The 72,089-nt window shown below is 42.0% G+C and overlaps 3 protein-coding genes across 4 annotated transcripts in view; all 3 read right to left on the bottom strand.

Moving 5' to 3' along the window:
* Positions 1–157: 157 nt before the first annotated feature.
* Positions 158–7,342, bottom strand: LOC115357996 (NLR family CARD domain-containing protein 3-like). The gene is made up of 9 exons (XM_030049764.1): positions 7,290–7,342; positions 7,069–7,182; positions 6,629–6,707; positions 6,218–6,437; positions 4,281–6,084; positions 4,010–4,183; positions 3,360–3,533; positions 3,141–3,187; positions 158–2,157 (listed from the first exon to the last, which is right to left on the bottom strand). The coding sequence occupies exons 1-9, from the start codon at positions 7,325–7,327 to the stop codon at positions 1,619–1,621; spliced, it is 3,189 nt and encodes a 1,062-aa protein (XP_029905624.1). The 5' UTR covers positions 7,328–7,342; the 3' UTR covers positions 158–1,618.
* Positions 7,343–16,716: 9,374 nt separating this feature from the next.
* On the bottom strand, positions 16,717–46,439 carry LOC115357394 (desmoglein-2-like). Its single transcript, XM_030048789.1, has 13 exons — positions 46,344–46,439; positions 37,692–37,844; positions 36,457–36,598; positions 29,195–29,364; positions 28,292–28,426; positions 27,095–27,280; positions 24,828–25,402; positions 24,360–24,502; positions 22,892–23,113; positions 20,885–21,133; positions 19,845–19,966; positions 19,293–19,589; positions 16,717–18,318 (listed from the first exon to the last, which is right to left on the bottom strand). Exons 1-13 carry the CDS (start codon positions 46,437–46,439, stop codon positions 16,717–16,719), a joined length of 4,092 nt encoding a protein of 1,363 aa, XP_029904649.1.
* A 16,090-nt stretch (positions 46,440–62,529) lies between these two features.
* The window catches only part of LOC115358231 (desmoglein-2-like), an 18,285-nt gene continuing 8,725 nt past the window's right edge, over positions 62,530–72,089 (bottom strand). The window contains exons 7-15 of one of the 2 annotated variants that reach the window (XM_030050112.1): positions 71,365–71,550; positions 70,808–70,913; positions 70,396–70,744; positions 70,002–70,144; positions 68,969–69,190; positions 68,075–68,314; positions 67,325–67,455; positions 66,197–66,553; positions 62,530–65,896 (exon numbers count right to left, since the gene is read on the bottom strand). In XM_030050112.1, the coding sequence (XP_029905972.1) occupies positions 64,745–65,896; positions 66,197–66,553; positions 67,325–67,455; positions 68,075–68,314; positions 68,969–69,190; positions 70,002–70,144; positions 70,396–70,744; positions 70,808–70,913; positions 71,365–71,550 (2,886 nt within the window). In that variant the 3' untranslated portion in view covers positions 62,530–64,744. Of the gene's footprint in view, positions 65,897–66,196; positions 66,554–67,324; positions 67,456–68,074; positions 68,315–68,968; positions 69,191–70,001; positions 70,145–70,395; positions 70,914–71,364; positions 71,551–72,089 lie in introns of both variants that reach the window. The other variant, XM_030050111.1, reaches the window with a different exon arrangement.

Here is a 72,089-nt window from a genome sequence, read left to right as displayed (position 1 = left end):
TTGGTTCAGGATTACTTCCACATGTGCTTGTCAAAACTAAGTTTATTTATCCATGGTGAGTCTGAGGGGGTTTGTCAGCTTCTGGTGTTTGCTGCCACCTGCTGGCCTGGCCAAAAATCAAATCTAGAAAAATATTTTCAGATGCTCTCTTAAACAAAATACTGTGGAGAATTTTCTTGAAAAAATCATTTCTAATACAACCCTCCATCTCCACATCCACTGTCTGCTGCTTGTGTATAGTGTACAATATTCTTTCAACAAAAAACAATTTGTCAATATGCATAGATTTGTTGGATAAGAAAAAATATAACACAAAGCTCTTGCAGATAAATTGACTTCTGTGGTGTTAGGAAACTCTTTGGGTGTGATCTTTATATCTGGAAAGAAATGTGAGCTTTTCTTATGTGATCATCCTGGATTAAAAGCCATTCCAGCCTCAACCTCCACATTCAGAGACAGAGGGCCGTCTAAGACCATCACACATGCAGATCCTCGGACTCAAGTTATGGATTAACGGTGAGACCAATTTCTTTATAAATTCCTGAACCATATTATGACATCTGGACAGTTGACAAAGTCTAGTTGGACTGGACTGGTCTGGTTGGACAAGACACGGTAGCCTGGGGTTACTGAATTAATATGTAGGGACGCCCACAACACTGCTGTCTGGGACTCAGTAGGAAATAAAGTTAAGTCTGGGACCTTGGGGTCTGGGACCCCACACCTTGAGCAGTCACAATCATGGGGAATGGAAAAAAGTAAAATGGCTAAAGGCTTACACCCCACATCTTCTAAACATAGAGCCATGGTCAGAAAACATGGTGATGAAGCGTGTAAACCAGAGGTGATGGATGTATGGATAAAGGATTATGGTTTACCCTGCCCTGCTATAATATGTTGTAGCAGGGCACAGGACCTTTTACTTGGTGCCCTTACAAAACAACTATGTGAGAGCAAAACCTTGAATCTCTTCTGTCATTTGGCTACAGAGGGACACAAAGCTAGTCTCACTAAGTTGCAGTGACCTCATACTGCAGGAGCGTCATTATTGATTTTTCGTTTTATGGAAGCTCCACTACTGATAATGATTCACTCAAAAGGCTTCACTGAACATGACACGGTTAAAGTGAGACTCCCTAATCCTGAAAAACCTTTCACTCAGACTGCTGATCATTAAAATGGCTGTATGACATCTGTTCTCCCTCAGCCACATTTGCTTAAGTTCAGTCACGTCAGTGGCAGTTTCACATGAAAGGAACCAATCATGTGTCATAAGAGGCAGAGATCATACCATTAGGGACAATACAAGTGGGGGAGGAGGGGCTGTAGCCAGAGCTAACTGAATGTGGCATCCAGTGTTATTGCAACTGCATGGAGAAAGTAGAGGCTATGTCTGTGTGGGTTTTGGGGGATGCTGAACACACCGGTCCTGGTCCTGTGTTGTAGACCTTTTTGAGATATAAAAAATTACATCGGACACTGTCAAAGACAAACTCTGTGTAGAAAGGTAGGGCTGTCAGTAGCAGCGCTGCAGCAGCATTGCTGTCTGTGTGGACACACACACCTGCAGCGAGGCAGCCATCTCACACAGGCAGAGGGAGCCACTCTGAACCAGGCGTCACTCGTCCATCTGACACAGAGATGCTGAGGAATGAGACCGAAATCCGAAGCCAAAGCCCGGGTACAGAGGCTGAGTGAAGGTGCTGTTGAAGGTGTGGAGGTGGATCAGTGTGTCAGAGGAGATGCTGTAGAAGGACAGAGAGCCAGCAGGCCAGTCCAGATACACTGCCACTCTGTTAGAGGACGGGCAGGCAGGAATGACCGTTCCTCTCTTATTGTCAAAGACGGTGAAATTTTTCTGATGGCAGCGCAGACTCCAGTACTTGTCTTGCCATCCAATCCCACAGTCAAAACTGTTCACTCTCCTTCCGACTCTTCTGTATGTCACTCCTATTTCAACATTTCCTTTCCACTTGACCTCCCAGTAACAGCGATCAATCAGACCATCTCGACACAGCACATTTCTCCAGGAGTCAGATATTGCCGGCTGATCATGAAATATCTCCTTATCTATCACTGCGGTCACCTTTCTGTTGTCATCAGACAGGTGGAGGTTTATCTGTGCTGTGTTTGCATTCAGTGTGAGTGCACAGGCATCTGATGGAGAGAACAAGACACAATACTTTAAAAAAGCATGACACTTCTACATGAAAATTGCACATGAAGCATTTTGTTAATCCAGGTTACGCTAACCAAATTAAGTTACAGGTAGGCTATTAACAGAGAATGGATTACAGGTCTAAATAAAGGCTCTGTGCCAGATGAATGTGTGTGTGGCCTTGCACTGACAGTCATGATGGACCAAGCTAAAAAAAACCAAAGACACTAAAGGCAAACTAATTCATCTCACCAACTGAAAGCGAAAAAACAAGATTATGAATATGTAACAAAGATAGGGAAGCATCAGAATCAGTTGTGATGGTCACAAAGTGAGATCAGGCTAGAGATCATGCAGACCTGTGTTGTAGCACAGCCCCGTCTCACAGGACCTCGTGCAATAGTCACAAAATTTAAACTGCTGATTTGCATACATGGACACAAATTATCTTTTTTTTTTTTTTTTTTTTTTTTTTTTTTAAATGGTATCCATATGTATATGTCCTTATGCTTTCATGGAAGTATCTAAATTCCATTTGCTTTAGCCAACAATCCAGACAGAGAAAGGTTAGGTTTTGGCATAAAAACCAGGAACTACACAAGATATGTTTGGCCAGAAAATTATTTACTGGATATTGGATTCATTGATCCTTCAGTGATATATTTATACTAAATTCCAGATGGTGTTTGAGTTAAGTGTAGCACCATATCATTGTTGATTGTTTGCAGCTGGTAATGCCAAAATTTATAAATAAATAAATAAATAAATAAATAAATAAATAAAAGAAGAAAATACCATAAATAAATAAAGATGATTTATGAAATAATTAAAAACCAAGATAATAAAAATGTGCACACAATTAAATGAGGCAGTTTAGGCTGCACTAAAAACAATTACAAAGGCATATATGGTCAAAAGCAGTGGCACAAGGGCAGTGCCTTGGGGAACACCATTTCATTAATCAAACTAAATCCACACGTACACTTCTTCAGGCCTGGTTTCAACCTCTGCTCTCCACAATGGTCCACCCTGGAGGAAGAAACAGAGTCAGAACAGCAGATTCTCTTTTGATGATGGAAACATGGGCTGTAAATAACCTTTGCTATGCATGATTTACCAGACGACGTCACTCATATGCACCATTCAACATGAAACACTACTCCTCAGCCGTCTATAAGACATGGTGTGTGTCTCTCCATACCTGAGAGCCTCCAATCTCCAGGTTGGATCCTCCAGTCCAGCAGAGAGCAGCTTCTCTCCTGAGTCTCCTGGATGATTGTAGCTCAGGTCCAGCTCTCTCAGATGGGAGGGGTTAGAGCTCAGAGCTGAGGCCAGAGAAGCACAGCCTTCCTCTGTGACCAGACAGCCTGACAGCCTGCACCCAATCATGCATGTTACACTTTTTTATTACATTACTGCTATGAAATTAACTGATGCAGTTGCAGATAAGATACAGATATTTCATTCCCTAAAACTCTTCCTAAAACTTAATGTCACTGCATCCTTGTGTGTCTTGAGCACTGCTTTCATATCCTTGCTAGTAAAGATAAACTGTAATTATGTCAGTGATACTGGTTGGATTCTCGCTGGGGTCATCCATGATAAAAATCTATAGACACGGGAAAAAGTAATAACAAAACACATTTTAGAAAATGGCAAAGACCTTCTTTGAAATAAAACTGAAGATATCACCCTTTAATGGCATTGAAATGTTGATATATAATATGTTTACATGTTTCACATTCCTAAATACTGAACTCAAAGAGAATATTTGGAGAGGACAAACCTACTTTTCAGACATATAAGAAAACAATGTAATGAATAAATGACCAAACTATAAGCTGATCTGACCTGAGAGTCTCAAGTCTGCAGTGTGGACTCTCCAGTCCAGCAGAGAGCAGCTTGACTCCTGAATCCTGCAGATCGTTGTTACTCAGGTCCAGCTCTTTCAGACTAGAGGACTGGGAGCTGAGAACTGAGGCCAGAGCTGCACAGCTTCTCTCTGACAGATTACAGTCACTCAGCCTGAGGAGAAATAAGTGAAGACAAACAATAACAGTGATTGTTTTTCGTTCTCTAAGATCATGTTATATATTTAATAGATCAATCTATCTGCACCTACACAGCTTTATCGGAGGCTTTGACCACTGGCAGCAGCCTCAGAAGAGCCTCCTCTGAAGCAGAGTATTTCCTCAGGTCAAACATGTCCAGCTCCTCCTCTGATGTCAGTAAGATGAAGACCAGAGCTGACCAATGAGCAGGGGAGAGTTTGTCTGTGGAGAGACTTCCTGATCTCAGGTACCTTTGGATCTCCTCCACTAGAGAATGGTCATGCAGCTCATTCAGACAGTGTAAGAGATTAATGCTTCTCTCTGGAGAGGGATTCTTCCTGATCTTCTTCTTGATGTACTGAACTGTTTCCTGATTGGACTGTAAGGAGATTCCTGTCCATGTCATTAGGCCTTGTAAGAGACTCTGATTAGCTGACAGTGAAAGACCCAAGAGGAAGCGCAGGAACAAGTCCAGGTGTCCATTTGGACTCTTCAAGGCCTTGTCAACTGCAGTCTGGTAGAGGTGCTTAAGCTTAGGTTTCTTGTTTAATACTGAAAACCTCCTGGAGGTTGCTTGTTCTTCTGACAGTAGATTGACTCCAGAGTTGATGAATGTCAGAAAGACATAAACAGCAGCCAGAAACTCCTGAAGGCTCAGATGGACGAAGCAGAAAACCTTGTCCTGGTGCAGCCCACGCTCCTCTTTAAAGATCTGTGTGAACACTCCTGAGTACACTGAGGCTGCTCTGATATCAATGCCACACTCTGCCAGGTCTGCTTCATAGAAGATCAGGTTGCCTTTCTCGAGCTGCTCAAAGGCCAGTTTTCCTAGAGACAGGATCATCTCCCTGGTCTCTGCAGTCCAGTGTGAATCTGTCTCTGCTCTCCCATAATACTTGACGTTCTGCACTTTGGACTGAACCACCAGGAAGTGGATGTACATCTCAGTCAGGGTCTTGGGCAGGTCTCCTCCCTCACTGGTTTTCAACACGTCCTCCAGAACTGTAGCAGTGATCCAGCAGAAGACTGGGATGTGGCACATGATGTGGAGGCTTCGTGACGTCTTGATGTGGGAGATGATTCTGCTGGCCTGCTCCTCATCTCTGAATCTCTTCCTGAAGTATTCCTCCTTCTGTGGGTCAGTGAAGCCTCTCACCTCTGTCACCATGCCAACACACTCAGGAGGGATCTGATTGGCTGCTGCGGGTCGTGTGGTTATCCAGAGGCGAGCAGAGGGAAGCAGGTTCCCCTTGATGAGGTTTGTCAGCAGAACGTCCACTGAGGTGGACTCTGTAACATCAGTCAGGATCTGGTTGTTCTTGAAGTCCAGAGGAAGTCGACACTCATCCAGACCGTCAAAGATCAATACAACCTGGAACTGCTCAAACCTGCTGATTCCTGCTTCTTTGGTCTCAGTGAAGAAGTGATGAAGAAGTTCCACCAAGCTGAACTTTTTCCCTCTCAGCAGATTCAGCTCTCTGAAAGTGAATGGAAATGTGAAGTGGACATGCTGGTTGGCTTTGTGTTCAGCCCAGTCCAGAGTGAACTTCTGTGTTAAGACTGTTTTCCCAATGCCAGCCACTCCCTTTGTCATCACTGTTCTGATTGGTCCATCTCTTCCAGGTAAAGGTTTAAAGATGTCCTCGCATGTGATTGATGTTTCTGGTCTGTCTGGTTTCCTGGATGCTGTTTCTATCTGTCTGACCTCATGTTCCTCATTGAGCTCTCCACTCCCTCCCTCTGTGATGTACAGCTCTGTGTAGATCTGATTCAGAAGTGTTGGGTTTCCTGCTTTAGCAATCCCCTCAATCACACACTCACACTTATTCTTCAGCTTAGATTTGAGTTCACATTGGCACGCTGCAGCGAGTGTTTCTGAATGGACAAACAACAAATAACATAAAATGTTAAATGTGAGAAACATGATTATTTTGGGACTGTGTGCAGCCAAATATGAAAGTCAACTTCTGTTCTTTCCATCCTGCTAAACCTGTTAAAAGCCTCTTACTGCTTTGCAGATGGTCAGCCAGCTCCTCCTGCTTCATCCTCCTCAGGAAGTGCAGTGTGATCAGCAGAAAAGCCTTTCTGTTGCTTTTCCTCTGCTCTTCCTCCTCACCGTCCAACATCTCATCCTTACTCTCTAAGCATTCTGGGTAATCTGGACTCAGAGAGCTCTGGATGTGTTTCAACTCATTCTTCACAAAGGTGATAATGTTCTCCTCAAGCAGCTGGAACAGAATAATATACTTAAAATTCTTCGTGAAATCAAATCCATTTTGTAGAGCCTGAAAGCCAATTGATCTAACGTGTGCAGCTTGGAGACTTTTATGTCCCAATGCTGCACTCCTTGCATGTTTTTTTTTTTTTTTTTCAGTTTGTTTGTAGCTGAAGTAAAAGATGGGTTTGTACATTTACACACCATAAAAATTAAGGCCAGGTCTGTTGTGGTCTCCTGGGCAGACTGACCACTGGGAACCTCTGAGATCTGCCAGTGGACACTGTGGAGAAAATGAGTTTTATTGGATCATATAACATCATACACAGACACACACACACACACACACACACACACACACACACACAAACACGGAATATGTAGGGCAGAAATGTGTGACCACCACCATATAGCAAGAACTAGCCGATAGCATCAATTCAGCATTTAAATTCCACCTCCCACTACACTTTATATTATTTTTAAAATAAGTCAGTTATGCCTTACACCACTGTAGAATTTGAGTAAGGTATAAAAGATCAAAATCTGGATCCCACACAACCAAGAGCCAAATCAACTCTGTACTGACTCTCATGTGAGCTTGATAACAGCAAACTTGCCTGATTTATCATCATTATTATTATTACCTGTTATTTTCAGAGAAGTCTGAAGCTCTGAAGTCAACAGGTTTCCCCATAGACCAGTCACTCTTCATGGACACACAGCTGGGTGCAGGGGGGTCTGGCCTCACCTGTAGGATCCTGATAGAAACATTTCTTAACATACACAGTGAGGGTGATGTGGGTTTGTAAAGAAGATCATTTTACACTGTTAGCAATGCTAACATAATGAGAAAATAATGACGCACGGATTCTTAGACTCTCTAAATATTAGAGGTATTTCCATAGAGCGGTAACTCTTCATGGACACACAGCTGGGTGCAGGTTCAGGTACAGGTTCAGGTTCAGGTTCAGGTCCAGGGGGGTCTGGTCTCTCCTGCCAGACTGGGCTGCAACACAACACACACAGAGCTTTTCCTGTGAATAATGCTGCTGTGCTGATTTGCCTGCTGAGCTCTGAGATGGAGAACAGTCATGGACAGTCAGAGATCCTCATCTCACCTCTTAGCTTTGGTCTGGCTGTCATGTTGCCCAGACAGAGTGCTTTCAGAGGCAGGGAGCGCCTCCTCTCTCTCCTCACACACATCCATAGCCGAGCCGACACCTTGACACAAACACAGCGGCTGATTGATGACAACAAGCTTTCCATGACAGGATGTGTGCTGTCTTCCTGTCAGCACCATGTCACATATACAGAGTGGACGTAACACTCAGAGCAGCCGCCCTTTACATCAAACCCACTGAACAGCTTCATCTAGAGAGGACTTTGAATCCTCTGAGACTCTTCACACATGGACTGGGGAAAAGGAAGATTAGTGAGAAGTACAGTAGTGTGTTGGCAAGGTGAAAGTATTTTTCTCACTTGATGTATCCACAGAAAAAAAAAGAACCCCAGTCAAGCTTGTCCTAGCTGTCAGACGAGTTCTGTGGCTCCCTGACTTTGATTATCATTAAAATAATTCAGGTACGACATTCTCACACAGTTTATTGTCTCCTTCAGTGTTAGACATTAAAGATTTTTACAAACAAATTATGACTATGAATTCTAATGAATATTTAGATCGGCAATCATGGAAATCACATTTTGAAAGATGTCATCACTGTCTTGTGGTCCCAGCCTGCTACTGTCATCCAGTTATGAAACACAACGTAGGAATGTCTTCATCAATATTTATAATGGCCCCTAGTAGGGTCTTTACCTGCTGAGTCACATCCAGATCAAATGAAAAAGACTTTGTGCTCTATCTGTATAGGGAATCCTGGAAAAGAAGACTTCTGATTACTGCCCTTCGTCAGTCCTGAGTGTCTGCTCACATTTAACGTGAGTGTGAAGCCTCTTCCTCATACCTTCAGTCCGGAAACGTCAGCATGACACCAAGTTTAACAGCACCAGGAAACAAGGGACAGTGAAGGAATTTACTACTGAACCAAATTCAACAGGATTAATGAGTAGTGAGTCTAGAGGAGCGCAGCTGGTTTGTTTGAGCCAGTGGATGAATAGTGACTGTAGTGCAAGTGCAACAAGTGCAACTGAAGTTTAGAGTTTGAAGTTTAGAGTTTGAAGTTGGGAGTTTGTGTCTCCATAGAGTCAAATATTAATGTCTGATCACTCATGAGGGTCAGTATAGATAATATGCATAATAAAATGTTTTGTGAAAGAGAGGTGTGTCATTTTTTCCTCATTCAAGTGTCCCAGGAAAACTTTAAGGTGTAATTTCCTGCTTTTCCCAGCAGAGGGAAGCATTTGATTAATTCTAATTCTTTGTATTTATTGATCATTCTGACAAATTAAAAAAAAAAAATGAAAATGAAATACCACTTATCATATGAATTTTGTTTTGTATTTTATTTGATACGTCCTGAATTTGTTTCCTTGAAATTTCTGGGAGGAAAAACATTTCCTTGAAAAAATTAAAAAATTCTTTCTCAAGTAATTTCAAACATAACATATTTTTTTCCATATTGTACAACAATGTCATACATATTCTATGATTGCTACACTGAAGCTACATCACCCCTACATTACATCACCTTAACTTTTTCAGAATTAGCAAAAATATCAAATTGACAACTGACAGCGTCCACTTTGGACGTCTCAGCTGAAAGGCCTGTGGTGCTGCAGTGCACAAATAATCCACCAGGAGGCAGAAGACACGTGTTAAATACATAGGTTTTTTTTTTTTTTTTTTTTCATCGCAGTGACGATGTAGAGCAGTGGTTCTCAAACTTCTTTCAGTGATGTACTCACCGGCAGATGTTTTATTTCAGCTGGGGGTGTGTCACTCCAATTTAACGTCAGCTCCGATTAATCTGGCTAAGCAGCAAAAGTAACATCAGTAAGAAGTAACATTAAGGCTGAACAGAGTTATATAATTTCAAACCCACCTTTCGGGGCTTTTGCTAATCACCTTTTCAGGCTGTTATCACTTTACCTCTGAAATAAAGACGACAGTTTTCTCAGATGTGTTGATTTATTAAATGTTCATTTCAATGTACAGATGCAAACAAATTGACAGATTAATCAATGGCCTAGGAAACTCATAAAGACTAAACAAATGATTAATAGGCTAATTAATAACTGATAACATTAACACATTAATAACAAGAACAAAGTTATAGACTGCACATCTCGTGGAAAATCTTACAGGTCCGTGGTGCTGAATACGCCTGAGCAGGTACTGTCCGTGGTGCTGAATCTGACTCAGCGGGTACTGTCGTTGATGCTGACTCCGCCTCGGCGGGCACTGTCCGTGGTGCTGAATTCGCCTCAGCGGTACACTGTCCGTGGGGCTGACTCCGCCTCCGCAGGCACTGTCCGTGGTGCTGACTCCGCCTCCGCGGGTACTGTCCTTGGTGCTGAATCCGCCTCAGTGGGCACTGTCCGTGGTGCTGAATCCTCCTCAGCGGTATACTGTCCGTGGGGCTGACTCCCTCAGCAGGCACTGTCCATGGAGCTGACTCTGCCTCAGCAGGTACTGTCCCTGCTGCTGACTCTGTTGAGGCATTTCATTCTTTTTTGTTATAGAAATTAAAGTTCCATAAAATTTATGGAGGATCTTGTTTAGCTCTTCTCTACTTAAGTTGAGAAATCAGCTGTTTGCCCGGTGTTTTTCAGGTAGCCTTGTTTGACGGCCCAAGACGTTGACTAGGCCGTACTGGCTTCATTTCTTGACCTCTCCAGCTGATCCAGCTCTTCACTCGTCACTCTCGCGTATCCCTCCTTTTTCTCTTCTGTCTTGTCTTCCTCGTTCAGCTATTTATCCAAACTTCGCCAAATAAATCAAAACGTTTCGTGTTGCCATGGAAACCACACAGACTCGGGCAATAAGATGTAGGCAGAGTAATAATTTCAGTGATGAGGTATTTTTTCATTTGATCACGGCTAGCCGTGCTGTTATTAAGCATTATTACACTCGAGTGTAATAATGCGATTATACAACTATTACCAACAAAATAAAATGTATAATCAAAATGTATTCATATTGTGGGCATTTCGCTGCCAAAATGTAAAAGTTTTTTGCTCGTATTCTCTCCGTTTCAGTGGAAATCGGAGAGACCTGACGTTAACTAGTCCCTGTCAGCCAGCCAACTTGGCCTTATCATGTTTTCTAGACATCGTGATTTCCCAAAAATTTGGCTTTGCTAGCTCAATCATGTTGTAAGTAGAAAAACCGCTGGAAAAAAAAATATTTTTTTCATTGGCTGATAGTTACATTTCTGCCGACATCTCAGTCATTTTTAATCTATCAGGTGCCGTGATAAGTTACTGCTTTCCAGTGTCGGCACCAGAACAAACAGCTATCTTTTTATAAACTCACCGGCAGATGTTTCATTTTAGCTGGGGGTGTGTCACTCCAAGTTAACGTCACCTCCGATTAATATGGCTAAGCAGCAAAAGTAACAAAAGTAACCAGTAACATTAAGGCTGAACAGAGTTATATAATTTCAACCCCACCTTTCGGGGGCTTTGCTTATCACCTTGTCAGGCTATTATCAATTTACCTCTGAAATAAAAACAACAGTTTTCACAGATGTGTTGATTTATTAGCCTAGATGTTCATTTCAATGTACAAAAACAAAAAGATCGACAAATTAATTAAAGCTATGGTCTAGGCAGTTCATAAAGAATAAACAAATGAATAACGATTAATATGCTAATTAATAACCAAAAACATTAACGCATTAATAACAAGAACAGTTAACAAGTTATAGCCGCACATCTCCGTGGACAATGTTACAGACGCTGTCCGTGGTGCTGCATCTACTGAGGCATGTCACTCTCTTTACTATAGAAATTAAACTGGATGCTGCCATTAAAAGAACAATTGCTAAAATAGCTGTCCATAAACCCCATGCCTGGTGTCTGCCGTTTAGCAGGGGGTGCAGAGTTGTTAGAGGATCTTTCCTCCAGAGGCTGGACATTTTGACAGAGCACGCTGCTCCATCTCTTTCTGCTGGTCAGGGAAGGAGCCCAGTAGCTGTGCAGCGAGCTCTCGGACTTGTGGCCGCTGACTGACATGATTTCTCTTGCTTCAAGTCCCGCATCAGCCAGTTTTTGGATTGTGGTACTTCTTATGCAGTGATTTGTATAGATGACTGACGTGCCAGCCTCCTTACAAATTCGAGAAAGCATTGAGCCGAGGTGGTTAACACCCATCGGCTCCAAAGAGTACCACACCTCATCCTCAAACTTGGCTGCTCTCCTTGGATGGAGGTAAAAAGCTTTCGCCTCTTTAAGCAATTTAGACAAATATTTTTCAAAGGATGACACTGGACAAAACTCACTCCCCAGCTCCTCAAACATAGCTCCTCTTCTGCTCTGACGATCCCTTTCCTGGTGGCTTTTATGATTTTTCGTTTCCTCGTTGAAGGCGAGACTCACATATTTGGCTCCATCATTAGGGAAGTTTGACCATTTTTTTTTTTTTTTTTTTTTTTTTTTTTGGAAACATTTAATGGTAACGTTTTAATGATGCTGCTTCATTAACCCACCTGCTGCATCTCGTTTAATTACGAATGACTGCGGTGTCAGTCTCCGCAGCCCCTCCTTTCCTCTCCTCCCAAAGTGAAGCTGTATGTCAAACCACACTTTGTTTACCAGCCCCTGTGGTGTTTTGGGGTTCTTGGCTGCGGAGTTTCTCAGTATCGTAATGTCCTCCTCTGTAATGGCAGGATGCTGCTGACTCTTGTCATGACCTGCTCTCCGGAGAGTCTTGATGAGTCCACTGAGGACGTTGTTAGAACTAGTGAACTCAGTGTCTTGCATGACACACCATGCCCGACTTAGAGGTGGATTATTCATATAACGGTTAATCCCGGCTCTTAATCCGATGTAGCTGCCAATTGCATAGTGTTGGCCCTGGCTGTTCCTCACAGCTCCATAAAACTCTCGCAAGACTTTGTTCATGTCCTCTCTACTCACAGTGGAAAAATCCACTCTTTGCCCGGTGTTTGAAAGATAATCTTGGAAACATTTTACTGCCCAAGACGTTGACCGGGCCGTACTGGCCTCGTTTCTGGACTTCTCCAGCTGATCCAGCTCTTCGTTTGTCACTGGCTTGTATTTCTCCATTTTTTGTTCTGTTCTGTCTTCCTCTTTGAGCCATTCATCGAAAGTTAGGCCGCCAAATAAATCAAAATTTATAATAAAATTATCCATTCTGCAGGTTAACAGGTGATGGCGGCTTTGGATGCGGGCTTCATACAAACGTTTCTTGTTGCCATGGAAACTACATAGACTCGGGCAATAAGATAGGCGGAGTAATATTTTCAGTGAAGAGGTTTTTTTCATTTGAGCACGGCTAGCCGTGCTCAATTGCTCATTTGAGCACATTCTAAACGTCTGATTGACCAATCAGATTGCTCGGTCGGATCTACGTGTTGTATAATTCTCATTTAAGCACATTCTAAACGTCTGATTGACCAATCAGATTGCTCGGTCGGATCTACGTGTTGTATAATTTTTTAAAAATCTCACGTAACCCCTGGAGTTCCTCCACGTACCCCGAGGGGTACGTGTACCCCCATTTGAGAAACTGAGATGTAGAGGTCTCAGAAACTCATGTATCAAATATGATTCACTTGGCCTTTCAGGGTTAAAAACCTGGATTCTGCATATCACACTGCTCTATGTTTTGGAACATGTGCAGCTCACACATTCACCATTGGTTTTTATATGAATCTTTAGGATGGTCCTCTCTATAGCAGAGGAGAAAAATGCACATGTTGCTCTTTACTGCCAAGGCATTGTGAGGTGAACTACCTGCTTATACCTGAAACCTTTTGTCCTTTCATACAAGCAGCTACAACACTAAATTTGATTTAAATGTCAGGACTCCCTGGAAGAACAGATCTCGTGTCTCAACAGGACCTTCATTTGTCCTTTTTTTCCCCCAAAGATAACTCAAACTGTGTGGGAGGGATTTGGATGAAACTTCATGGAGGGACTAGTAATAAATGAGCGATGAGCTGGTTACATTTTGGAGTATCTGGTCAAAGGTCAAGGTCACTCAAAGGTCAGAATTCACCTGTTGGGTAGTATTTCCTGAGTGATGCATGGTGGGAAGATGCAGCGAGGTGTGTGATGTTGAGTGGGGGAGGCTGCTGACTCCGACCGCTCTGCTTATCCGGTTTGGACATATTTGGACACGCATAGAAATATTTGCCTACTGATGAGTATGTGACTTTTTGAATCAGTCTGTAACACTAAAATACATTAGCCACTGCTTCTAGTTGAACTAGTCTTCATGACTCTAATAAAGGGAAAAGGCCTATATCTTGTTTTAGGTGTTATATTTTATTATTACACACATTTTTATGTTTATGGACTTCTGACTCCCTAAAGTGACCTTGAACACCCCCTAGATGTCCCATTTAGATTAGACATTTTTTATCAACTGAAATCACATTTTCTATGCAAAATGATTCCAAAAAAATTAACAAGGCTCTGAATGTGTCTGATTCACAGAGTGGAAGGGGAAAAAAAAGAAGAAGATAACATTTGCTTATAAAGCCTTGGAGTCTCCAAGTCCAGCAAAATGTATGTAGTTCTCCTCACCTCTTCACAGTTTCTAGTCAGCATGAACTTTTAGATTATAGCTTGGATTATTGCTATTACTTGGAATTTGACTCTGCTCGTTCTTCATTATGACTTTGCCTGTATTTGGTTTTCTGGATCTTGCCATATGGTGTCTGTGAGTTTTATCTTACTGGGCATACATCTGTTAAGTAAACTTTAAATTAAAAATACCAACATTCATTACCTGAGTTGGTTTGGACCAAGCAGCCATGCTCTTCAAATAGCATGAAGAGCATGAGACAGTGGAAACAGACTCCTAAACATGCTGTCAGAAAAAGTTACAGTTTACACTAAGAAATATAACAAATACAACAGAAACAATTAATTCTTCTCATTCTTCATTAGTAGGTTCCCTGTCATGAAGAGTTGGCTTTATTTTGGCCAAAACACTGAATCAGAATCATGGACAACTCCATACCAAAAGCATTTATTTTGTCCAGTGACATTAGCACAAATAAAAAAAGATAAAATAAAATTGAAAAAAATATGCAGCCAGTGTTGGAGGGAAACCTTATACAGACAAATAATCCAAAGCCCAAACATAAAGTAACTTATATAACAAATAACCTAAATGGCATTTCTTAATCCAGCTCTTAATCCCTATTATGACAGTAGTCATTTTTTCAGTGGGTTTAGAATATTGTAAAACTATATATGCAATAATCCAAGTCATTATAGCTTTCCATTTTACATATCTTAGGGCTCGAAAGCAAAAGTTGAACCAGTTACCAGCGTATCTGTGTTATAATATTTCAGTACACCATTACAATCCATGTTGTATCACAAACCCAGATTATTTATGACAGATTGAGTGTGTCACAGCATGCTCAGGTACCAGAACCTGGTTTGTTGGCCCAAACCAGGCAAAACTGTTGTTCACGGGTACCTGAACATGTCTGAACCCAGCGAAGCAAAACTATCAGTTTCAGAGTAACAGAGAGAAACCACCTTTATTTATACTTATTGATATGTACTCACTTAGATTTACCTACTATTTACTTAAACGTACTACCTGCCTACTTCCTTAACTTACTTAGTTAATTATTTCCTTACTTGCTTACCCAAGTTAGATACACCTGCATTCTGCCCTGCTTTGAAGCTGGATACTCAGTTTGGCCCTGCTCATTCCTATTTCCCAACCGTTTTTTTTTTTTTTTTTTTTTTTTTTTTTTTTCTCAGAATCTGCCTATAGAGCAAACAAAAATGCTTCCTTGATCAACCAACAGGTGACATGGAGTCAAAGCAACCTACAGGGATGGTGAAAAGTAATGGGCTTTTCAGGGGTCCACTTTACACCAGGTGCAAAATATACACGGTATCACAGCTAGTTTAGATGTCCCAGACAATCCTTGGGAAATCATCAAGAATGAGTGAATATGGCATGTTGTTGTTGGTATAGTGGCTGAACTTGGCATGTCAGAAATTACAGATAAGATTAAAAAAAGAAAGCTAAACCCAGAGGATAATAGTTAAGCAAGTGCACATTCACACTGTCACCTGAAGTATTTCTGTAGTATTCCTATAGTAACTCTGTCGCATCTAGGGTTAGATAGAAGCTAGCCTCAGTCAGGTGAGATTTTTTCTGTTGTAAAAGTGATGGTCTAGCCAGAGGACATCAGGTGAATGGGGTGAATGTCCTTCAATGCGTCCTGGGACACATGTCTGTTTACACCTCTAATGTGATGAAAAGGTGTCCCAGGCCTCCAAATGTGTCCTGACTCTGAGCGATTCGATCTCAAGATGCATTGAGGATGAATTGGTGCTATCCACACCTGGACTTAGAGGTGTCAGCTGGTGATCGGATCATGCAGGATGGAAGCCCAGTGGGAACAGGACTTTAGTTGCAAAACTCACACTTGCAGTCTATGTACTTAAGAGTGACATATTTCTGGGAACTGGTCAAAGAGTGTGAAGACTGCAAGTGTTTGGAGGTTTTGTCAACACACATTGGGACACGCTTGACAAAATGAAGATGTTTCCACTTGCAGCACCAGTAGCTGAAGTTATGATGGTTTTAAGGTGGTTTTAAGAATGGAATAGAGACTTTACAATTATGGGGTTCAAACTTAAAACTGTCTAGCTAATTGTGTCCTATAGGCTTGCATATGATTAATTAATAAAAACTAAACAACATTCATTCTTTCTTACAGCTATTTACATTTTTCAAATGGTACTTTACAGGCACATTTCACTTTGCATTTTCATGCAGTTTTAAACATGTGACATTTGTTTTTGCATCCATATGGGACTACAGTATTTGACCTCCATATCTATCACCACTTATGTGAACTTTCCAGTCCTTATTTCATCTATTGTAAACAAACCCGCAATGAGGGGAAGATGAATTTTGAGGGGAAAAACCTCTGGGTGTAAAAGCTTTCATGAATTGGACTTAAGTTGAATTATAGAAAGAAATAATCAACATTTCAATTTATTATGTTTTTTTGTTTTTTTTTTCCAATATAATGTTGGTTGTTTACATGAAACTATAGTTGACCTGAGCCTCAATTTCACCCCTTAATCAATACAGACTAGAGCCCATGAGCAATTCTTGCTCCCAGGCCTGTCATCACCCACTTCCACCACTGGCTGCAGTCCTATGTAGCCTGCCCTGGTCTTCTCTGAGCATCGTTCAGTGGTCTTTCAACTAACACCATGCTCCTCCTGGACGATCCTGACTTTGTTTCAACAGAGGATCCAGCCAGAGCCACTGGACTTAGTGGGACCGGACTGAGAGACACTGAATCCAAACTGGTGGGACTCTGCAACATGACATGCTGACCACCATCTATGGACACAACCTGCTCTGACAGCCCCATTTCTGACCCTATTGGTCCCAGGGTGACTTGTCCACCTGTCATCATGATACTCTGAGCAGCTGGCAGCATCCCTGTGTTAGCCTGAACATGCTCCAGCCTTGTCCCACCCCCTTGTCCACCCATCAGCATGATACCCTGAGCAGCTGGCAGCATCCCTGTGTTAGCCTGAACATGCTCCAGCCTTGTCCCACCCTCTTGTCCACCCATCAGCATGATACCTTGAGCAGCTGGCAGCATCCCTGTGTTAGCCTGAACATGCTCCAGCCTTGTCCCACCCTCTTGTCCACCCATCAGCATGATACCTTGAGCAGCTGGCAGCATCCCTGTGTTAGCCTGAACATGCTCCAGCCTTGTCCCACCCTCTTGTCCACCCATCAGCATGATACCCTGTGCAGCTGGCAGCATACCTGTGTTAGCCTGAACATGCTCCAGCCTTGTCCCACACTCTTGTCCACCCATCAGCATGATACCCTGTGCAGCTGGCAGCATCCCTGTGTTAGCCTGAACATGCTCCAGCCTTGTCCCACCCTCTACCAAGACCCTTTGGCCATGTGCCCCACCTGCAATTGCCACCCCATGATTTCCTACTGCCTTTCCTGAGCCTTCAGACTGAATCCTCTTGCGTCGTTTCTGACTCTTTTTCACCACCCTCTCTCCCATCATTCTTGGGACAGTGAATGAACCAGCAGCGTTTCCCCCATTTATAATTTGCTGTGTGTTTCCGGAGCTCCCACTGACCACGATCATTCCCTGCAAGTTGGTGGCTGGGGTTTCAGCCAACACCATCGTGTTCTGAATCTGTGGTTGGACGATGTAGTGCATAGGCTGCAGTACAGGAGTGGTGGTGTAGCAGACAGGCTGCTGCTGCAGTAGGACCATCTGACCAGGAGGAGGCAGCATAGCTGTTGCTGTTGCTCCTGTTGCTCCTGTTGTCACAGGGCTGATGGGAGCTGACTGAACCTTGTTGATGGTACTGCTGAATGAGTGGCTGCTGGTGTTATTGGTGACTACTTGGTTAAAGCCAGTGTGAGTGATCGATGACTGGTGTGACTGATTGTGACTGATGTTGACATCTTTGGCAGGGTTAGGCTCCTGGTGGTTGATGATGGCTGACTCCAACAATGGCCTGGTTAAATGGTCAGCTTCATCTACTTTTGATATGATGACAGTTTCAGGATTTGGAAGGGGTGGGGACTCAGGGGAGCAGATATCTGCCAGGGTCTTGAATTTTAGTCCCAGGTCATCGAGAAACTGGAGGTCGTTGTCGGCCTCCAGAAGGCTGCAGCAGCCAACTGAGCCGGCAGAGGAACCCTGGCCCTCAAATTCATACACCAACAGACCGTCCATCGCCGTTTGGTTCTCCGCTGCACAGACCGCCTTCTGCACACAGACAAAGACCACACAAATAAAATTGAGTGGCAGGCTAATGTCATGTTTTTTATGATTAGTTCCTTTGTTACTTAATGGGGCAATGCCATCATCTACCCAACACAACCACCAAATTTGCCAGGGTTTATTCAACATATGGGTTTATATCCATATGACTTCCGTTCAAAATGAATGGGTACACTTGGTTATTTCTTTTGTAAATTATTAGCCCTTACCCTGGTTAGAAGGGTAACCAGCAAAAAAGACACACTGACAGTTAGGTAGGGTACAAAGGCATGTAGTGTATCAATGGCCCATTGTATGATTTTACTTTATCTGCCTACTAATATAAAAATATACAGCGTACACTAAAAGTCTGAGGATGTGTCCAAAGTCGGCCCAAGGTGTCTGGAACCATCATTGTATGATGTCATTTGTAATGTATTTGCACTTGTCGTCTGCATACAGTAGCGGTTTTAGGCACGGGCGAAGCGGGCAGCCGACCGGGGCGGCATTTTTTCATGTCACGTGGGGGGCGGCAAGAGCGCAAAAAAAAAAAAAATCATCCTCGCTGCAAAGCAGTTTTCTATTACCATATTCATCTGAATATAAGATGATATTTTTTCCATTGGAAGTAGTAGTAACATGGAAGGGCGCAAGGCAGTAATTTCGCCCAGGGCAGCAACATGGGCAGAACCGCCACTGTCTGCATAAATGAATTTTTCATCATTATGTTTGAAAATATCTTCTTATTTACAATGGCATGACCATAGAGAAATCTGGCATTAGTTCTCAAAGGCCTTTGATTCCCACTGCATCAGGAGCACTGTGTATGTATAACTTTTGAATGGAACATATCTTATTCTTTGGGGAATAAGACTTTTGGACTCTGCTGTCTTTTCCTGTTTTTATAAGGTATTTCTCTTTACTATGTGCTTGGTCTATATGCTCAAAGACACACTCAGGTGGTGAAGGGGATTCCTTACCTGGGAGTAGTAATCATGCAGAAGGTCATCGGGAAGGGCAATGTCAGGTACGTAGTGCAGAGTATGTGCTTCCATTACCAGGGACTCCATTTCTCTCTGATCGATCATGTCACTGTAAAGTTCTCCCATGGATCTGCTCTCATAGATCCTGCCGTTGCTCCCTGAACTGAAATTGTAAGCAGTGCCCATATTAAGGCTTATTAAGGATTGATCCAGGTTAGGAGCCGCATTGAGAGTGTTGTTGGTCTGTGTGCCAATGCGTGGTGTGTAGAGAGGAGCGGCGAGCAGAGGGACCTCCTGTCAAACGGAGAAAACAAGGGTTAGGCTATTAAAAACCCATTTCTAAAGGATGAGCAGTACCTTGACATTTTGACAGGTAGAATCTTATATAAAAAGCTGCTCTGGTGGTGGAAATAATCTTATTGCTCGAGTCAAATTCTAGGCCATTCACCACTGGCTTTAGTGACAGCCATAGGAAAAGGTTCCCTATCAAATGCAATAAGTTTTTGCTCTTTAAAGAAGTTCCTCTGTCTGTGCTTCCATGTATGTTACCCTGTCTTCTCCTTGGCCCTCGGTGTGGTAGGAGATCAGATGGTCTTTGGCATCAAAGGGAAGTTCAGCGAAGGTCCCGGGCAGCATTCCACATGAGCAGGTCAGCAGTAGGAGACCTACGACTGAAAATCACAAGCAAAAAGCACAAAATCTAGACAGTTCAGTAAATTCGACAATTTTAAAGATGAAATTAATAACACTTCCAAAATATCAAGCATACAAATTCAAGTCACATATAATGCAATTATAAGTTTAAACTGATACTAACTGATATAATTTCATTAAAAATAGATCATGTGCCAGGATGGGATGCAGTTTGTTTTAATGCATTTTGAAGAACTGATCAATACCAGCTTGAGAAATGTTTAACCTGATTTGGCTGAATGAGACATTTTCATCAGATTCCACACAACTATGACTGAAGGAAATCCTTGTTTCACAGTTAAAGCACTATCTGTACCAACAATAAAGCATGCAGGATAATATTCATGTGGTGAAAATCATCAATACATACTAAATATATACCTGAAAATGGAAAATAGATTTTCAAGTTTGTCCCCTTTTTAAATAAACATCTGGTGTAGAACACGACCAGCAAACCTAAAAACCTTAAAAAAAAAAAAAAAAAGAACATCCGAGGCAGACTGTTCTGCAGAAAAAAAAATGTTCAAGAGAAAAAATACATTATTCCTATGGAGCATTTAAAAAAAAAAAAAAAAAGTCTGCCGGCCATATCCAACACAGGAAGTTTATTTAAAAAGGAGATAAATGTAAAAATATATAAAAGATATCAAAGATATCAAAAATATCTTCAAAGAGCACCTAATTCTTGCTTGCTAGAGTGAGGACCCATACAGTGCTCCTAACCTCCAGTTTCTACTTTTGCATACACTTAAAAATATTGGCTATCAACAAGCTCAATCCAAGAATGTAAGTTCAGATGATTTACCTCTAAAACTCATTGTTTGAACCCTAATCCTAAAGCACTGGATGTTTTCAGGTGATAGTTTACAGGTCATGCTGACACATTTCATACTCACAAAGCAGTGCCAGAAATCCCAGGATGAGGGCTGCTATTCCAGGAGCTGCGAACGTGGACGACGTGTCCTTGCGAGCAGCCGTCCGACCCTCTTCCTCCTGGCACGTCTCGCCCTCGGCACAGGAGCAGGCCTTCAGCTCAAAGAGCTGAGGCTCTGGGCAGGCCAGACCCTGCTGGTCCTGGATGATGAGGGCAACCTTGTAGTGGCCGGGCCACAGGGGGCGGAGAGGCCTGAGGGATGCCATCGTATCTGCAAACAGGATCAGGATGAAGTGGTCACACTGCGGTTCATCAGTGAGGACAGCAGTCAGCAAGCATTTGGTCCATGTGGAGATGAAGCTCTTATTACTCTTATAGACCATGCAGGTTTTTAAACAGTCGTTTGTATTGAGCTACTTTATTAGATTTTGCTTTTTGTGTTTATTTTTCTAAAGATATATAATTTTTGTCTTTTAGTGTTGAGCGGTATAGTGTGTGTACTACTGTTCCTGGATAACCTGCTATCTATCTATCTAAAGATGATTTAAAGTGAAGTTTTTTTTTTTTTTTTTTTTGCCCATATAGTGGTACTTGCTGCTCCATATGTGTGTAATAGACAAAGCTGTTGTAGTTCACTGGAACAAAACTAAAACTAGGTATGAAGAAAACATTTTAGTTAACTGAAATAGAAATTTTAAAAAAAATTTAAACTGAACCAATATTGTGTTCAAAACATTACAAAACTAACTAAAATAAACTCAGTGTGTGTGCAGTGTGTTCAGTGCTGCTGCTGGTCAGTGTGGGTGTGTGTTGGTGTTGATGGTTACTGAGACTGGGACGTGGACATGACTGGGAGTCACTGCCTTCACAAAGTGAAGAGCTATTCTGACAAACAGCGGCCAGATTAGAATAAAACAACTGACTCCCACTGGCACTGACAGTAAGAACAACTCAACTCCAACTCAACATTTTCAAACAAGAACAACTCAGACTGGGACCAGCAAACCCACTCTGGACTGAACTGAAAACCAAAATTTAAAAAAAGAAATAAAAATAAAAACAAATGAAAAATACAAAACTGTAATAATTCTGGTAATAGAATGTCTAAGTTTCTTCCCTGTCAGAATGACTGGGCTGTTCTTTTGAGGGATGCACAGCAACACACATTTGTTTGAGATTCATTATCCTCCTCCAGCCCTCCTGCTTGCTCACTGTGGGAGCTACTGCCTCTTTATCACCACACGGGGGCGCTCCCTGACTGACACGCTGGCTTCATGGGAGCCGAAAATGATCCAATGCCAAATCTGTGTTGCTGTGCACCACAATCTGGGTAAGAATCCAAACTCCCACTTTACTCATCGTGATTACAAAGACCATTTCTCACTCATATCTTTCCACATGTACTGTATGGGAATTACTTCTTGGTTGATTTTGCTTTGCTGCCATGCATGACTGTATGACTGCACACAAAACCGGCAGAGAAATGAAAGAAACTGGCCTGAATTTGAAATGCAGCCTCTAACAGGACGATACCACAGCTGCCAGATCTGAGGAGAGAAACTCCAAGCACGAATCACTCGAACCGTCGATTCAGTCCAAACACCAAGCGGAGATGTGAAACTCTGCTGTTCGTGCATATGGCAAATCCACCATGATGTAAATACAGCATGATTATTATTATTATTTTTAAATGATCCTCCTCAAATGTGTCTTTAAAACAAAAAAAAAAAATAAAAATAAGGCTTCCTATGTTTTCAGCTTCACATTGAAAAAAAAAAAAAAAACAACTTGCTTGCTTTGGGCTCCATTTTACAGTCTCAGTTTCAGTTTCTTTCCCGAGATCTGGCAGCTGTGGTATAGTCCTACAAGAAGCTGATTGGCTTTTGCTTTACAAAGTCAGGCCAGTTTCTCTCTGTCACACCCTGTCAGACAGTGTCCATGATAATATCTACAAACTCATAACAGAGCTGGCAATTATTGTAACAGAGTGATATTACAGGATATAATAACACAGGAGACTTGTTCATACCACTTAAAGGCTCAACCTTCCAGTCCTCCTGGCTCACTTCAGGCGCCAGGCTGAACACGAAGGGAGCTGCGTTGGGGTCATCGTCGCCGTCCTGCGCCGTGATGTTGACCTTCTTGGTGTAGGAGCACACAAACTCCAGGTGGCTGGTCAGCGTGGGGCAGTTATCGTTTTCATCTCCCACCTGCAATGCTATAGTCCCGGTGGCCGTCTGTGAGGGCATATCTGTGGGAAAAATAATGTTTATGTCACTCAATAAAGCACTTAGTCACTATGTTTTGAAAAGTGTGATGCAATTAAAGCTTTATTATTATTATTATTTATTTATCTGACACCCTTACCCTGGGATACATACAGAAAATGCAACAGTGGAAAATGTGAATGTGCCTAGTCAATGGTATGAGAAGTCTGGGATACATTTGACATTTAAATGAAGACTGATTTGTAAAAAAACATAAAAAATATTTTGATTCATACTGGCAGAGGATAAGACTGACTGGCCTTTATGCAATATGTAATACAAGGCCAATATTTCAGAGCTTTTCACTGCACTGACCGCTCCTTGGGCAGAATTTGCTTGGTGCTGGAAAGTCACTGTCAAATTTATTACACCAGCACAGCGGCATTTAGCCTCTGCCAACAGACCAGAGGGCAGGTGGCCACTTTTTTGTTGGTCTGTTTCATGGGCGTTTCCTCTCAAATTAAAAAATGCAGGGAGATTATAGTTGTGATCTGATCAATCAAGACTGATAGTAAACACTGACTCACGCTAATAAACACCTGTGACAAGCTTGTCTTATCTTGGTGCCAACAGGGACTGTGCTTACTTTCATACAAGAAAGCTGACTATTGTGTGAAACCAGCCTAAGGCAGGAAATCTGATGACTCCAAAACCCCAGGGTGCATCACAGAGTGACTGGCACCATTAGCTCGGGCTCAAAACAGGTGGTGGCAGATGTGTTTTTCATTTCCTTATAATTTCATCACAGATAAGATTGACAAAAATATTAAGCGTTCTTCAAAGACTGTGTAAAACAGACAGTTAATTATTTTTCCCCTGAACTTTATACAGTTTGAGTTGATTGTATATTGTGTGCCAGTTTCCTTTGCATCAAACAGGGATGCACGATAGTAAATTTTCCAAATGAGCATGTGCTTCCAAAAAGAAAAATGCAGTGCAAAACAGGTATTTATGTAGTGCCGGTCACATGGTAACTAGGAAATTAGCAGCTGTGTTCATTTTCCTACTGCTTCTTACTAGATGGGACACTAAAATGGCAGCAGCCGCAGGCGCATCATGGCACAAAATTCAGGGTAAATAGCGCCTCTCAGTAAATTTGGCCCCTGGTGTCATGTTTTTAATCAAATTAACCCAATTTTTTACTGAAAAATATTCTAGAGAAGTGTCTTAAAGTGTGTCATCTGAAGACACACGGGTGCTGTTTGTGCTATCACACGTCTGTGAACTCACCCTGTGTTAGGCAAAGTATTTTAGCGGTGTACGTCCCATTAACCAAGAAAGGGGACTCTCTGTCTGGTTGTTTAATAAGTCTGATCTCTGCTGTCTCTGGGTCAATCGATATCCAGTTGTCAGGGTCGTAGCCTTTAGCATATCTGTTGAAACGAAGTGCAACACCATTTTTTTTAGACATAGTTTAGACATATATTTTGAAAAACAGATGTTTTTTAGATTATAACATGTATATAAGTTGAAATTCTGCTGGTTACTACAGTGTGGCTGATATATTTCAAGCCAAGATTACAATTCATACAGTCATGCACAACATAAATGACCATGGTTTTACACACACACACACACACACACACACACACACACACACACACACACACACGCACACGCACACGCACACACACACACACACACACACACTTTAATGAGGCATTTTGATAATTAGACTTAAAGGCAAGTTGAGCTTACTGAACATTTTCTGCAGGCTGTCCAGAGTCTGTGTCAGTGGCCCGGTAAGAGGCGATCACCTTTCCTAACGGTTTGTCAGCTGGATTTTCCGACACAGATACAGGCTTCACCTTGGGCTTGAAGCCAACACCCTCGCGCATATTTACCACAGCAATGTTCACAGGGTAACTTTTGCGTTTGCTTGTCTTCTTTCTGGAAGGCTTTCTTTTCCCGCCCCCAGCCCCACCTCCGCCACCGGCCCCACCTCCACCACCTCCCCCACCAGCGCCGCCTCCCCCACCAGCACCGGCCCCACCACCGGCCCCGCCCCCACCGCCGGCCCCACCAGCCCCACCAGCACCACCAGCCCCGTCTCCACCACCAGCCCCGCCTCCGCCTCCACCCCCACCTGCACCTCCGTCTCCACCTGCACCTCCAGCTCCACCCTCACCTCCTCCGCCACCTCCAGCCCCATCTCTGCCCTCGTCTCCGTCTCCCCCCTCATCCCCATCTCCAGCTCCATCCCAGACACCTGGTGCTACATTAGATACGACCACCCCGAGCTTAATGTCAGGATTCTCTTCAAAATCAACAGGCTGGAAGAGAAACACAATTGGAGGAATTTACTGTTATGCTGAAAATGAATGACCAAGACTACATAAACTACAAAAGATCAAATACAAACAAAAACATAAAACCTAAGTAGCAAATTATTTGGCAGAGTTACTAAGTGAAAGAGGCATATTGACAATGGCTCCTTATGATTTGGTGATAGGAAACCAGCTAACCATATTTTGTGCAAATATTCAATGTCTTTTTCAGTATCTTTTAATTTTTGATTCAGGTCATATGCCAGCAATTTTTAAGTGGAACCAGGTTAATAATAATGACTGCTATAATAATAGCAATATATAATAGCAAAAAATTTTGTAGTATATTTCTAATGTGCTAATGCCAATTGTATAAACTTTATTCCAGACTCAGGTCCATATAAAAGAATACATACGAACACACAGACAGAAAAAAAAAAAAGATTAAAACACATAGAGACATCTATTCCAGTGCTTCCAAAAGTATGACATATATTTTGTGTCACTTTGGGCAGGCACCGCTAGGGCCATAATGACTCCATTCTTTGACTGGAGTCGACACATAAAACTGTACACAAACTTTCTAAGCACAGCATGAAAAGTGGGTACATCACTGCTTACAAACATGTGGCTTGCACTTGTCCATCTTGGGTGCCTAAGTAAAATCCTAAATGCATCATTATATGCCACTTGGACTTTTCTCATTTTTGCAGCACTGTACCTGCACCACAGGTGTGGAGTATACAAAGAGGTACAATACGACCTAAACAACGCTATCTTGACATCATCAGTACACTTAATAAATTTTCGCGCAAGCATGTTAGCTTGTGCATAGAGTTTGCAGCACTGACGCTGGATGTCGTCATCATCACACAGATCATCTCTGATTATGTGGCCAAGATATGTAAATTTGTTCACAACTCCAAGCACTTGATCTGCTAGAACAAAGGAGGAAAAGTTTGACTTCTTGTCCTCCTTGGTTTTCACAATTAAAATAACACTCTTTCTCGAATTAAACATAATGTCATACTGCACACCGTAGCAGGAACAAATTCTAAGCAATTGCTGCATACCAACACTAGAGGGAGACATAATGACCAGATCGTCAGCATATACAAGCCGCTCTCCCACCATACATCCAGTTCTACACTGGTTTAGCTATCTAGACAGATCATCCAAATACAAATTGAAAAGTACGGGTGATAAAATTCCTCCTTGTCTCACACCATTGGTCACTAGGAAAGGTGCAGATATACTTGTACCCCATCGAGCATGCATCGTTTGATGTGTATACCAGTATTGTAGTATTCTTATCATATAAGGTGGAACCCCTCGCTCCTGAAGTTTGACAAATAGCTTTCCATGATTGACTCTGTCAAATGCTCTGGATGCATCCAAGAAACATAAGAACATTGTACTATTTTTTCTTCTATACGAGCTAACCATCTCTTTCAATGCATAAATACAAAAATCTGTGCCATGCTTACTTTTAAAACCGAACTGGTTGTCAGTGGTGATTATATATTGCTGGAGTCTATCCAAAAGAATTTGCTTTTGGAATTTGCCTTTGGAAAGTACACTTGCCAAAGCAATGGGTCTATAATTTGTATGTTAGTACATACACACAAAATATTTTAATCTGCTTTACCATACACTTCAAGTTAAGTGTTGTTGCAGTAGCCATGCAGAAAGTGGTACCTTTTCGAGCATGAGAACCCCTTCATTGGTTTTGGGGTCTGTCTTTATACTGAATATCCCATCATCGTTTCCAGAGACGATATCAAACTGAGCCAGCCAGTTGTCCGTGTTTTCCTCATCATCATCCAGCGCCTGGAACCTCATGACCTCCACGTCGGCTTTGTTCTCCTCTATCTCACCAGAATACTACACCAGCACAAAACATTGAGAGAAAAATGTGTTTCAGAATACTAGAACTACCATAACCATAATACATTACACATGTAGGCGCTGAGAAACCTGCTCAGACACATGCTTGGCTGGTTGATAGGTGAGTCGGTGCGACCTGGGACGGTGAGTAGATAGGTGGGTTGAGAGCTCAGTTTACATGTTGATGAAAATAGCGCCTCTGCACATTAACAGACGCTATGTGATGTGGCTTTGGGCTACGGAAATTTCACCAAGAGGTAACGCAAGAGTTCAAATAGGATGGGTCTGCTCCCATCCTGTTTGATCTCTTGGATTTCATAGAAAAGTAACACTAACTATAGGCTATAAATATTATAATTATAATAAAGTGAAACTGAAGGACTTTGTTACTCTTATTTGCAGCTGTTCATGTTTTTCTTAAAGTTTGTGAAAATGTTTGTGATATGGCTTATTCTCATACTGTAAAGTTGTTTTAAACTAACGTTTATACTGAATTTTTGTTTGTATAAATTGTTGGTACCTCTGTGTTTAATCTGTGTGCTGCTGCCTCTTGGCCAGGAGATTTTGAATAAATAAATAAAAGTTAAAAAAAAAAAAAAAAAAAAATAGTGGGCCTGGCACTGAACCATGAGGTACTCCATGAGGTACTGCAGTCTGTGTAGCTGTCTGAATTTGTGATGTGGTGGTCAGAAAACAAAGATCTGAAATTGAGCTGTAATTTTTTAAAGTGTCTGGACCATGGTGAGGTATTTTGACCAGAGGTTTAAGGCTTTCAACTTGAGAATATAATGTAACCACAAAGCATTTGATTAAAGCACACAGGAGGGGATGAAGTCTAAGTCAGCCTAGATGGGCGCAAAAAAAACAACAACTTCACAATATGATATTCTGGCAAGCAAATTTAACAGCTGGAACTTTGTTTTGAACTGATATTGGGGTTGGGGGGAGGGCCATTCAACATTTATTCAATGTCACAATGTTTACTGGGAGAGCAGTGGAAGTTCAAACCTCATCTTTATCCAGCCTGGGGGCGTTATCATTGATGTCGACCACTTTTATATTGACAGTCGTGGTGGCCGTGTTGCCATTAGATGCTCCATCCATATCAGTTGCTTTAACTGTCAAGACATAAGAACTCACTTTCTGTGGAGGACAGAGAGACAAGTACAAAAGAGAAGAGTTAATCATAAAATAAGATAAACTGTAGTTGGCCAGCACAATGGGTTATGTTTAATGAGGGAGACTCAAGTGACTGGCCAAGGGCATTAAATGATCTGTGATGTTTACCTCTATTGGTAAAGTCTCATGTTCTCCACTGAGCTGCATTTGTTTGTGACTGACAGAAGGATCAAACTTCACAATAGAGAGAATTTAGGTAGTTTATAGAATATTAACAGGGAGTACTGAAACTTGATGGGTGGGGAATGTTTAGATATAAAGCTCCTCTCTGAATTGAAGGTAAAACCCACCGACTCACTCACTGGATCACAGTTACAGGTGTGCTCCATTTGGATGTGCCAGCTTGCTGCTTCTTGCATAACAGCATGGGTTGAGCAAAGCATTTAAAAGGAATGTAGGCAGAGCTGTGGTTGCTACTGCCTTTAACAACAACTGTGTAACTGTAGCTGTGAAAAAGAAAAAAAGAAAAAAAAAAAAAAAACGAAACCATTCTTGGCTCTTCATCAAAGCCAATCTTCAAAATCCTCTTTGTGCCTATGCAGCATTGTGTTGATAATCCAATGACAATCTCACCATGATTTAGGAGGAATATGTGTCATTGGGTCAGGGCAGGGAAACCAGTATTATGGTCATTTTGTGCTGTGGTGCCAAACACACCTCACCTATGGCCCCTTAACATCAGCTGTACCCCAGAGCTGTGTCGAAACCCCTCCCCCAAGTTAAAGGATGTACCTCTCGGTCCAACGTTGGCTCTTTGACGGAGATAATTCCTAGGGATCTGTCTATGTCGAAGATAACTGAGCCATTAAAGGGCTCCTGCTTCACAATGCTGTAGGCAATCTTGGTGTGAAGAGTGTTGGGCTTGTCAATATCAGTGGCCGTCACCTGGGTGACGAAAGTTCCTGGGAGAAGACAGCATCCAGTCATTGTTTTTATTAGGCTTCCAGTAATTTAAATGAGTGTAGCACTCTGTAGTACATCAGTTTATTAAAAATGCAGCAGCACAGAATTTAAGGAAGAATGAGGAAAGATCATTTTGCACCAGGTTTAACATAAACCTCCTCACAGTCTGCTCTAGAAAAAGTTACACAGTTAACACATTCACTTTTAAATCTCTTAAATGCATATGCTGTTATCTAGTATAATACTTTCATATGAACAATTTAACTACAGAATAGCTTAATGAATTAATAAGTAAATAAATGCCTACATGCTTAAATTAATTGCTGGGGTCTGCAGTTTATGGCATGATACCTGTCTTCGTTTTTTCCCCCGTGCACTGCATTCATCTATTTTTGTATGCTTTTATGTGCACTATTTCTTGCCATTTTGCATGTTTTCTTTGCATTTTGACTGTGCAGAATAAAGAGATAACACACCCAAACACATCCTACACAGAAAAGTTTTTGTCCACTGTTCAACCAGGAAATAGACAGAACCAGAGCTGCCTGTTCTGTCAGATGTTATGTTGGTTAAAACAACAATGTTCAGACAGTGTGGCTCTGTCTTTACATATTATATATAACAAGCCAACACAGGCCACTGTTATCGTTCCATACCGCTGCCAAGCACATCATGAGCAGGCCACATAAATACAGCAGTGTGTAAACAAGAGAAAAGCCAAGTGAAAGCAGACTTTGCTTTTACTCCAAGTTGCTTGGGCTTTAATGAGCAGCATCGCCTCCCCTGGCAAATCCATACATGCCCGTTTTTCTTGCTGCTTTTGTGTCTGCTGCTCTTGTTCTGTTGTACTGCCTGACACTGTTATCTGCTTGCTACCTGCCCGTGTCTTTTATATCTTTGATGTCATGCTTGTTGTCACGTGTACGCTGGCAGTGATTGTATGTAAATAATGTGTTGGAAACGTCTGAATGTCTACTGCTGTCTTTTTAACTTTTAACTTTTCTTTTTAGCCCCTAACACCCTCCAATCAAGAGACTTGGGCTTTTGTAAATAAGAGTTTATTTTGAATGAGCTGCCTGGTTACATAAAGGATGAATAGATAAAAAAATTGAAATAAAGTATTAACCTGGATTATATCTGAGGAGAGTTGAAGAAGTTTTCTGAGAAATACTAGCCTGTTCATGATTTGTTTTTCATCTCACTGAATCTGAATCTTGGCCTGTGTATCTGTGAAGAACGTCATGGTGCCTGATTGACACACACAACGCTCCGTGTCAGAAACATAGTCTTTGGAGTTTCTGTGATCTCATCCTGAGTCAGTTTGTTGGGTGCAATGAGTCTGCAGAGCAAGTTCTACATTTTAGCACCCATAACTCTGAGAAGCACAGCAAATTTCCACTCATTGCTTATTTCTGTGGCCAAACAATACTGCTGAACTCTTTCCATGCAGGTTGTCCAGTGACTGCAGAGGTGTAGTGGCATGGGCGTAGCCAGAAACTTTTCACTGCAGTTGCTTAGTAGTTGCTATACAACTGTACGGAGTTGCTTGTCAGTTTACTACAATGCCAATTAAACAGCATAAATACGGATATGGATGTCATTATTGGTCTACTCATTTGACGCGCAGCGTCGTGCCGTAGAACGCCCGTCAGCTGTTGTAAAATCACTGTAACTCACTGCTTCTCACTTACTGCTTTTATAAAATGGTTTCCCTACATATAGCCCATAAAATAAAGTTACAAGAAAAAAATCAACACTTTATTGGGAATAATAATAAAGTACCAAATGTAACGACTAAGTACCAAATGTAACGATTAAGTTCCAAATGTAACGATTAAGTTCCAAATGTAACGATTAAGTACCAAATGTAACAATTAAGTACCAAATGTAACAATTAAGTACCAAATGTAACGATTAAGTTCCAAATGTAACGATTGAGTTCAGCGCAGAGTAGCTGGTTGCCAGGCAACGCTATGTCTGTTTACTCTGGCACAGGGATATTTTGTGCTGCAGTCTGCCTCAGAATGCAGTGGGTTACACTGGTTTTACAATGGCATGGAACGCGGCTCAGCCAATCACATTTAAGGATGGGAAGCACCCGTTTTATATTTAAGCAATAAGCCCGAGAAGCAGTGAGTTACAGTGATTTTACTCCACTGTGCGTCGTGCACTACTAAATAACACTACTAAAAAAACTTGCATTTTAGTTTTCAGCCTTGAGGTTGCTTTGCGGTTGCTGGGCCACATTTTGGTGTTGCTATAACAACTGCAAGCAACCCCCTGGCTACGTGCCTGTGTAGTGGTAGTTGATTAAGTAGATAAACTTTGAATAGATGGGTAGGTCCGGTCCAGGGGCGCCGTATATGGGGGAAAAGTTAGGACAATTCCAAGGGCCCTTGCCTGACAGGGGCCCCAAAAAATAGGTAAAAACTAACATAAAATTATTAAACCATCATCGTGCAAATATATATGTATATATATATATATGTGTATATATATATAAATATATATATATATATATTTCATGGGGCCCAAAATTCCTGGCGGCGCTCCTGGGTAGGTCACTAAATTTAAATGGCTTTAAGTGGGTATAATGTCAACTGCCAGAGGAAGAGGTGAGTGTTCTCCGTATACCTGCCTATATCCTCCACTACACAACTATGTCTGGACACTAGAGCAGGTGTACTTCTTGCACTAGAATAAACACGGGATAATCAGTGAATCGGTGTTTGTTAAACTGTTTTAAGGCACGGTGTGGAGGCAAAGAACTGCCTGACGTGAAACAGAGGCTGCCTCTGCAAAGTGCTTTAAAATCGTTTAACACACACCTTCAAGTTGTTTAACCTGCTTATTCCACGATCATTTACCAACAATATTAAGAAAAGAGAAGAGGAGACAATATACAAAATTACACAGGTGTGGTTTCCTTCCCAGTCGTTAGTTTATCCAGGTGATAACTCAGCTGCTTTTTAATGTTGCTATGGTTACACGTTGGGTAGCAAGTGACTTTATAACAGTGTTTAAATTCGAGTCAAACTACATGCACAACACATGGTTTTATCTGCACACCTGCCGGCCAATCAGAAAAGAGTATTCACCAAGACCGTGGTATAACTGTAATTATTGCTCTAGTATGAATGTAGAAGGTAATGTCGCTAGGCCTACGTGTTTTTCCCTGCGGGACGGAGGACACAAAATCAGTGAAACTCTATTGTTGTGAATGTTCTGAAAGTTTTCTGGTGTGAGCGGCTGTAGACACACACATCGCGGTAGCGGGTGGTAATGGTTGGAAATCCTGCGAGGCAGGCGGGAGCAGGTTTCAGAAAACCGTTTCACGAGTGGCTCTACCATGAACCACAAAGGAGCGCTAGCATTTCCATGCTGTTGGGTCTCTGGACCACTAGGGAGCGCTTAAGGCTCAGAGGTTGAGAAACCCCACTCTCTCGCTGGTGAGGATGTCTGTGTCGCATATCTATAACAACCACAGAGAAAGTGACTCTTGCCCAAAGAGAGACCTTTTGAACTTGTGATCCTCCTGCATGATTAAAGGGACTGTTTCAAAATTTTTCTAATATTTCCTACAGGAGTGCGTGCTGCAACAGGTAATATCTGTTACTCATAAAACCTAATTTAGATGACTGAAACCACAAGTCATCAATAAAATGGCACAAAACATTCCAATCTACTTATTCATGAAGTTTCCAGTCAACTTTCCTTTCGACTGCACGCAACGCTTGGTTCATGAATGCATAAATGCTCAATGGATTTCTGTTGAAGCATAAATAACCGATTAAATCAATGCAACAAATAGAATAGAAATATTCCGGCTGTGCCAAAGTTTTCATGCGATGCTTTGGGGTTACTGGCGGTGACCGTTGGGCACGCTGACGCCTCAGGCCCGGTGGCCCGGTGGCACAAGCCACGAGAAGGCTAGACGCACCAGCGAACATCTCCATATTATATCTCGAGTCTATTGTTTGACCTCTGAGAAAGGCCGAGCAATAAACCGAGCATAACAGCAATTACTGATGGACAGTAATAAGGATTATGTTTTGTGAAGTTCTACCACCTAAAGGAGAATATGACACATTTCCCTACAGAGGACCAGTGATCACCTTTGATGATTAATTTGGCGATTTGTGACTTTTACTGAGTCTGAACCTTAACAGTGCTTGCTTTCAAGCTACACAGACTTGCGTTAAGTTTTATCCATAATCACAGAAAACATTTTGGATTTGATCTTGGTTTTAGAGTTTTAAAATATCTCGGACGTTTATCGAAAATATATATAGTGTATGATTCCCTTCTAAATATCTGTAAGAAAAAGCCTTTTAGGTCACATCGAGCCAGAGGGATCAGAAACCTGACAGCTTGTGTGAGATGCAACGCCGTGGCTCAAACCAGTTTGGAACAAAGACTCTCAACACGGTCCTCCAGCATACCTGATTCAATTAACTTCTACATATTTTTATGACATCTTAAGTGTAACGTCTGTAAGTGCAGGGTTCTTTCCAAAACAGTTAAACCTTGAGGACTGGGTGGAGCGGAACTGATTTCGGGTGGCAGTTCAATGAGCTTTCATCAAGCAAAAGAGTCACTGCACTGTTCGCTGTGGTCAAGAGCGGATATTTCTAAAAGAAAAATTTCCCTTCAGCAATTCTTGGGGTGCACACACCGAAAGTGATGCCGAAAGCGCCCCCCATTGGCCACATTTTCACCGTCAGCAATCTGCTACTGCATGAAAGCTGAGAGTCCACAGATCGATCGAAACTTTAACCAGAAATGATGTCACACCGTTACAGTTTTGTCATCAAAAAGTGTGAGCAAACATTCCTGATTGACAATGTATTTTTTTCTGGGTTGAGTTCTTTCTAATGCATATAGAGGAAATCATCATTACCACTATATACAAGATAACTGATAAGGGTCAGACCCTCATGTTTCACCCGCAACCGCCAACGAACGATAACGAAGCTACAAAACAAAAATCCCTTTCCCCAGGATTCGGAGGGAGACGGCCGGTGTCTGCAAACTGGCCAACCTAGCTGGTGAGCATCATCAAACAAACTCTCACAGTTTAGTCCAACTTTGGTGGAAAAGGTTTGTGTTTATTGACTCAACCAGGTGACAGACTGCGGCTTTGGCCCTCGCTGCGAAACCTCCTGCCTCAGCAAGTCAGAAACTTGCCTGAAGTCTATTTATACAGGAACAACGAGTCCAGTGCCATGGAAATGGTACACATAAAATGTCATCTGAGCTGATCATCCTGGTATGTTGATTTGGGTGGGAATTTGATTTGAGTAGGAACTGGAGTGGTGAATCAGCTGGGACTCCAGACACCAGGCTGTCAGATCTGAAGAACGTCTTCGAGAATCTCCAAACAATCCAGCTGATCTCGATTCAGCTCTACGTGGATAACCATGACCTGGATGAAACTACGCAGGCAGAAACAAGAAAGACTGTTCTCCACTCCGCTGAGGTTGTGTCGGGCAGATCAGAAGGTCAGCAGTCCGCCTCAGTAGATCTGGACCTTAGGCTCGAGGTCTAACTGAGGACACACAGTTATGGTTTGCATTAGCATGTACCTACAAGGCCTGTGATTCTGTATGGTGTCCCACTCCTTATTGTCCTTCACAGAGCGTCCTGCTCACGCAACCCTGTCTCTTAAAAAATATGTTCCCATACAATAAAACTGCATTCTCTCTTTTTTCCTTCCACATTTAGGGGGAAACATATTTTGTCGTGGGTTCTGTTTGTTTCTCCCATATCACAAATACGTTTCTAATCAACAGATCTTGTATATCATGTTACTTCAGCCACTAGAAGTATTTGGTTGAGGCTGTAAGGAAAGGATAGGTTGGGGCATAAAAAACACGTAACGTTTGCAATAAACCAAACACAGCTATTGTTTCACTCTGGAGTCAAATTCGGGTCGCTTGGGTGAAAGTCCGTTGTTTGACGCATCCACTGCCCCGCCTGCCTGCTGAGGATTTAAGTCCTAACAACATAATTTTCAGGAGACGGGGCTCCCTTATGAGCTCCCACTTTGAGCCCCCAGTGTGCCGTCCTCATCAAAGTGGACACCACCGCAGTCCACTACCCATAACTCCTTGCAATGACCTTTTTTTTCCCCCACACTTAGGCTACATGACAGTGCCATCAGCAGGCATTTTGCATCACTTCTGGTTGGTACAAAACAGTGTGTTGTGTTGAATTTCCATCATCTTAAACTCGTATGTATGTACTCGTAATGTATGTATTAGGGACACGGGTAAGATCTAATTGTATTATACCCATGAGTGGAAGAGCACCAAGTGGTTTGGCCTTTGGAAACGATAGTGAGGCAGGGGAACAGCTGCTGCTCCTCTCAGATGTACCTCCACCTGAAGCTCCAAGCAGATTGAAGCAAGTTCAAGTGGCTGCTGTTCTCAATGAAAAACCTGCTTCTAGGATTTAATTTTATTACCACATTTCAGCTAAACGGGACGTCTTGGCCATGACCGTGCACTGCAGGCTGCGGCACTCAGCAGGATGGATGATTTGGTCGGTGGTATAATTTTGAAAGTGATATTTATGACAATGTATCAGGACTATTGCAGGAAAAAATTACAGAGGGTTGAGGGTAATATTCTTAGAAAAAACTCAGAATTTGCCAGATTATACCACTTTAATCTCAGAGTATCCAAGTTTTTTCTTGTAAATTTATGCCTTTAACCCTGTAAACCTTTACCCCCCAATACACTGTCATAGTTAGTGACCATTATTTTATAAATAAGATTTTTTTTTTTTTTTTATCAGATACCTGATACTGTGATTTCTCCTCTGCCTTCTGAGAAAGAGGCCTGAAACCTCTGAGATACTCCGAGGACTCAGTTTTATTTGACTTTACTCTTTTACTTTTTTCCCCTTCCCACTGTTTCCAGGTATTTTCCTTTTGCTTTTCCTTTTCCTTGAATTTTTTTTTGGCTTTATCTGGATTACACAACTTACCCAATTTCCCACCCGTAGTGTTGTGCAAAAACCCACAGATAAAAATGTACAGAGGAGATTTGATTCTGACGATCCTGCCAGCAGAGGAGGAAATGTTTCACCTTGTGGACTTGACTCGTCGACCGAAGCAGTAGGTATGGATGGAAAAACCGGTGGATTGTCGTTCTCATCCTCCACCTCAATCTTCAGGCCGATATCGCCCTCGGCCACTGTGCCGTTACCAAACTTGGCCACTCCTGTGAGCTGCAAACACACACATGAAGTAAAGCTGAAAAGCGATGAATAGATTCTCAATTTTAATATTAGGTTCAGCCTCGCTGCTATAAGAACGTTCACACAGAAAACAAATCAGTCTTTTTTTTCCCATCTGTTCACATAATATGTAGATAATGACCTTTATTTATTCAAGGCACTTCATATGTCCCCAAGGGGCAATTACAGATCTCAATAAATCAAAGCACAGAGGATTATATGTGCTTACAGGGGCAAATTTCATGTACAAACCGGTGAACAAGAGTGCCTGAAGGGCATTTTAAGGAGGTATATAAGTCAATCATATCATTATGTCTTTGTGTGAACCACCACCAAGCTCATTTGAATATAGTTCAGCGCAGGACTGGCTCATTGCCTGAATGTTAAGGCCTGTGTTTCTCCAGCCAGCAACCCGGTCTGTCTGAAAATCACATTCCCATATAGCTAAACTGCATTTCTTACAGATCTATACGTTCCTGACATATTCTGACAAGTTAATTTCTAACCGACATACCTTGTATATCATGTCGGGTGGCATTTTAGTAATTTTCATTACGTCAGCCACCAGAACCACTTGGTTAAGGTTGGGAAAAGGATGGGTTTAGGCAGAAGAACCACTTGGTTAGAGTTAGGCCCTGGTGCTGCGCTAAGATACTTTCATGGCACCGACCGACTTGCTTCAATACTCAGATGTGTGAATATCGGATCGCTCAAGAAGTCTGGTGCATTTTGCTGATTTGTAGTCAATTTAAATGGATTGCACTGCACAGCCTTTATACTGAAAAGCGACTCATGTAATTTGTTATTAATCTTATGATATAAAAAATTAATATGTGTACTCAAATATTGCTTGTGATGAGAAAACACAAATATAAATACTTCAAAACTTCTGGCAAAAACAAAAAAAACAACAACAACAAACAAACAAAAACAAAAAAAACTGTCGGTGTCAGTGTGTCCTGTAGGTTCAGGCTGCAAACCCTTGGCTGAAAATAGTGCCTGAACTGTTCACTTGTGTGTGTGTGTGTGTGTGTGTGTGTGTGTGTGTGTGTGTGTGTGTGTGTGTGTGTGTGTGTGTGCTCACAGTGTAATGGTCTCTCTCCTCGCGGTCCAGCTTTTTCAGGATTCGCACCAGGCCATTCGTCTCGCCCACAACAAACACGTTGAACGGCTCCTGATTGGCCCCGGGGCCCTTCAGACTGTAGAACAGAGTCTGCCCCTTTAAATCTGACCTGATCTGAGGAGCAGGAGGAGGAGTAGAGGGAGGAGAAAAACAGGGAGGAGGAGAAGTAATGGAGGAGAAGAAGGAGGAGGAGCAGAAGGAGAAGAGGAAAGAGGAGAAGAAGAAGGAGGAGGCAGAGAAGAAGAAGGAGAGGGAGGAGAAGACCATGGAGGAGGAGAGGGAGATGGAGGAGAAGGATAGGGGGAAGGAGGAGGAGGAGAAGAGGAAGGAGGTAAAGGAGGAGAGGGAGGAGGAGACAGAGAGGGAGATGGAGAAGAAGGAGGAGAAGGAGAAGAAGGAGATGGGAGAGAAGAAGTAGAAGGAGAAAGAAGGAAGAGGAGGAGAATGAGAACAAGAAGGAAGAGGAAGAGGAGAAGGAGAAGAAGACGAAGGAGGAAAGGGAGAAAATGGAGAAGAGGAAGTAGAAGAAGAATGAGAAGAAGAAAGAGGAGAAGAAGGAGAATAACAAGACCAGGAGGAAAAAGGAAAGGAAGAAGGAGACACTGGTTTATTTGACAGGGCCAGACGGAGCGCATTCATGAACCTCAGTGTAAAACAGAAGATGTAAACATGTCAAGTCAGCAGGAATGACCCTGAGCGCACACACACACACACACACACACACACACACACACACACACAGGCAGTGTTTGACATGAGTCTTAAAAGTGTAACGGGAGAATAGTTGAACAGGGAAAACACCGAGAGGAGGCACGTCTGTCCAGTTACTTTCTGTTTTGTAGCTTCTATTCAAACACCAGCATGTGTGAATGTAAATAAAATACACAGGAGTCATTTTTTGTCCACAGGAATGTCTGTTTTATCAAGTTTCAATTTTTAATTTGTAATCAGATTTTTAACACACAAGCCATAAAATATGTAAACCTTGTTACTGTTAGAAAGTAATCACGTTTGAAGACTTTTTTTTTTTTTTAAGGCTGTTCCTATAACTATTCTTTTTTATCTTTAATCTTGATGTACTGCACCTCTTATAAATGCAAGGGTGCAGCATGTCGTTTATGAAAGGATGAGGCAGAGGAGGGAGAAAACCCTTCCGGCTCGTGTCAGGACGAACAACCCAGAGAATTAAAGAATCCCGTCTCAGCGCCCGTCACGAACCTGCTGCTCCGCTGCCAAACGAACGGAGAGAACATGTTGGCTTACGTCTCAGGTGAGGCGAGGCCATGTCACATGACGTCACAGAGACAAACGAGGATGATGGGATTTGGAAATATGAACTCATCTAAAACTTCATGTTGAGTCCCTTTTCCTGGCTGTTTTGACAAAAAAAAAAAAAAAAAAGGCTGCAGCTAAATTAATAGTATTTGCGGCTACTATGGATACTGATTTTTTTCTTTGCCATCATTTGCAATCAATCAATTGATATGTTATCAGGTAGCCTCATTTTAACACAGGTAATATTCATACTTATTGATTTAAGGAAACAATTTGATAGTACGTCCCATCTTTCCTGAACAAGAAATTATTTTTTTGTACAAAGGGAATTAAAAGCAGGTCTGTTGCAGATCTCAAAGCAAATAAAAGCCTAAAAGCTGTGAACTGAAGTTTGAAGGTTTTTACTGCAGGATTCTGGAGCTGCTGATCTGCTTATTATTATTTTAGTTTATGTTTCGTTGTTCTTGTTTGGTATATTTAGTTTTGCATAATTAGTTTTGTTTGCTGTTGTTTGTTTTGGGTTTGTTGAACACTGTGTAATCACAGTTAGGGGAGACTGGGGTAAGATGAGCCATTTTTCATATTTAGGATTACTACATCAAGGCAATCATATTTTTGTCGCTAACTAATGTATCTGCATATATTTCAGGATGTTGTGCATCTCTTCAAACAAACAGAATGAGTGTAAACATAACTGTTTCCATACTATAGCCTGTCCAAAAAAAGTGGTCTTGTGGCACAACTTACCCCGTGTATGGGGTAAGTTGAGCATAGGAGCGGGGTAAGTTGAGCCGTATCCCTACTCACCCCCCCCCCCCCCCCCCCCCCCCCTTCCTCCCCACCTCCATCCCACCCCTCCCTCACCTTCTCCCTCCCTAAATAACAGTCACTTCTTCACATTCATGTGTATTTTTATTTATTAAACACAATCCAACAGGTACAATAAACAGCTGTTTTAGCATGCCTTAAAGTGCGCTTGGGAAGAGAACATTAACAGCTGTGTTTTTGGAAAGAAAACACTAGAACACTAGTTTCTTGGTGTCCTTGCTGACAGTAAGGTCAGTTATGAACATATGAACGTAACATATTTGTGGTGGTCACCATTGGCCACCACATAGCTCCGCCCCTGGCTTTCACTCAATATTCCACCTGTCGAGGCTGCAGGGGAACACAAATTGCTCAGACCTCCTTGCTGTACCACCAACTCTGTGAGGTCTGGGGAGTTTTAGAGATTTAATATTTAACCCTCATAAAGGCTTAAGTGGTCAAAACGGCCTGAGCGTCTGCGAGTCTTTTTTCCGGGGTCCTGTGGCACGCCCATGCCTCGCCCTCGGCTCCGCAGCAGCAGTTGTGGCCTCCAGCACTCCCCCATGCCCCCGGACCCCCCCGCCTCGGCCCTGAATGCACCGCAGAACGCAGGAGCCGGTGGTTCAACTTACCCCTACCGGCTCAACTTACCCCTGGCCAAATGGCTCAACTTACCCCAGAGCTACCATTTTGACTTTTTTAGTCCCCACAGCTAAAATGGTGCACTTTTATGCTAGGTTTATGACTTCATGTTGTAGCTCATAGATACCACAACTGATGTATAAAACAAATTTAAAATGATCTATTTTGGTCTTAACACAATTCTCATGAAACTTATGAAAGACTAAATTCACTTTCAAGAGTAAAAAATGGTTTTTCGGAAATAAATGTCTAACCACTTTACCCATGTGGTTCTTACCTTCACAGACTCCATGAAATGATGCCTTCCTCCTAAATATTTGGTCACATGATCAATATTTTTTACCGTTTCCTAGCAACAGGGGGTGGCTCAACTTACCCTTTGGCTCAACTTACCCCAGTCTCCCCTATATAGAGTAAGGGCAGGAATAGGACCAGCATGTGCTGGGGTGGGCCAGAGCGACAGAGGCAGGGAGAGCAGGTTTTCTTTGTTTTGTTTGTTTGCTTTTGGAAAATAAACCTTTTAAGACGTGGAAACCTGGAATGTGTAAATCATTATTGTTAATCATTATTTTTAAGTCTGATCTAGAGATTTGTTGATAAATGGCCACTACAAGACCCACCCACCCACCCACACACACACACACACACATTTCTATCTTCTTCTCCTTTATCTTGTTTTTACTGATAGCACTTTTTAACTTTTTTAAGGTCTTAACTTGTTTTTAGTGATTATTTTTTTTTATGTCTGCCTTTTATGCTTTTATTTGGCTGGTTTTTTTTACCAATGGCTCTTTTAAATCTTGTTTTTATCCTTTTAGTACTGAGCGCTGCTGTCATGTCTTGTCTTGAGCTGCTGACTGTGAGGAAAAGGAGGCTGACTCACTCACTGTGAACCAAATCTACCTACAGGTTAAATTAAATAACCTCACCTTACCTTAAAGCTGTCTGTTTTGGCTCAGGTTTCAGCACCACGGACAGAGAGCGGAGAGCCAATTATCATCAGTCATTTGGTTAAACAGCAGAAAATAAAGATGTGCACCGGGCTGTTCAACACACAGCAAAACAAAAGGCAAACGTGGCACAAAAAAATGGGCCAATTTGTTGTTGAATCAAAGCTCTGAGGCTGATGTGAGTCTTCAGCAGGGACGGTTTTTGCTATGGGCAATGTGGGCAACCGCCCAGGGCGCAATCTACTTGGGGGCGCACAAGCGCCGTCCAAAAAAAAAAAAAAAAAAAAAAAAAAAAAGTGCGTCCGCAAAGAAAAAAAAAAAAAAAATCGTTTCTAGACTAATATCGCTCATTTCCATGTCAAGTTGGTGCAGTGGGCGCTGAGGCGCCCCTACTATCACGTCAAGTTGGTGCTGAGAGTCATGTATACAGGTCGTGTGTGTCAGAAGAAAAGGCAAGGGGGAGGGGGGCGCGGGGGATCAACTTGCGACTGCAGAGGCTGTGCGCAGGTTGTGAGTCTCAGGAAAAGCAAAGGGGAGGGGGGCGGGGGATAGACTAACCTCTGATATGAAAGATCCCAGGCCAAACAACACAAACTGCTGCTTCCAAATAAATTGTATTTCATTCATAAAATTAATATAGACCCCTTATAGCTACATGTAATTTATTGGGTTATGTGAAAATGCCAAACAACAACAACAACAACAAAAAGTCAATGGAGTATCATGGACAAAAGGCCAAAAAAAACATCAGGTGCCCAGTTCAGAAAGAGAAGGAGAGAAGAAGAGGAGAAACGTTCAAAAGATAAAGGTATGCAAGTCTCTATGCGTGACGTTAATTGTGCATGTAATGAAACAGTAGCCTATACCCTATTTATTAGCCTCTTGCTAATATGTTGCCACTTAGCCACAGAATTTTTTTTTTTTTTTTTTTTTGGTTTTTAGTTTTGCTGAACTAGCAACTATTAAAATTTAAGGCATCATGTCATGGAATTAATTTCACCCATAGGCTAGTTTGTGTTTGCAACACAACAAGTGCAAGTTCACATTGGCCTGTTAGTCTGTGGATTTGGTAAACAATACGTCCTGACTGTGGAATTTTTAATTTTTTTTGCTATACGTGGGTCTATGGTAACCTAAATAACTTCCTATACACTGACATGACATTTTGTAAGCTATATGTGATATAGCTTTATGAGTAATTTCTAGTGTGTTATTCTTAGTTAATAGGATGTTAACAAATGATAGGCCTGATGTGGTGGGGGGGTGGGGGATGGTTCGCCCAGGGCGCAAAACTAGCCAGGACCGCCTCTGGTCTTCAGTCACATGTTGGAATACATTTGTTACTGGAAAAAAACTGGGCAGACACAAGACAATCGTCCGGTGCACGAGGCCTCGTTGGCAGACACTTTGAACCCTTACTGCATACTTTCCAGAAGTCCACATCTCTGCACACCTGAGGGAAGGGAGGGGGCTGGTCCTATTCCTGCCCTTACTCTATTTATCTTGTGGTGACTATCAAAACTTAGTCACTGAGAGGAGAAAGGTGGGATCTGTCTGACGCGCCGAAAGAGGAAGCATGAAGCCATGACTGCAGTTCGAGGGTGTTTATTTTAACCCTTTCAGTGAAATATACATATATTTGCAGATGGACTTGTAGACCTGGATGGTAAAAAAGGTATTACTTTAACACTTCAGCGGTCAACAGAAAATACTGGCACCCTGCCTCACCCTCTCTCTGTACCAAACGCAGGTGATATAAATCAGCTCCAGTGACACACCCGGCCACACACTCACAAGACACACCCTCTAACACACATTACCCAAGGTGAAAAGTGAGAAACACATCCATGCTCCTACATATCTAAATCTAAATGCATTCACATAATTAAAGTCCCGGTGAGGTTCCGGCTGTGGATTGAATTTATTTTTTTAAGGCGTAAAGTGAACGTGAGCTTTCTCCTGACAAGACAGAACTGGTCTTTGGTTGTCAGTTGCTGGTTGTTCTGGCAGCTGGTGCCGGAGTAAATGTTACCCAGAAACCTGAATTATTATCATTAGCGTGCCAAACCATTAATTACTATGTTTACCACTCATCTTCTCAGTGACACTGAGAGCCGGTCTCACCAAAGCAAAAACCTCGGGGAACCGGTTTGCCAAACTTCAGAGGAGCCACAGTGCCTGAGGCGTGGCGCTGCCGAGCCGAGCGGCGCCTCATGGCACGGCTCATCAAAACTCATGTGACACCAAGAACCAACTAGAACATACACAATGGATATAGGTATAATTTTTTTTTTTTTTTTTACATATGCTCAGTTTCGTATTTCTGCATTCATTGTTGCTATATTTGGTAGGATAAATGTCACATATTGAGACGAAATGTACGCACTTTTGATGCAACTTATACACAACGCACATAGTTTTATAAAACATGTGAGGCAAATAGTTTTATATTTTGTATTTCTTTGTATTTCTTATGTTTTAATTTGAGCAACTGCAACTGACCCGGTTTCCCCTCGGCGATCAATAAAGTATTTCTGATTCTGACTCTGAATAAAAGATCTGAAAATAAGAATAAGTAAGTAAGTACACCAAGGCTATTATAGTTTTGTTCTTATTTTGATTTGGTTTTGACTTTGTTTTAATACGTTTTTTAAGCAATTCTGCCGGTTTAGTTCAGTTTTCATTCTTCGAAAAATGCTTTGTGTTCTAGTCTGGTGTTGTTTACTGTCAGTGTTTGTTTTGGTCTTCGTCCCGACTTTCTGCACCGCGACGCTGCAGGTGACACGTGGCGACGCGTGAGCCGCTCGTGTGTATCGCTGCGCTGACAGACGGATATTATTCATCTGCTGTGTAACAAAAAATTACAAGATAGATTTAATGCCCAAAATACTGGGCACTTTTTTTTGTGAAGCCTCGTTTTATTTTATATCAGTTAGCAAAAATGCTTTTTTCTCACCTAGTTTTCATTATTTCATTAGTTTTTGTTAACGGTAATTACCCTGCATCAGGCTGACTCAGGCCACCAGGGGGAGCCATCAATTAGTCGGTTTCTTGCTAATTTAGGTGATAAGAAATGAAATGAAACAGCTTTTCTTTAACCAGGTTCATGTGCTTGTCTGTGCAGTGTGTTTTAACATTTGTGACGTTTGCTGATTTTGATTTTTCCCTTTTTCCGACTTGTGTCACAGTGTAAGACACATATACAAGCTCAGCGCCTGCTTAGGGCCCCTGTGGCCACCGGAAGGCCGCCGAGTCACAGTCCAGGCGACTCTGTGAGTTTGTGCTTTTTAGTTTTAAACACCTCAGAAGAGTAAAAACATGCCAGGCTGTCTCTGTCTCGCTCTGTGTGAACAGACGCTGTTGGCTAATTAAAGATGGAGGGGAGTCTAAAAACGTTAATTATGGGTTTCTTCCCTTTTGAAATGTTTACTATGCTCTTAGGCCTCAGTGGGGATTTCCCTCTGTCCTCTACCTCTCCCCTCTGCAATTCAAAGAGAAAATTAAAGATAAAATATTTGGCAAGAATATCTAAATACCTTGATAAAGACAACGTGAGGACACTGGCTTCCTCATTAGTCCAGTTGATTACAACTGCATAAGTGGGTATAGTGGTATAACTAAAAAAAAAAAAAAAAAAAAAAAAAAAAAACATTTTAAAGAGGTGAACTGGCTCCCAGCAGGAAGGCAGAGTCTAACAGTTAAAACTCATTATAGTTTTTAAAATTGTACCGTTTTTGTCCAAATTATTTTTCTAGATATTTTCAGTTTGTTCAGGATTCCCATGGCCTGAATACAAGAGCAAGTGTGTGTAACCTGAAGCAAGCCGATCTTCAAAGTAAAGCAGGGAGACGTACACTCCTCTGTATTGGGGTGGAGGAATGGAACAAAATCCCAAACAAAATAAAATCTGCTCGTACTGTGAACACTTTTAAAAAACAGCTGAAGATCTGGATGCTGAACAGGTTATCATGACAAAATATCCATCTCATCTAGCTATTAAGGTCAGGTTTCTGAACCTCTGGGTTTTATTCATTTATCTTCCTTTTACACTGTTCTTTAAATGTAGTTAGTAATCGGTGTGTATGAGGGTAAACATGAGTTATCACTTCCAGTTTGTTGTTTACACCTGTTCTTGTCATCCTGCCATGAATTTCAAGGACCGTGACGGAAATAAGTCTTGTGGCTTTATTGCAATATCCTGACTATTTTTTTTTTGTATTGTATGCTTATGGGTACACTGTATTTTTATTAATCAACTAAAATCAATCAATCAATCAATCAATCAATCAATCAATATAAAGTCAATTTGTCTTTGAATGTGGGAGCTGTTGTGGCCGGGGGCAGCTTGCTGTGAGGCAGTGTTACCATTACCAAACTTAATTTTTCAGCTGATTTCTTCCCAGTTAAATTTCGCAGGACTGTTGCTTCTCTCCTCTGTCTAATTGCTGTTTTTGGTGAATATAAGCGCTGTCTTCGCTGTCTGTCTGTGCCGTCTTCACCTCCAGCGCCAGACAGCCACTTGAATCCCTCATCTTCGTAGAATTTTCTACCAGTAAAGTTATGCAAACACAGAAATGAATCCCCAGCAGCCAGAACAAGGAAGCCAAAACAATATGTGGCCAGCACCTGGTTTTGGTCCAAGAGCCTTGCGGCTGTTGTCTGCCCTGCAGCTTTGAAGCCGTGCCACACCCTGTTTTGTTGACACACAACAACAATGCATTCACAGTCACCCAACAGCCCCAGTGATACGCCCTGACCCAGTTTCTCATAATAGAGATTTTATTCTGGGGATGTTTCTGACTTGGGAGAAGCAGGGCTGAACCTGCTTAGTGACATGCTGATCTAATGTTCTGTGTGAATCACAAATTCCAGATTTGTCATGGTAAAGCCATGGTTAATTTGCACAAGGTCCATGGTGCGGTGCGAGGGAACAGCTTACTATGGCGATATGGGTCCGTTTGGTGTAGTCGAAGTTCTCCTTAAGCTTATTTGCGGGGATGACCCAGTCCCTCTTCTGGCGTCGCAGCTGTCGCATGGAGGCTTGATCAGCGGCCCAACACCCGCACAGCTGCAGAGGGTGAGACACAGGCGTCACTTTGTAGGCAACATTACTGCATTTATTCAAAGGTGCACATAAAAAAAACCAGCAATTACTATCATCAGTGTAACTGAGTGTGCTGTTTTGTTCAGGTCAGACATTCAGTTTTACTTATGGAAAATGTTTTATAAGTGTCAGTGCATCCACAGCCTGTACGAAAATCCACAGTCACATCTACTCACGTTACTGTAGCTGAGCAGTGTTTTTATGCACTCCTTTATTTTTTAAGTTTAGTAATTTGACTTTTACCTACAGCAAACTGTTTCCTAGAGGTTTGTGCTCGGCTACTTTTTAAAATCCTATTTTCAGAGTACAATTTTTGTAGCTTTACTTTGTTGGCAGACCTTTTTTGTAATTTCCAAATAAAAGAATATCATTTAAAGTTTTAATGTTCCCATGCTTTTTAGAATTTCATGGGGAAAGTGCCATCTCTAGAGTTTCAAAGGTCATTTAAAAAACTTCTCTGAGATTTAAATTTAAGAGTAGATATAGTGGATTTTTACTTCTTCTTGGGTAAAATTCCAGCACAATGCCAGGTAACAACATCGGCATGAGAGCAGTAACCTCCAGCTGTGTTCCCCATGGCTGCGTTGCATTCTGATGGATTATCAAAACACTCCCCTTTGATTCTGAGGAACTGACACGGCGACATGACATTTACATTGTTGAAGCTCAATTATCTCACAATGAACTCATGTTACCTACATGTGGCCAGGGATCTACAGGAATTCAAAAATTAAATAACAACAATGGACTGATAATTCAAGCACATAACCATTAAGGGACTCAGGGTTTTCCAAATTCATCAGCAAGTTGGAGCCAAAATTCAGATTGACATAAGAAAGCTGCGCAGGTTTGAGGTGAATCGCTGCTCACGGTGAAACAGGAGGAGGACAAGTTGAAACCGATTTTAAAAGGCAAACATTAATAAGAGGATGAACCACAGAAAAAGCTCCGTTTCTTTAAACAGAAGCGGTATTTTTGGCAAAGCATGACTCAGCAATTAAAATAGAGTGTATATTCAATTGTGTTTACTTCTTTGTATTGTGTTTTCTTCTTATTGTTCTTGGCTTAACCAGGCCTCAGTGCTTAATTTCGTACCTCCTCATGTGCATGCATGTGTTGTTGGTATGACAATAAAGAATCCTTCGATCCTTGAATTATTATAATTATCTTTTCGCAGTAATCTAAAACTGTTGCTTATTAGGAGCTATTGTGGTTACCACAAAATGATTTCTGTGAAGTGTGCGAGTGTTTTGCAGAACATACGCTGAATGAATGAATCAACTGAATTCTGTTGCACTTCAATGGTTGAGAAACAGATGAACTGAAGAACACTGAGCTCAATTGAGTTTATTTTTGAGACTTGTTGAATTTGAGTTATAATTTCTGGACTGACATAAGGAGGACTTGAATTAGGTTATGAACTGCATAGAACTCAAATACCAAAACTGCATGTTGGGTTCTGGTTTGAATAGCTGTCGACTATTTGACTGTTTTACAGGAGAGACACCTGACCGGCTTCCCGAGTCAAAACATCATCGTGAGGAGGAAATGAACGTCTGTCTGTCCGGCCGCAGGGTTATCGGGTTTTACTGCACAAAGTTTTTGTTGTTCTGGTGACTCCTGTTAAATAACAGAATGCTGCTGGGTTGGATTGTCTTTACTGTCCCCAAAAATAAATAAAAAACATAAATACATATACTGAAGAACCTCTTTATGTAGGGGCTGCTTCTCCACACACTTTCTGTGGTTCTTTAAAGTGCTAAAGGTTCTTCATGTTTATTGGAGTTCTTTGGTGGCGGCAGCAGTTAACAATTCTTTTCCTTGTGGATTAATGTGCAGATTATTTCCTCAGTGAATGGATTAATGTCTCGCTCTATAAACCATCAGAAAACAGGGAGAAATGCCACAGCGTCACAGCTGACATTTTTAATAGCTCGTCTGGAACCCAATGAAGGAACAAGGAATGTGGAGAACCGGACAACATGTTTATGTTGGTTTTCAACCTGCACACATTTGATTTAAAACGCTCTGAGAACTTTTTATTCTGAAAAACTACTAAAGAACCATTTAAAAAAAAAAGTCCAAAGAGTCCACAAAGAACTTTCTTAAAAATGCTTCTTTAAAGAACCATCTATTTCTTGATGGTTCTTTGAGGCACCTTTGGGGGTTCTTTAAAGAACTTTGTGGAAACAAAAATGGATTTATCAGGAGGACTGCTGCTTTACTCCAGACCGTTTATCTGGATGAACTTGATAAGATAAGATATTCCTCTTTTAGTCCCGCAGTTGGGAAATTGGAGTGTGTGTATGTGTGTATGTGTGTGTGTGTGTGTGTGTATGTGTTTATGTGTTTATGTGTGTATGACCTTTTTTAGATGTGTAGAGGAACACAGAACAATAATTAACATTACATCCTTAATACTGAATCCTTAGATCCTTAAACCTTAGATCCTGATCCGGGTTGTTGCAAGCATTAAACTCAAACAAGATTTTTTTTCCATCCATCTGCTATTAATCAGAACGGTTATTTTTATGACCTGAGCCGCCCGATCCACAGATTATCTGAGGTGCCTGTGAACATAATTGCGAAACAAAACAATTAATCAAACCTATTAAAGAAAATGGACCAAATTTATCAAAAATATTGCATTGATTACACACTGAAGATGGTTTTGCCAGTGAAAATAGTTTGCTGGGGTGGGTCAATCATTCTATTTATTTTTCCCAACCACTTGGAGAGGCTTGAGGGAAAATACATATTGTTCAGAGGGTCACAGCTTTTCATTTCTGAGTGCTGTTATATCTTCTGTCCCCTCATTCTAAATATCCTCCTGTCCCTCAGCATCTCTTTTAAATTAAAGACATTAAGTGACACGTATGACTCCATGCCAACGTGTTGCGTGCTCCTGCACCTGTTCCGATGTGTTACGTTGGCTGTCTCATGAGGATGTTTTCTTTGGCATTTGATCTGTCGGTTTTTTTTCAGTCATTGAATAAGTTCAGTGGAATGTATTTGCATAATACAACCGCTGAACAGTAATGGGTGCAGTCCAAGCACAAGTCTCTGCACATCTGTGTGCGGTGGTGCGTCTCCTCACCACCGAGGACTCAGCCTGTCAACACTCGAAACGGGTCATTGGACTAGTCAAATAAACTAGTCTAGACTGGCACTAGTAAACACCTGAAACTTGGATTATATGCTTGTTTGTTGACTGATGCCAAAATCCCCAGGGGGCCAGGTGCTTAAAGCCTCACCATCAGCCTCCTGCTCTGGAGTTAAAATGCTGCTGACTGATATCTAAATACATCTAGCTGCTGTTTGTATAGGGAACAAGTGGGCGGCTGGAGTGATACTGGTTACTGGTTCAGATCCTGAACACAAGACACACTAAAATGTGCTGCACAAAATCTCTGTGTTAACAAGCCAGCCTACGTGTTTCCAGTGCAGGTTCACCTTGTTTTTTTTTTTGTTTGTTTGTTTTTTTTTCCAGGAATGAGTGCAAATATGTTGAAACAAGGCAGAATAAGGACCAAGAAAATGACACTTGATTAAAGGAAAATTAATTGTAAACAAGTTGGAAACAAGTGAGATTATGATAGATAGATAGATAGATACTTTATTCATCCCACGGATGTTTTGTTTGTTTGTTTGTTTGTTTTTTACCTTGACTGAAGAAAATCAAGTTTTGAAAACTGCAGGCAAGACTAAGACCATGTCCATGCCCCTCTTAGCCATTATCATCTGTGTCAGGATGGAAAAACCTCTTAACGCCGCCAGCTATCCTCCATCTACAATACTGTCCTTTCATCTCTGCCAAGGAAATTCAACAACTCAGTCTCAGCCCTAAAAGATCAAGGCCATTTACAACTGATATCAGACGACCTGGACGAAGGCCGTTCACAGCTCGCCTCATGTATCTCCAACCACTGTAAGGACTAACAAGCCCCACCCGGGGCCACAGGGGCCATCAGCATCAGAGACCTTGGGGGACACACCCACTATCAGTCTAGTCTAATGAACAGCATGAACTGATGAAGCCGCTTGGATACGGGGCGAAATGTCTTCTAGACATATAACTAAGTCCAGTGGATGTGATTCAGTTTCCGTGAGTTTGTCCAAATCGTTGGATTATTTTAGGCAAGGCAAGTTTATTTGTATAGTACAATTCAGCACAAGGTAATTCAAAGTGCTTTACAGAGACATTAAAAGCAATAAGACACAATTTAAAACAATAAAAACAGTCAATAAAAAAGGGAAATAGAAATTGAGAATGATAGTGATAATAAAATACAGTAACATAAAATAACAACAGGCTCAGTACACTGCCTGAGCTATACGGCCAAGGGCCCAGGGCGTGATAGGCCTTATCACCCCTGCGGCTCCTTGCCACCAAAAAGTGAACTTAGACAAAGTTTGAGTTTATATTCAAAACCAGCTCTGTCAGAGATTTCAGCTAGGATCTCTTGTCCCTGGCTCTGAACCATCTTGAATTTGGTTGGTCGGGTCTTTTTTTTTTTTTCTTTTTTTTTTTTGCATAGGACGTCGCCCATAATAATACACCGAATGCGTGCACACTATTTGCTGTTGAGTCCTTCACTCAGAGTCTTCCCGTCCTGCTGGACACAGGTTCCACACACTGTTTTTATTCAGATCGTAATGAACTCTAAAGATCCATTACAGGACGTCTCCCTTCTAGATCTGAATTTTAAGAACACGACCATCAGCCACAATCAAGTGGCTGAGTTCAATAGACGATTAAGAAACGTGACAGAGGACACGATCAAAATGTTAAAGACATGTAGATATTCCACCAAACAGCCTGATCTGACCTGACAACCTCCTGCTTGTGTGTTTGAGACAGAAAGAGGGAGTTTGCACTTTAAGACACTCGAGCCTGTCTGAGTGTTTTGTATTTGACGTTAAAGTGAAGGAGACAAGACAAAACCACAGCTGGTGTTGACTGCAGGTCCCCAGAGAGGCCAATACTAGTCAGTGATGAAGCCCTGTGACTGTAAGCAGGTCGGCTTCATCAGCAGCACGTCGCTCCTCGCTGTTTCTAACGTCAGCGTGGAGGAGAAGGTCTGAGCATGACCGCTGTGTGTCTGAGCTCCTGACACGCTCTCCTCGCCTCTTCGACTCGCTCTTTCTTTCTTTTCTCTGTCTAACATTCCTCAGTTCGCCCACAGAAGAGAGCTCAGATGAAGAAAACGGCCCTGTGCGTTCAGGTATTCCTTTAAAGGTGATCGGTAAAATCTTAAAACCAAGCAGGGAGCCGGTGGACAGGCTGGTGGTGATGCGGTGGTGTCTGTAAAACCAGTAAGAAGCCCCGGCGGGTCGACATAAATCTTAAACAACAAACAACTTTTACTGCTTTACAGTTGAAACTGTGCAGCATGTCGGCGCACAGCATTTTCTGCCAACTACACCGAGGCAATAAATCTTCATGGGTTTCCCTCGAGGGACTTTATTCATTTCTTGGCATCTTATGCCGAGGCTCTGCGTGTTTCGCTTCGCTCACAGCTGCTGAGTGTGAGCAGCTCCTTTCAGCAGAGGAAATCTGTAGCTATAAGGAAGAAATCAAAATGTGGCAGCCACTGAGCCATGTGAATCCATTATTAAGGCCTGCTTCATTTTCTCTGGTTCATTTTTTTCTTTTTTTTAATTACTAAAGTTTTTTTCTGTTTTTTGGCTGTTCATCAGATTAAGCAAGCAATTTTGAAATTCCAAGATTCATCTCTGGCCTGTGGTTAAAGGTGACACTGTCATTATTTCTGGAAAACACATTCAATAGATTGTGTAATCCTGAACTGCAGGTGAACTCCGACATCAAAATCCCTCCCCCATACAATTAAAAAGACCCTGAGAAGGACAGACTCACCAAATCTAAAATCACAAAGTATGTTTTCATTTAAAAGCCGTAACTGTAATCATACACAAATGAAGCTATAATTACTTATATTGAAATGTAGATAATCTAATAAATCTTGGAGATGAACAATCATTAAAATAGAGGCGAATAAACAAAACAAAAGATACAAAAAATATACGGGTTATAGTCCAGTCATTTTATGAAAAAACCTAGGACAAACTGCAAGAGAAGCAAACTCAACTGATTTTGTATCCTCAGTTTGTCCTGAGTGAGGGGAAAAAAAACCCCTAACAAATCCCATTGGTGGAAAGTTTTGAAAATCACCTCTATATGAGCACAAATTACCAAAAAACACTGTTTTTAACACACAGGGGAAAGGGGTTCAAAATTTTACTTTCAGATATCACTATAAAAATTCACAAGTTGATGACACACACAAAGACAAGAAAAAAAAGTCAATTACAAGTTCTTTGAATTATTCTGTTTACACATGCATATCACACATTATCTGATTTGATATGCACTAATAAGGAATATAAGGAATAAATGCCAGAAGAGACATTTAAACAGTGAATTAAAAGGTTACTATATATATAGTAACCTTGAATTAAAAGGTTACTATTATAACAGTGAATTAAAAGGTTACTGTTGCCACAACCATGCCTAAACTTGTGTAAATTGTCAAGGGTTCGATCCGCAATTTCTACTGAGTACATAAATTATTATTACTTTCCTCTTCCTCATTAACTTTTTTTTTCTATCTTCATTTATTTTTCTAGGTGCTAGGGCAATGTGCAACGCAACATGCACTTTATATTCTCACACAATTGGGTACTCTCAGTATCATAAAATTACCATTGTTATATTCATTTACTGCAATATGTAATCGGGTAGTGTGCAATTCTCACTTATTAGGCAGTAGGGCAATGTGCAATGCAACAAGCACTTTATAATTCTATACAACTAGGCACTCTAGGTATCATAAATTGCCATTGTTGGTATTAAAATATTGTAATATGAAATTGAGTATTGGGCAATCAAAACAGCACTTTATATTTATTGGGCAATTTGCAATATAATAATGCACTTTACACTTTAGCACTCTGCACTTTAATCAGCCCCTCAACATATAATTTGGTGTTTAAGCAGTGGTGAAATGCGCGTGGTCCTCTGAGCCTTGGCCTTTATGTTTTATGATCAACTATGTTGTTTGTCTTGGTTTTTTTTTTATTTTTTATGCTATTTTTAAGATATTATTGTAATTGTCACAATTGGTATTGTACATTTCATTTATTTTATAAATAAATAAATACATTTTTATACATTTTTATGTATTTCTAATTTTCAATTTAATTTAAGTTAATATTTATTCATTCATTTATTTATTGGCATCTACTCAGGTTTCCCTTGAAAATTAGGTCTTGATCTCTATGGGATTTCCTCATTAAATAAAGGTTAAGTCGGAGATTATCACAGATTTGTATGTCAGCTGAGAATTTTCCCAGGCCACCCTGACACCTGGGCGACACACACACTGAGCGACACACACACAGATCACATGTTGGCACGGCGGAGACGGGGCCTGAACACACATGCACGGCTCCTGTGTGTTTGTGGTGAAGCTGCACTTCAGACCTGCCGCTGCCTGTGTTCTGTCGGTGTGTAAACAACATTCTTCACCTCAAAGTTCATAAACACAAGCATTTCCCTGGAACTCAGAGAACCAGGGATCCAAACAGTTGAGCATCTAATGGATGTTTGTTTTAATGACTTAACCCTGACTCAGCCCTTCACCAAGGTCTCAGCTGACTGAACTCACTTTTTGCAGCCTCTGAGGGCTTTACAGGTGCACGGGCTTAAAGCAAACAAACCAGGACGACACTCCCCGACTTAAACCCTCACGGCAGGCAAGAAAACGGCACCACAAAAAAAAAAAAAAAAAAATGAATGAATGAATAAACACAGCAGCACTTGGCCAGCAGGACTTGGCAGAAGTGTCGCTCTAAAGGACTTAAGCTGCTGCCGTCTGCACTTTCAATGCTCAAGCCACTCTTCAGCCTCGTGTACATCCGGACCAGGCCGGACTGGACCACCTGGTTTTAAGGTTTTATGTTCTGTGATCTGTGTTTTATGAGATCTGCCCTCCGGTTGGTTTCGTCTTTCAGAACATGCAACTCAACATTCCTGGCAAATGTCAGGCTGATGCACCAGTAACATCCTGCTGTGGCTCTGCATCTCGCAAGTCTTCTACTGCCACCAAAGCAAATCGCTCTGAGTTTTTCTTTCTCTCTCTCTCTCTCTCTCTCTCTCTCTCTCTCTCTATATATATATATATATATATATTATATCCATATAGATATATCTATATCTATATCTATATCTATCTATTTATCTCTATATCTATATCTATATATATATATATATAGATATATATATATATATATATATTTTTTTTTTTTTTTTTTTTTTTTTCAAAATTGCTTTTCCCAATTTAATCCATGTTGTCAAGTAAGGAAAAAAAAGTTTAAAAAAAAGCAATAAATTGGCTTGGAAGCCAGCACTCCACCTCAATAATGGATGCTTAGACGTTTATCTTTTATTTTTGTAATTTATCTAAAAGTTGCAGAGGACTGCGCAGCTCTGAACGGCTCAGCCTCTCAGCCGTTTGCTCTTGTCAGGTGTCTCACTGCACACTTGTCACACTGCTATGGAAACGAGGAAAGCTGCAAATCCGATGCACAGACACCTTGGAGCACATGAACACACTAATGTCACATGTTCACATTATTTCTCACACAAAGTAATATTATAACCTGTAGTATTAACTGAAGCGTTGAAACGCTGATGTTCCTGTGTTTGCTTGATCGGTGCATGTTTTGCTACAGGCACTGAAGTTCCCTTTGTGCATCAGCACAGGGTTTTTCACTCTTGGTCTTACTCAGAAACACCAGAAATAGGTCTGATATCTTCTTGCAGAATTTTAAAAATTTAACATCACCAATTTGCACAGATAATGGGTCTTAATTGGATAATTAGATAATCAGACAAGATAATTTATGAAGCTGAAATTTCATTTCCAAAATTTCAAAACAGCAGTTCGTTGGATGCTGATGTTAAATTTGTAAATTCAGCTAATTTACAGGATGTGATTTTATCTGTCACGATGCAGATGCAGACTCACCAGCAGCAGGATGATTGCAGCTCGATGGCAGTCCATGGCAGGGCTCAGCATTGGGTCTGCGAAGCCAAGCGCTCCTGATGTCGACTGGCAGTCACTCACAGATCACACAGCATGGAAACAAAACAGTCTCTCCCTCCTCCTCCTTTAATCATGTGTCACTCCTCTCTGAATCTGCTGATAGTCCACCTCCTCTCTCCTGTGGTTTGTATGTGTACCTGCCTCTGTTTGCCCCGCTGCCCCCCCCTTCATCTCTGTTTCCATAAACCAAACCTCCTCTGGCTAGGTTATTTATTGCACAATGACATACAACGCGATATAAGGTAATGCCAAGTGTCACAAGGTAAGGTAAGGTAAGGTGTTTCACTCCAGGGCACACTAGGTGTTAATTAGGTCGATAATACTTGTTGAGTGAACTATACTCTCTGGAGAAGTCAGGGACTATTTACATCCCGTGTGTGTTTACATGTCCAGAGTCTTCTGGATAATTTGCTCAGACTGAAAACTGTGAAAACTGTGAAAACCAGTTTTCTGATTTGTTATTGCAGAGATAATCAGTTCTTAGCATTTCCACTTTGTTATGGAGAGCCGGGAATTTTTTACCCACAGATGCAAGAGTTGGTCCATAACAACCTGTGTTTTTTTTCTTTCTTTCTTTCTTTCTTTCTTTCTTTTTTTTTTTTTTTTTTTTTGCAGTATCCTTCCAGTGAAAATATTTCATTTCCATGCTCTGGGTATTCCTTAAATACAAAAAATCTTGTTTTTGATACCATCCCATTAAAATTTCTTTTTTACTTTTTGCACTTTTTAAGTAAATAGATGTTCTGTATCACTACCCCAAGATTCCATAAGTGGATTGAAAATTACCCGAATGCATTTCCTATAAAATCTAATGGTAACAATTAATGCTTATGGAGTCAAACCTGTTTATTTTTAAGCACATTTCAAACATCAACAGTGTAACCACTTCCCAACACAATTTTACACATTACATTTATATAACTTAATATCATATCATTATTATTGTTTGTGCAAACTTAATGTGTAAAATGTAGCAAAAAGGATCAAAACAATCAATTTCAATTATTGAAAAATATACTGAATATAAGACGAGTCATTTTTGACCCATTCGTGGAGGAGTGTTGGTTCCAATCTGTTATGCATCTAAGGGTTAAATCAACTCAATGTGTGGATCATATACAATCCAGCCGTCTTGACCCGACATGTCAGACAGATCCTCCTCCATGAACCACCGAGTGAGGTATGTTATCATGTGATCCAGTGAAAATGATACCATTATGTGTAATTTAAGATGGGAGCAGGAGACAACCTCCTGGTTAGGCTTAGTCATTTCAACGCAAAGGTTTGCATGCCTTGTCCTGACCTTCCTCATTCCTCCAGGGTGAGTCTGTGGCACCAAAACATGCAATCATAAACAGCAACTGAGCAAATTGCATGTGAAATGCAGGCCAAATGTGGGCCAAATACAATGGCTTCAGGTGCCTTTGTTGTGTTATAGACTTTGACACACAATTGTGGACTCAAACGCAAAAACACCAAACGAAACCAGGAGTAGAGTAAATACAGCAGCAAGTCATAAAACAGTTCATTCCAGATTTGAAAACGGGTAAGCGATCCAACCAGTCAAAGGTACACAAAACATCAGACAGAATCAGAGGCAAAAACAGGTAGAAGTCAGAACTAGTCAGGCAGGCAGGTTATGTACACTGGCACTGCTCAAATGACAATCTGGCAAACAACACAAGGCGAACCGAGTGATGTAAATACCAGAGTCTAATGACAGGCTAACAGATAGTTGGCTGACACGCAATGCAGTGGGTGTGCAGGTAGGTGTGACAGGTGAGGTGGCGGCGACAGGTGCCAGGTGATGATGTAGCTGTGAGGTGGGACACACAGCAGAGAGGAGAGAGGAGAGAGGAGAGGATAGTCAGCACAATGAGTCACAGTCAGCACAATGCACACAGTTAGCAGCAACAACCAAATACCGTAGGACCCGCATAAAAGACGACCCTGATTTTAAGACAACCCCTCTTTTTCAAGACCCTTTTTGGAAAAATACTTTTTATATGGACAAAATCTTGTTTGAATACCGCGGTACCGGCCAGTGCCGCGACCGGTACTGACCTGTGACCAGGTCAGGTCTGCTGGATCTGACAGGTGAGCGGCCGGCTCGCCCGGCCCACCTGATGCCGACCAGTGCCGCGCCCACCAGGTCAGGTCTGCCGGATCTGACAGGTGAGCGGCGCACACATACTGCCATATTTACCTTTCATCATAAATTGTCGGCACCTTTTTTTTTTTCAACTTTCGACAGACCCTTAACTGACGTCAACGTCATTAACTGACATCGACGGGTCAACCTTTACGTTAATGCCCTATTATGAACCATCAATAAGATCAATATTTTGTATGGACAAAGGCCACAGCACCTATTGATTTTTGTTGCTATGACAACAGTATTGCCTGAAGTGAATAGGGTTCAGTATTATAGTATAGATTACATTACTTGTGAACTCTCAAGAGGTCACAATGCTCATCCTCTCACGCTTGGAAAGAAGTTATTATCCACGTGGAGTTGAATGAAGAGCAGCTGGACTGTTTGTAGATTCTTGAAGACGTTTCACTTCTCATTCAAGAAGCTTCTTCAGTTCTGACAAACTAGTGGAGAGTCGCAGGTATTTAACCTGGTGTTGTTAGGGTCACCTGACTCCAGGAGCGAACGACAGTCGTTAGGGTCACCTGACTCCAGGAGTGAATGGTAGTCATTAGGGTCACCTGACTCCAGTCAATAGGGTCACCTGACACTGGGAGCAAATGACAGTCGTTGGGGTCACTCGACTCCATGAATGAATGACAATTGTTAGGGTCACCTGACCCCAGGAACGATGGACCACTCAGGAGTGAATGTTTGAACTTCGTGTGAAGGGATGACCGGACAGCGCTGTAGCTTGAAGGTAGATGGTGTCTGAGACCTCCTCTGTTGAGAGATAGTTTCTCTACCTTAACATACATACACAGGTGAGGTGTGCTTCACTCCCTTTTCAAACCATCTCTCCTCCCTGTCCAAGATATGAATGTTGAGGTCCACAAAGGAGTGACCCTTTTCTTTCAGGTGCAAGAAAAGAAGTGCTTTGCCAAAAATTCCAATAACATGTGTTTAGTAGTATTTTGGGGAACGCTCCGTAACTTGTCTGGCAGATAAACCCACTCTATTGTGAGCCTCTGACCATTCTAGTATAAAGTGTACAGCCCCTTTGTTTTGATGCCCAGATTGAGCCAAGAGGCAGTCTGCTACCTGTGATCATCCCTGAGGCAACTAAAAACCTTCATTACAGTCTGCCTATAGCAAATTTCAAATGATTGGACATAATTTACACAGGTACAGCTTATTATGAGGGCTTATCATGTGCACAGTTCACCATGCATGTCTGAACAAAAAGCAGGACGTAAAGTTCACTGAGTTCTGTAATCCTCTGAGACAGTAATGTGTTGAGTCATAGCTCTGAGGGTATAAAAAATTGTTAAAACAGAGGATGTTCCCAGGAGCACAGTGAGCTCCAGCACAGAGCCTACCAGCTCCAACTCTCTTTGAACCAGCAGCCAAGCCAATACACATTCAACATGTTTGCCTGAAATCAGTGTGGCTCCAAGTGGCCTTGACTCGATCGGCTTGACTCTGTAACACCGTGTAAATGTTCTCAGGTAACAGGGTGTTGGTAAACAGAGCCAAATAAAGAGAGGTCCTGTGCAGGTAAGCTGCTCCACAGAGCCATGACAGCAACACTAGAGTGGCTTTGAGACGAGTTTCTGAAATGTTTCTGAGTGGCCCAACAAAGGCCCAATGCCGGCCCGACGAAGACCCGACGAAGGCCAGACGAAGGCCCAATAAAGGCCCAAAGAGCTTGAATCCTGATAAAAATCTGTGAGGAGACCTAAGAGTGTTGTTCTTTGACAGTCTCCATCAAGTCTGAGAAGACTAGAAGCCTTAACTTATGCCAAATGCTTCTGCAAAGTACTGAGTTCAGGGTTGACCGTAATATAGTTTTTTAATTAGGGCCTAATAAAAATTCTAAAAAAGAATTGTGTGTAAATTACTGTGGCTGTTTTTGCTTCAGCTGAGACAGCCTTTGATGAATACTGACTGATATATTGCATATTTCTTGACGAGGCTGAGCAAAAGTGTTGAACCCAAATGCACAACATAGTACATGCATATAAAAATATATATTAAATAGAACTCAATATTAAAACCCCTGCGAAGTCAATCAAGTTGCCGCTGTCAAAAATGTAGTTATTGACATCAGCGGATTATAGCGCGCACACAATTACTGCCAATTAATTATCTGAGACAAACATTCACATGCATTTCTGCAGGATTTACAGCCCACAACAAGAAATCAGCTGAATCTCAACAACACAGGACTTCCAGCTCCAGTGCAGTCTAGCAACAACGACCGTGGCTTTGTCCCAATTCAAAGGCTGTACGCTACCTAGGTCGTATTTGTAGGCTGCTTACGTCACGGCGGCGCGACAAGTGCTGTCCCAATTCAATTTCACCACGCAGGGTCCTGCAAATGCAGCCTATTTTTGACTCATTTGCAGGAAACACCTCCACGATGCTTCGCTGCCGACATTACAGCCTACTTCCCAGGGTACCTTTCGGTCCAGTTGAATTTCTGGATCAGCCACCATCGCTGGAATTATGAAGCATGTTTTAGACCGTCTTAATGTTTATATCATGACGTTTTGATAAGTTTTCATGCCTATAATCACCACCATAGATTCGGTTTAGCTGTTAACTGTATCCGAACAACACCTGTAAATGCAAGTTTAGTTAGATGAGTTAGATAGGCATTTTGCATGATGTTTCCATAGCAACCATCAGCGCATCAGGTACGTTACAATGTAGCCATGTGTACAATTACTTTAATTGGGATAGTCTTGCAATTTATGAGGTGTAACAATTGTCTTAATTTTCTGCATCATCACGAAGACAAAATAAAATAAAATACATAAAACTACAGAATCAGTGTTGTCCATCTTGAGAGCGTTGAAGCTGCTTATCGTTTTGTTTCATGCACAGGTGTTCACCGACACACCTCCCAAACCTACTTCGGCATTTTACGCTGCATCACTCGAATGCGCTTTGGAAAGCCTCGATAATAATAACGTAGGAATCCTCCGCAGGCTACACCGTCCAAATACACTAAATTTTTATTTCCGGTAAGCCTGATGTCGGCACCTACGTCGGACGCCTCCTACATGGGCACCGTGGGCTGCGACCTAGTAGTCATCTAGCCCTTCGATTGAGACAGACCCATTATCATTATAAACACCGCCCGCTCGGATCACACACACCATTAAACCTCCAAGCACAACTAATCTCCCTGTTAGCTTTTACCTTTTCGTTGTGTGCACTGATGTGGAGCCTGAGCTGCTCCTCCAGCGCTGTGTCTGTCCGGCTCTTCCCAAAGGTGTTCAGGTGGATCAGAGAGCGGATGTGGGCTGTGGAGGTTTGGTGCTCCAGCAAAGCCTCGGCAGGCTGTGCCTCTCTCAGCCAGACGCTGCCGCGACCCGCCGACAAAAGGAGACCCGGAAAGCTCAACTTGCTAGCTTGACTACATCCACATAACCCGCTCTTTCTTTTTGTACCATTCCGTTTGGAGAGTCCTCACAATTTTTGTCCCTTCCTCTGGATTAAATCCTTGAGGTCAGGTGTTGGTTTCCCAGTTAATATTACGTTTTTGTCCCTCAAATATCAAGTTAGAAAGTCTTTTCATGAGAAATCTCTACCCTTGCTGCTAGCCCAAAGCACTGCGCGCTGGTGACCTTGTGGGGGGTTCAGGGCCTGTCAGGATTCCCGGTATTCTTCATGAAGTTCAATTTTGTTTGGCAGTATTTTTTGTTTTTTTTTTTTTACTCACGTTTACAGATGCACACGGTCAATTCAAACAGGCAACACAACGCACAGCAATGAAACAGTTTGATTGGCTGATGTACACACTGTATGTATTTGAATTGTGTGACTTCCTCTTTGATTGGATTAAAAATGTAAATGTTCTTCTTCTTCTCTTGTTTTATGTTTATGCACTACGGAGCCGCGGAGGGGCCATTGAGAGAAACACACACACACACACACACACACGCACCATGCTACTATGTTACTACATTGTGCGCTAGAAATGGTAAATGGTAAATGGACTGCATTTCTATAGCGCTTTTCTAGTCTACTGACCACTCAAAGCGCTTTACAGTGTTTTGCCTCACATTCACACACTGATGGCAGAGGCTGCCATGCAAGGCGCCTAGCTGTCCAACAGGAGCGGTGAGGGGTTCAGTATCTTGCTCAAGGACACTTTGACACACTTCTACACACCCTGAGCCACACCGCCGAAATGTTTGAGTGCGAACAAGATATAATTTGACTCGCTTTTTGAATAAATGAATTTTGTATCACTGTAGTCCTCCCTACAATCCGGTGGCAGGGTGAGGGCCTCCTGCTGCTGCTGGGGGCTGTGGGACAGAGCCAGACAGCTGAGAGTCACCCGGAGCTCACGGGAAGCTGCGGAGCCGTGCAGGCAGTGAGTGCCTGCTGTCGGCTGTATCTTTCTCTCTGTGGCCCCTCTCTGTGTTTTACCATTGCAATGTGGGGGCATTTGCAGTGACTGGAGCAGTTTTTACCGCAAGTGTTGCAATATAGGAACCTCTGCTTGTGCTTAAAAATAATGTGGGAGGAGGGTAAAAGAAGGGGAGGGGGGGGCGCCAGTGGTACCACTACTGTTACTACAAATACTACTACTAACAATTATAATAATAAAATCATTATCATCATGGAAAACACTGATGGCAAATTAATATTTAAATTACAAATTACATATAAAAAATATAAAGTGTATAAAAAATGCTTGCTGACCCCAGGCTTTATATACAAAAAATTTATTGAAGTTGTGGCATTAAAAAAAAGTTTTGTACATTTTCAAACAAATCTTTACATCACTTCTAAGCACCACAGCCGCATTTCATGAGGAAGGAGAGACAAACTTAAACCCAATGATGCTGGAAAATGGCAAAGTATTTGTGCATTTATATCTCACGGAGACAGCCTGAATATGCCAGTTCTGTTACGCGACATGTCAAGTGGTCTTTTTGGTGTACCAATAGTGTAGTAAGCATCACTTATACAATCAAGATTGACATCAATGATGATTTCTATGAACTATCTCTGAAACAAACCCACCATTATGCCAAAAAATTCTCAGTGCAGGCACAGAATAAAATGACCCAATAATAAAAGTAAATATATTCATGTATTATGACAAATGAAGCCCTGTGTTTTGTTGTTGTTTGAAAATTACAATATAAATATCACTGCATCAGCTGCGAACATTTATGACCATGATCTGCACAACACATGGAAACAAAAAAATAGCTCTTTAGAAATCATTTACATTACACATTACATTGTGTCAAACATACAAAATGAACATCAGAAGACAAACCTTAAACATTTTTGTCTGTCTTCAAGTATTGTATAGCTTCTTAACTACAGGGTACCATTAAAATTATTTTCTTATATCAGGTGGAAATAGTTTTGGAATGAAAAACTGATAAAAAAAAAAAAAAGCACCAAATTACGACACTAACAGGTAAAGAACTCAATTCATTCTTGTTGTAACAGTATACACTTAGCACATTGTTTTCAAAGCAACAATTACACTATAAAAAAAAGAGACTAAGCTGAGCAAACAAAACACTTGTGCAATAGTAGGCCATGTTAAGACCAAGCAGGGTAACCACAAACCAAAGTGCAAGTGAGCAGAAATTAAGGCATGCAGAGTCTTGTATAGTTTCTGAGTGCTTGACCATTTGCTGCATTCATGACATATTGCTTTCTTCCTCTAGAATCCCTGATAACACACGTCTTCCCATTATTATCCTGTTTGTTGATACTTGATGGTACATTTTATTTGTCTTAAAATATTTCTGTAGCAACTGAATCATTGCTACATCATGGGGTTCGCAAAAACAAGTTTAATTATGAGTCTTGTATATCAATATGATATTTTTATCGTTTGAATATATTCTTGGCCATCCCCATTTGCCAGTTCTTCTGAAAATAGTGGCATTGCTATAGGCATGCTGTAACAGCAAACAATTATTATATAACCACAGTAATGACTGAAGAATTTACTCCTTTATTCCTAACCAGTGATTCACACAAAGTGCAGGAAATTCTGCTACTGAGTGATCTCTATGTAAGTCAGGATGTGTCGTGAGAACTTGTCATTCAGCGGAGGATTTTTATGAGCGATGAACTGCAATTCTCCTCTAGTCATAAACCACACCTATTGAGCAGCACTCCCTCAACATGTCTGGTTAGCTCAATTTTAATACTTCAATGCTTTACATGCATATCAGATGGCAAATATAGCTTTCCAGATACGGATGCCATCACCATGGAATGCAGTTATGGTTTGTGAATATTCGTTGTTGTTCTGATGTTGACAAAGTTCAAGTGATATTAAGTGATCAAGCTTGGCCTTTGTTGTCATGCCACTGTGGACTATGGTGGCACAAGAAGTGTACAATGTCAAACGGAAGGAATTATCTTCCTTTCAAAGCACTGAAACATGGAATGTTGTGGACTTTGCATCTACAAACAATATTAGACAAAGAAAAAGAAAAAAGGCTAACTGAGGGATAACACATTTAAGCCGCATAAATGATGCACTTGCATGCCTAGTAGATGCCTAGTAGTAATAATAATAGGAATTCAGGACAAAAAACAAAACTCAGAGAAAAATTATATGTATGCTACACACATGCTCAAATCATACACCGATCTCTGCTCACTAGCACTGCAACGAAACACTCCACATTATTCTGAAACACCATACAGTATGAAACTCAACAGTGTATCCATGCAGGCACATGAGGCTTTAATCCTTGTCAATATGTTGCAACATGCCCTCTACCAATAAACTGAGATGTACAGTTTTATTGAAGTTCTCATCAAAGTAAATGAGAGATTGCCCCCAGAAGTTTGAACAGCATAAAATATGCCAACATTCACCCTTTTTGACTGAAAGACAGACCTGAACAAAGTATCGTCCCTGTTATTTGGTTTTGCCCAGGCATTTTGCTATTATCTGTTATTGTACAAAGTCCTCATCCAGTGATGTTCTCAGTGGTGATCACTCTTTTCTCCTGCACCAACACTTTAGGGTGGCCAGCGGCTGTGCTCACTGTGGTTGAAGATCCGTTCATACCTGCCATGCTGCCATACTGAGAGCTGCTGGAAGCGCCGCCTTTGGTGTAGAGGACACTTTGGGATCCAGAGAGACCACTAATTTCTGAGAGAAGTCCTGCGCCCTGGACCAGCTGCCCTCCACTGGCTTTTGGCCCCTCGACCACCAGCACACTCTGAGACCCTGAAAGACCTCCTCGCTGCAGAGTGCCTCCCTGCACAAGGCGAGCCTGGCTACCCTGCAGCACCTGTGTGGATCCCACTGGGACTTTGCCCTCCACCACCATCATGGCCTGGGAGCCAGACAGGTTGCCAGTGTGGATCAGGTTGGTGCCAAGCCCCTCCACATGTACTCCCTGCCCCACAGCCCCACCTCTCTCCACAAGCACCATGCTCTGGCCCTGAACTGGTGTGCCGGACATTACTGTCTGCCCCTGTAACACCATGCCTGGGGCGGCCGCCGTCTGGGCGCCGTTAACCACGATCATGCCCTGCAGGTTGGTGGCCGGAGTCTCAGCCAGCAGCATCGTGTTCTGAAGCTGTGGTTGAACGATGTAGTTTACAGGCTGCAGGACGGGGGTGGTGGTGTAGTAGACAGGCTGCTGCTGCAGCAGAACCGTCTGGCCTTGGTTTGTCATCCCTTCCCTCACTTTGATTGCTCCTTCCTTCATTTCCTTCACTGTGGCCACGTTTTCCCTCACCATGTGAGTACGCTCTGAAGACTCCTTCAGCACGGTCCGCTCGGGTGGTGGGAGAGTGACTTTGGGCTGCGGTGGTGGCTGTGGGGGCTGCTGCTGGGCAGACATAACACTTGATACTGAGGTCACAGTGTTGATGGTGGGCATGGGTGGCAGGTTGATCTCTTTCTTCCGCTCAATTTTGATTTCTTTTCCACTGCACACTTCAGCCAGGGTCTTGAACTTTGGTCCCAGGTCATCGAGGAACTGGAGGTCGTTGTCCGTCTCCAGAAGGCTGCAGCAGCCAACTGAGCCGGCACAGGAGCCCTGGCCCTCGTAGTCGTACACCAACAGACTGTCCTTCGTTGCTTGGTTGTCCGCTGCACAGCTTGCCTTCTGCAGAGACAAAACCAAAGGAAACCACACAAATGTTACATCACCAACCTCAAACATGAACAAGGGAAGTGCTTTGTTCATTGAGAGGATAAAGTCTGTTTCTTTTGCTTTCAAATCTCTGTTTAGATGTTCTGTTATTAGCATGATCTGTTGAGTCTGTCCAGCTGTGTCTAGTTTTGTTCCTTCAGACTTGATGTCCTAGTATGATGCTTTAAGTATTGTCCTATTTATAAGAAAAAAATGTGACTTGAGTTTAGGAGAAGAAATGCCTAGGGCTGGAACAAGGAGCCGAATCCTCACCTGAGAGTAGTATTGTTCCAAGAAGTGGCATGGCAGGGCAATGCCGTCATACATTCCTCCTGTCTCTCTGCGCTCAAACTCCGAGTAGAGGCCGCTGCCCTGCCCCCCCTGGCCCATCATCCCTGCCTGGCCCATCATGTCCGCCTGGCTCATCATCCCAGTCTGGCTCATCATTCCCCATGCTCCATCTTTGTAGCCACCTGTGTAACCATCTTGGTAGAATGCGCCATCCATGGAGGCAGAAGACATCTGGAACCCCCCGGCTCCGACTGGAACTGCCATTGTGCCGTTAGCCACGGTGGCCAGTTTGGCAATTTCTCCATCCACCTGTGTTGGCATGTTTAGTAGGGGCACCTCCTGTAATAGACCAGGGGTCAAAATGTTAAAAGCAGAAGGTCAGTGGTGAGTCAGTGCTGGTAATACTGGACGTCCTCAGTTTGTAACATGCAATTTGGTCAACTCAAATGAAAAACCTTCAAAAAAAACAAACACCCTGTTTTTGACTGGGAACTGATCAATTGACCACTGAATCATCAAACCAGTGTCTTCTTGTTGGTCAACTGTATCTGGCCACTTAACGATCACAGTCTTCCTCTAAAGACGTAATTTCGTAGAAGTTATTGTTAGTTGTTTCTAATGGCCCTGTGTGAAGTTAGTTTTGCCTGATTTGCGCTATTATCGTGCCGACTAGTAAGTTTGCTAAAAATCCATTCACTTATTATTTCTGAGCTGACTCAGACTGGCTCAGTTAGCTGTAGACGAAGGCTAAGACAAGACAGTTGGATGTATGAATGTAATATACACTTGGAAACAAATATATCTCAACACGCTATTCAAATGTAATTTAATCACGTGTAGTGTGAGTGAATGGACTGATAGCCACATTAGAACTTTATTTTTTGTTATCTCACAGTTGTTTTGAAGGTATGATTGTTATAAATTTATGTGGGGTTTTTGTGTTGTTTTTCCCCACACATTCAATTGTGTAATGGACCTCCTTGATGGTGTCAGATTGTTCTTTAGAGATTTGAAGAACTTTATTGGTCCGGAAAGCAATTGTACATGCAAGGCCAGCACAAGTTTACAACACCGACTTTGGTAAAGGTAAATGAAATATGTTTATCCTACCGTGTTCTCACCCTGGCCCTCGGTGTGGTAGGCAATGAGATGTGATTTGGTGTCAAAGGGCATCTCAGTAAAGCCGCCTGCCAGCCCACCAGCCCCACCACAATTACAGAAGAGCAGCAGCAGAGGAATGACTGTGGACACAAAAACAAAAAAAACATCAGTATAACTCCTGAGTGTACTGAGTGTACTGGGGGTATGATTTTCGCTAATCAGCCAAAATAACAGAGGAGGTTCTGTAAATGATCTTGATCTTGACCTCAAGTGTGTCTTAATCCCAAAAAGACTGAAACCACTGCTATACATACTGACTACAAGAGTCTGTGGGGTCTGACAGTTAGTCTAATCTGGTGTTTGCTGCCACCTGCTGGCCACGCCAAAAATCACATCTAAAATAACAATAAATAAAATAGAAAATAATCTCAGACAGAAGAGCTATCTTGCAGATAGATCTACATCTGTGGTGGTAGGAAACAGATGTGGATCTATCTGCAAGAGTTCAGCGTGATCTTTATATCTGAAAAGAAATGTGAGCTGTTTATTGCCTGTTTGGGGTCTAAGTGTTGAACAGGACTCAGTTTGCTCAGATCTCGGTCTTGACTTTGTGTTGACCCCCTTTAGCCCCTGTCTAGCCACAAACTGGACTGGTTTTGGAGTTGACTTGGACTCAACATTCACAGTCTGCATCACAGCCCTGTTTTAGTCATGTGATCATGTGGGTCATCAACAGGATGAAGGTCACATCATACTCACGTAGCAACATCAGCAGGCCCAGGAAGATCAGTCCGATGGCTGAAGCTCCTAACTCTGCTCCCGGGAGAGAACCAAGAGCTTCTCGAGAACTGCAGTCCTTCCCATTCGCGCAGGTACAAACTTCCACCTTGATCCTCTGCAGGTCTGGACAGGCGAGTCCCTGCTGGTCCTTCACCTCCACTGCCACCTCGTAGGAACCGGGCCACATGTTTTCCTGGGCCCTCAAGATGGCCGAGGTTTCTGCCAGCAACAACACAGACACATGATTCTCAGCAAGATTCTTATTCTCATATCCTGAACAGTAGAGTTACTCAGGTACTTGCCCTCAGTACAGTCTCACAACACTGGTACTTAATTTAATTTGTCTTTTGCAAGTGAGACTGTAGTTTTTCCAGTACTACATTTATCTGATGGGAAGAGTTACTAGTTGCTTTGGAGAACAAGCTTTTCCATGCAAAACATCAAATCTGATGGACCTTCATAGTGTAAACTATACCATCTAGACCAGGCATATTCAGCTATGTACTATGAAGGGCCATAAATTAAGCCATAAAGGTGGTTTCACCGATCAGCACACTTTTAATGAAAGAGGAGGGCATATTTAATGCAATCAATTGCTGTAGTCCGTCATTGAAACAAAAACTGCCATATGTTTTGCCCTTTTTGGCATACGGTAGAATACCTCTGATAAGAGGCTCATATCACTTGTTCCAAAGTCTAGATGAAAAACAAGACTAAACAAGGTTTACTATTACTTTATTTACTTTATTACTTCCAAAGTCAAAGCTGAACATAAGACGTCTCTATTGTTTGTTTCAAAACTAAAAACATCAGAGAATTTAACACAGACTTTCATAGACTTTGTTCTATTTAAAGTAGAAGTATTCTGCTCACCATTAAGATTCTCCACCTTCCATTTGCCCTTGGTCTCCTCTGGGATGACGGTGAAGGTGAAGGGAGCCCCGTTAGGGAATGCATCTTCATCCACAGCGGTCACGGTGACGGCGTCGGCAGTGGTGCACATCGACTGGACGTGACTGGTCAGTTTGGGGCACTGGTCATTAAAGTCCTCCACCTGGATGGCTATGGTGCCGGTGGCTGTTTTAGAGGGCATGTCTGCACACAGAGATACAGAAGGGAGGCCAGGTCAGGCCGGTCATGACATTTTTTAGGACATTGTCCCACTGGTCAGCTTAGCAGTGAGACACCAACATCATCCGGAAGTCTCTGGTGCTCAGTGCTAACACTTGTACCAGGTTCCAGGCTGTCATACCACATCTTAAATAATGAGCTAAGTCTCTTGTAGGACATCAGTTACATTTATAGATATAAAAAAAAAAAAAAAAAAAAGCACTACTGTACTGTACTATTTTAAATCTGCAGGAACTGCTTTCTTTGCTTTGTTGCGGGCTGTGTACAGCTTAAAATCCCTCCACAGCACGTGAATAAATGGCTGCTCATCTGAAATAGTTCCATAAACTGCGGCAGCATCTACGACCTGACTTGATGATGTTTAACACTGAAAATTCATGAATCAGGTCATATAAATAAAACCATTAAGAACTGTTCAAGGATGCTGCTAATGCTTGTGGCCCACTGTCACTTAAAATAGTGCAGCCTGTGCTACACACAGAGCACAGAGCCTGGTATCACTGTTTTCTTTAAGCTTTGCTGCCCTCTGCTGTTGAAAGTGTGTACTCATCACTGGCATGAGAATAATCTTCTCAGGAATTTGCCACAGTGGTAATTTGATTGTAGATAGCATTTTGTTGAAAATAATGATTGATGTCAAACTAATTATAGGGCAAAATGTAAGTTGTCAAAATTATAAGAGTCAAAATGTAGCAGCTTTAGGCTTATGATCAATGTTAATATGAAGCCCTGGTAATGAAGCTCAAGGGATTCAAATGTAGAGCAAAGTGTTTACCTTCTGATATGCACAGTACTTGTGCAAAATATGTCCCATTGACCAGCTGTGGAGACTCTCTGTCAGGCAGCTTGTTGAGTCTGATCTCAGCTGTCTCTGGGTCGATCGACAGCCAATTGCCTGGATCTGAGCCCTTGACATACCTGCAGCAGAAAGAAAAACTGTGTCAACCTGGTAAACAAACCTGTATTGACTACATTCATCTGTTAAAGGACTGTATACCTTTGTGTATGTGTATGTGTGTGTGTGTGTGTGTGTGTGTGTGTGTGTGTGTGTGTGTGAGTGAGTGATGTTTTGTACAGAAGAGAAAGTGAGCTAGGTGAGCAGACAACTGACAAAATTGACAAAAGCAAAGCATTTTCACCTGTGTGTCTGTGTTTATACATTCACTGACCTGACGTTCTCAGCTGGTTTCCCAGTATCTTCATCTATGGCCGGGTAACGAGCAATGACCTCTTTAATGTTGACAGTGTCACCTCCCTCTGGGATGGGAATGGCTTTGACCTTGGGGTCGAAACGCGGGCCCTCAGGCTGGTTCTTCACGTTGATTTTGATGGGATAGGTTTTGTACTTCCCTGTGGTGGTCGAAGACCCTCCTGCACTAGTACTACCTGCTCCTCCAGGTACCCCAGGTGCTCCAGGTACTCCAGGTACTCCAGGTACTCCGGGTACTCCGGGAGCTCCTCCAGCTCCAGGTGCTCCACCTGCTCCACCTGCTCCAGCTCCTCCAGATCCTCCAGCTCCTCCGGCTCCAGCTCCTCCAGCTCCAGCTCCTCCGGCTCCAGCTCCTCCAGCTCCAGCTCCACCACCTCCTCCACCCATATTTACATTGGTCATTGCACCATATGGTGAACCTTTGTTCTTTACAGCCAGCTGTAGATCAAGATCCTTCACATCCTCATAATTCACAGCCTGGAGAATGTAAACAGAGCGTCAGTAAACAAGTGTAGAAGTTGCTCAGTGCTAGTTTCAAGCTTGCCACCTGGTCTCGCCTGTGAACCTTTAAGAATGAAACCCAAGTTTATCAGGTGTATCTGCAAAATTTCTATTAATTCCCTACATCCAGACCAAACTGATGACAAGGTTCTCTTTCGTTCTCTCTCGTCCACGTTAGTTTTCCTAAATTAAGTAAACTGTGGCTGTGTTCATTTACATGATTCAGAGTGATGCAAAATTTTGCACCCCAGGCACTAAATTGCGGCATGCTTAATGAATCAACCCAAAAATCACTGGTATGGTCCTATTTAAACTAGAACAGGCCTGGCTGTGCTTTGGCAATGGTTAGCGTTGATGTTACAAATGTTTGCCAGACCAAGACAGAGAAATTCTCACAACTGCTCCCTGGTTTCTGTTCCTGCAGTACCTTGTCCAGCATCAGGATGCCCTCGTTGGTCTCCGGGTCTGTCTTGATGCTGAAGTAGCCGGCCTCGTTGCCGCCGATGATGTCGAACACAGCTTCCCAGTTTTCTGTGTGCTCCAAGTCCAAGTCCACCGCTTTGATTCTCATCACCTCCACGCCTTCTGTGTTCTCCTCAATACTGCCCTCATACTGCAGATAAAACACAGGAAAATGATATTTACTGTTTTTTGTCATGGGAATAAAACTCATCAAGTGAGCGCCGGTCATTTGTTGGTGTCAAATCCAAGAACTAAACTGCCTGATAAGAACTGTTCTCTATAGAGCCTCTTCTGCTTGGAAAACGTTCCCCATCAATATCAGACAGACTCAAAGTAGATCTTCCATTAAAAAGTTGCTAAAAGAAAAACTGATGAATGTCTTACAGATATTATTGTGGTTTCTTTGTCTCAGAATTTTTGATTTAATTTTATTTTATTTATTTATTTAGTTATGCATTTTGTTGTTGCATCATCAGAGTTATTTTACTTATTTACTGATATTTACATTTGACATTTTTTTGTTTTTTTGTATTACTGATAGAGTCATTTTAATTATTGCTTATTTTTATTGTTGCTGTTTTTTGAGTTGGACCCAAAGGAAGATTAGCAACCACTTTCTGGAAGCTAATGGAGATCCAAATAAAGAATAAAAAATAATGGATGTCATAAACTGCTATGGAGTTCCTATTC

This window comes from Myripristis murdjan, chromosome 4, assembly GCF_902150065.1.
Source record: "Myripristis murdjan chromosome 4, fMyrMur1.1, whole genome shotgun sequence".
NCBI lineage: Eukaryota > Metazoa > Chordata > Actinopteri > Holocentriformes > Holocentridae > Myripristis > Myripristis murdjan.
Note: the sequence above shows the minus strand (reverse complement) of the source record. Positions and strands in the feature narration are given on the sequence as shown.

Bases quoted from the DNA above. Each gene is read 5' to 3' on its own strand.
- LOC115357996 (XM_030049764.1), bottom strand. From the start codon at position 7,327: ATGGAAATACCTCTAATATTTAGAGAGTCTAAGAATCC. The intron at 6,085-6,217 runs GTAAGAGGCTTT...TTGTCCATTCAG, and splicing joins GGCTGACCATCTGCAAAGCA to AAACACTCGCTGCAGCGTGC. The intron at 4,184-4,280 runs GTAGGTGCAGAT...ATTTCTCCTCAG, and splicing joins AAAGCCTCCGATAAAGCTGT to GCTGAGTGACTGTAATCTGT.
- LOC115357394 (XM_030048789.1), bottom strand. From the start codon at position 46,439: ATGCGACAGCTGCGACGCCAGAAGAGGGACTGGGTCATCCCCGCAAAT. The intron at 37,845-46,343 runs GTAAGCTGTTCC...CCTGCTCCTCAG, and splicing joins AACGGACCCATATCGCCATA to ATCAGGTCAGATTTAAAGGG. The intron at 36,599-37,691 runs GTGAGCACACAC...GTGTGTTTGCAG, and splicing joins AGGAGAGAGACCATTACACT to CTCACAGGAGTGGCCAAGTT.